Source organism: Gymnodraco acuticeps, unplaced genomic scaffold, assembly GCF_902827175.1.
Source record: "Gymnodraco acuticeps unplaced genomic scaffold, fGymAcu1.1, whole genome shotgun sequence".
In the NCBI taxonomy this organism is placed as follows: Eukaryota; Metazoa; Chordata; class Actinopteri; order Perciformes; family Bathydraconidae; genus Gymnodraco; species Gymnodraco acuticeps.
Window position 1 is genome coordinate 83462 of NW_022991934.1, and position 64039 is coordinate 147500.

General features: G+C 42.8%; 2 protein-coding genes across 4 annotated transcripts; both read right to left on the reverse strand.

The window, feature by feature from the left end:
- Nucleotides 1-22289: 22289 nt before the first annotated feature.
- On the reverse strand, nucleotides 22290-49731 carry fkbp15b (FKBP prolyl isomerase 15b). Its single transcript, XM_034200277.1, has 27 exons — nucleotides 49680-49731; nucleotides 44731-44834; nucleotides 44566-44641; nucleotides 44187-44418; nucleotides 41941-42039; nucleotides 41611-41760; nucleotides 41453-41521; nucleotides 40792-40935; nucleotides 40473-40627; nucleotides 40326-40374; nucleotides 40106-40222; nucleotides 39277-39459; nucleotides 39103-39190; nucleotides 38864-38973; nucleotides 38661-38759; nucleotides 38453-38547; nucleotides 37884-37986; nucleotides 36690-36861; nucleotides 29918-30054; nucleotides 28792-28947; nucleotides 28210-28362; nucleotides 27384-27476; nucleotides 26402-26515; nucleotides 25968-26075; nucleotides 24472-25019; nucleotides 22929-23037; nucleotides 22290-22796 (listed from the first exon to the last, which is right to left on the reverse strand). Exons 5-27 carry the CDS (start codon nucleotides 41980-41982, stop codon nucleotides 22719-22721), a joined length of 3072 nt encoding a protein of 1023 aa, XP_034056168.1. The 5' UTR covers nucleotides 41983-42039; nucleotides 44187-44418; nucleotides 44566-44641; nucleotides 44731-44834; nucleotides 49680-49731; the 3' UTR covers nucleotides 22290-22718.
- A 2324-nt stretch (nucleotides 49732-52055) lies between these two features.
- On the reverse strand, nucleotides 52056-57135 carry fgf17 (fibroblast growth factor 17). 3 transcript variants are annotated; one of them, XM_034200264.1, is made up of 5 exons: nucleotides 56626-57135; nucleotides 56497-56533; nucleotides 56082-56229; nucleotides 54448-54554; nucleotides 52056-53180 (listed from the first exon to the last, which is right to left on the reverse strand). In XM_034200264.1, the coding sequence occupies exons 1-5, from the start codon at nucleotides 56655-56657 to the stop codon at nucleotides 52887-52889; spliced, it is 618 nt and encodes a 205-aa protein (XP_034056155.1). In that variant the 5' UTR covers nucleotides 56658-57135; the 3' UTR covers nucleotides 52056-52886. The 3 variants fall into 3 exon arrangements, with proteins under 3 accessions (XP_034056155.1, XP_034056154.1, XP_034056156.1); XM_034200263.1 differs by having other exon boundaries at nucleotides 56082-56259; XM_034200265.1 differs by having other exon boundaries at nucleotides 56082-56226; nucleotides 56626-57134.
- Between the last annotated feature and the right edge of the window lie 6904 nt (nucleotides 57136-64039).

Sequence of the window (64039 nt, forward strand, 5' to 3'; positions counted from 1 at the left end):
CTCTTATTTAGCACAGAATATGATCCTATCCGTGACATATGGATCTTAACAAATATCCGCTATATCAGATACCTGTAGATCAGCTGTTTATTTCACATGAGCTCCAGTGTGGCAGCTTTTTAATCACGGCTCCCCCTGGTGGATCCATTATCCATTGCAGCTGGTTTCATTATAATTAAATGTATTTATCAAGGGGGCGTTTCAAGTCCTGCGGGGGGGGTTTTCCTTTTCAGCAGGGGCCCACCCATTACATTACATTACATTACATTGCATTTAGCTGACGCTTTTATCCAAAGCGACTTACAATAAGTACATTCGACCAGGAAGACACAACCTTGAAGAAAACAGAATCATATAAGTACATCAGGTTTCATAGAGCCAAACATTTCAAGTGCTACTCAACTGGCTTTAGATAAGCCAGTCCTTTATTAGTATAAAAGTGCTTCGTTAATCGTTCTAACGCTCGAAGTGGAGTCGAAAGAGATGAGTTTTCAGTTTGCGCCGGAAGATGTGCAAGCTATCTGCCGTCCTGATGTCAATGGGGAGCTCATTCCACCATCTTGGAGCCAGGACAGCAAACCCACGTGTTTTCGCCGATGGGAACTTGGGTCCCCCTCGCAGCGAGGGCGCAACGAGTCGTTTGGCTGATGCAGAGCGTAGTGCACGCGCTGGGGTGTACGGTTTTAACCATGTCCTGGATGTAGGAAGGGCCAGATCCATTCGCAGCACGGTAAGCAAGTACCAGTGTCTTGAAGTGGATTCTAGCAGTTACCGGAAGCCAGTGAAGGGAGCGGAGGAGCGGAGTGGTGTGGGAGAATTTAGGAAGATTGAAAACCAGACGAGCCGCTGCATTCTGGATGAGCTGCAGAGGTCGGATGGCACATGCAGGTAGACCAGCCAGGAGGGAGTTGCAGTAGTCTAGGCGTGAGATGACGAGAGCCTGGACCAGAACCTGAGTCGCTTTCTGAGTCAGCTGGGGACGTATCTTCCTGATGTTGTAAAGCGTGTATCTGCAGCAGCGGGTTGTAGCAGCGATGTTTGCAGTGAAGGACAGGTTGTTATCTAGGGTCACACCCAGATTCCTTGCAGTCTGAGTCGGGGAAACAACTGAGGTGCCGATGTTGATTGTTAGGTCAAGAGTTGGACAATCTTTTCCCGGAAGGAAGAGCAGCTCAGTCTTGTCAAGGTTGAGCTTGAGGTGGTGAGCAGACATCCACTGAGAGATGTCAGCTAGACAAGCAGAGATGCGTGCGACGACCTGGGTCTCTGAGCGGGGAAAGGACAGAATTAATTGGGTGTCGTCAGCGTAGCAGTGGTAAGAAAAACCATGCGGGCTAATGACTGATCCGAGCGAGTTTGTGTACAAGGAGAAGAGGAGGGGACCAAGAACAGAGCCCTGAGGGACCCCCGTAGTTAATTGACAAGGGTCGGACTCAGACCCTCTCCAAGTCACCCTGTAGGTACGGTCTTTCAGGTATGAGGTGAGGAGGGAAAGTGCAGAGCCTGAAACTCCAAGTTTTTGGAGAGTGCGAAGGAGGATCTGATGATTCACCGTGTCGAATGCAGCAGACAGGTCCAACAGGATGATGACAGAGGAGAGGGATGCAGTTTTGGCAGTGTGCAGTTCCTCTGTGACAGCAATGAGAGCAGTTTCTGTGGAGTGACCTGCCTTGAAACCAGACTGGTGCGGATCCAGAAGGTTGTTCTGATTGAGATAACAGGAGAGTTGTTTAAAGACAGCGCGTTCAAGTGATTTAGACAGGAACGGGAGGAGAGAGACAGGCCTGTAGTTTATAACATCAGACGGGTTGAGAGTGGGTTTCTTTAGGAGAGGGTTTACTCTTGCCTCCTTGAGACTGTTTGGAAAGTGACCAGAAGTTAGAGAAGTGTTGATGAAATGGGTGAGAAACGGTAGAATATCAGGAGCGATAGTCTGAAGGAGGTTTGAAGGGATAGGGTCCAGAGGACAGGTGGTAGGGCGGGCAGAGGTAATGAGGGTAAGAACCTCACTTGGAGAGAGAGGGGAAAAGGAGGTTAGTGTGTTGGTGGAAGGAAGGTCTGGTGACCCAGTGGTGAGTAAAGGTGAGTCAGAAAAAGAAGAGCGAATATCATTAACCTTTTTTTCAAAGTGGGTAACAAAGTCGCTTGACAGAAGTGAGGAGGGGGGAGGAGCTTTTGGAGGGTCCAAGAGGGTGGAGAAGATGGAAAAATAGTTTTTAGGATTGGAATAGGAAGATTGGATCTTATCTTGAAAAGAAAGTGCTTTTTGCCTGAGAGATTGAAGCAGAGAAAGAGGAGAGGAGAGCTTGATAGGTTAGGAGGTCGTCACGGTGTTTGGATTTCCACCATTTCCGCTCTGCTGCCCTAAGGACAGTTCTATTAGCACGCAGTGCATCATTTAGCCAGGGAGCCGGAGGGGACTGACGAGCCTGCCGAGATGTCAGAGGACAGAGCGAGTCCAGAGTGGATGAGAGAGTAGAGAGGAGAGTTTCTGCAGCAGAGTTTGGAGGCAGTAGTTGGAACGAATCAGAGGAAGGGAGGGCTGAGAGCACCGACGAGGCAAAGGTAGAGGGAGAGAGGGAGCGAAGGTTACGGCGGACAAGTGCAGGATGAGAAGAGATTAGTTTGTTATGTTTGGAAAGGGATAGAGAGAATGAAATGAAGAAGTGATCGGATGTGTGGAGCGGGTTTACAGAGAGGTTAGAAGTAGCGCAGTTCCTTGAGAATATGAGATCAAGGACATTGCCAGCTTTATGAGTCGGTGGGGACGGAGAGAGTGAGAAAGCAAAGGCGGTTAACAGAGATGTTAGTTCGTCTATCTTCCCCATCTGGAGGTTGAAGTCTCCGAGAAGTACAGCGGGAGGGCCAGTTTCAGGGATGTGTGAGAGGAGATGATCTAATTCCTCCAAGAAGTCCCCCAAGGCGCCTGGTGGACGGTAGAGAACAACAATGGTTAACTGTATAGGATGGGTTACTGTGACGGCATGGAACTCAAAGGTGGAAGGAGTGAAGTTAGGTAGCTTGAAGAGGGAAGAGCTCCATTTGGGAGAGAGCAGGAGACCAGTGCCACCTCCTCTGCCAGTGGGTCTGGGTGTATGGGAGAAGGAATATGCAGTGGAGAGAGCTGCTGGGGTGGATGTGTTGGATGGAGTAATCCAGGTCTCAGTGAGAGCAAGGAAATCCAGAGACTGCAGGGAGGCGTAGCCAGAGATGAAGTCAGCCTTAGGAACAGCTGACTGGCAGTTCCACAGGCCACCTGAAACTAGATGTTGGATCTCAGTGGAGCATGTGGGATAGACGAGAGCAGGCCGGTTATATCGATTACGAGATACACGGGGCCAGTGATAATTGCGAGAAGACACATGAACAGGAATGGAGAAAATACACATGATTATAGCATGAGGGGCTAAACAACAAAATTAAAAAGTAAAAACACCAACGATACTTAGCTCAATCAAAGTAGGATTTGCCTCCCTCGTGACTCCTGTAGGACTCTAATGTCTTTGTCAGTCTTACTCCTGTAGGACTCTAATGTCTTTGTCAGTCTTAGCCTGTCTGACGCTGAAGCTGACGCTCCAGGAAAGAGCTACCCGAAATGGACCCCTGATTGCTCAGTTCTCACAGCTGAAGTTAATTAGTTAACTATCTATAGCTGATGGGCGACAATAGACTGGCCCTGCCTATGTTAATAATGCAGGCTTGAGTGCTGAGAGCTGTAAAGCAGGTTTCGCCTGAGCAGATCTGAGATTTAAAATCTCTCAAAAGCGATTTAGCCGTTTAAGCTACAGTAACAATTATACAGAGTCGAATAAATGAAACCGAGAAGTCTAATTAAACAAGAATATAACTTACAGTGGTTGCTGCGTCAATAGGTAATGTCGTCACCGGGTCCAGATGCACACTGAGTTCATCAGTTTCTAAATGCGGTATTTAAATGCTTTTTGAGCTAAAGGATGACTGAGTCACGCGGTTCTACTTCACGCAATCAATAGACTGGCCCTGCCTATGTTAATAATGCAGGCTTGAGTGCTGAGACCTGTAAAGCAGATTTCGCCTGAGCAGATCTGAGATTTAAAATCTCTCAAAAGCGATTTAGCCGTTTAAGCTACAGTAACAATTATACAGAGTCGAATAAATGAAACCGAGAAGTCTAATTAAACAAGAATATAACTTACAGTGGTTGCTGCGTCAATAGGTAATGTCGTCACCGGGTCCAGATGCACCCCGTGCCGATCACGGACCCGCACGGGTAGGCGTCTGAAATGGAGCGCTTCATCTGTATATGGCGCTGATCTTAGCTATCTCTTAGTGGAGGAAAACCGTTATGACATCACTTACGACTTGCGACTCTGGGATTTGTAGTCTTTCTGCGTATTTTTCATAGTCTTATATTTCAACAGTTTTCATTTCATTTCATTTCAAACCTTTATTTGCCCAGGTGTATCCCATTGAGATCATTGATCTATTTTTCAAGGGAGAACTGCTCAAGTAGGTTCCACATGAAACATAAAAACATAAAGAGAACAACAAAAAGGACATTTTACAGCATCATTACAGGGATTACAATTTCCAATAACTATCCACATGTGCAGGTACCAACAGCTTCCGATTGAGTAGCATCCAACCGAGCTTTAAAAACATTTAGTGGCACCAGATTGCTCAGTTTCCATTTCAATTGCAGACTATTCCAAGACAGAGGAGCTGCACATCTAAAAGCTATCTTCCCTAAGACAGTCCTAGCAGTTTGCACATTTAATAAAACCACAGCATGCGATCTCAGGCAGTAGCCACTTACAATTCGCCGTGAGATCATGGAGCAGATGTAGGATGGAAGTTTCCCTAACATGGCTTTGTATATTAAAATGTACCAGTGACTGAGCCTCCGTACAGTTAGTGAAAGCAAACCAGCCCTTGCATACAGGGTACAGTGATGGGTTAATGCTTTACAGTTTGTCACAAATCTCAGTGCGCTGTGATACGCAGCATCTAACTTGACCAGGCAATTGGCAGGTGCATTCATATACATCAAATCACCATAGTCCAGCACAGGTCAAAAGGTCACAGAGCCTTTTCCTGGCCTCAAGCGAGAAACAGGACTTGTTCCTGTAGAAGAAACCTAGCCTAACCCTCAGCTTTTTAAGCAGGTTATTGAGATGAAGTTTAAAAGTGAGACAATCATCAAGCCAGATACCAAGGTATTTGTAACAGGTAACCACTTCAATTTGTATTCCTTGCGTAGTTACAATATCTAAAACAGGCTCTGGTGTCTTTTTAGCTTTAGAAAAGAGCATTACCTTGGTTTTCTCAACATTTAAAATAAGCTTTAGCTTAGAGAGCTGAGTCTGAATAATGTTAAAAACAGCCTGTAATTTAACACCAGCATCCTTAATGGAGGGACCTGCACAGTACATCACGGTATCGTCCGCATAAAAATGTAAAGTAGCTTCATCCACATTTTCACCTAAACTGTTGATGTAGATGGAGAATAAAAGTGGACCTAAAACAGAACCTTGAGGAACACCATTAGTAATGTTTAACCACTCAGAAGACAGCCCATAAAACTGAACACATTGGGACCTTTCAGAGAGGTAGTTCACAAACCACCCCACTGCATGGCTGGAAATGCCAATACTGAGTAGCCTCTGCTTTAAGATGCAATGATCGACGGTGTCAAACGCTTTGGATAGGTCAACAAATAGAGCTGCACAACTCTGCTTATTATCTAAAAAACTCGCCACATCATTCACCACTTTCATTGTGGCAGTGATGGTGCTGTGTTGTTTTCTGAAGCCTGACTGATGTTTAGACAGGATGTCATTTGTACATAAAAACACCTTTACCTGTTCACTCACTAGGCGTTCAAGCACCTTCGCCAGAACTGACAATTTAGAGATGGGCCTATAATTATTTAATAAAGTGGCCTCCCCACCTTTTAGTAGAGGCAGGACATACGCTGACTTCCACAATTTTGGAATTGTGTTAGTGCTGAGGGAGAGGTTAAAAAGAGTAGTGAGAGGAAGAGCAATAAAATCTGCAGCTATCTTTAAAAAGAAAGGTTCTAAGTTGTCCGGGCCAGCCGGTTTCTTAGGATCTAACTTGGTTAAAGCTTCACGAACAACATCAACAGTAAAAGGGGTAAAACTAAAAGGGTTTTCCAACACACGTTTTTCAGAGTCACAGACTGTGGTGTTCACAGAAGCAGAGTTAGTGACATAATCAAACAGAGAGCCACAGGACACAAAATGCTCATTAAAACAATTTAACATAGTGGCCCAGTCCGATATAGTGCCAGATGCTGTGGTAATGCTCGGAGGTAGCTCATTACGGATATCACCGATGGATATCGATTTTATGGCTTTCCAAAATGTTCCAGGATTATTCAGGTTCTTTGTGGTAACTGACAGATAGTACTTAGACTTAGCACTTTTGACTTGCGATGTGAAGCTATTTCTTATTTGCCTAAAACGCAGCCACTCTACCTCTGAGCCTGATTTCCTAGCCTTTGCCCAGGCCTTGTTTCTCTCATGATTGTCTCGTCCCTTTACTCAAAATGTACGCAGGGGTGCATGTCTATCAATGATCTCCATAAAACCAAGATAAAAATAATACCATGCAGTTTCTACATCAGCACACAGATCGATTTTTCCCCAATCAAACCCAAACAGATCATGAACAAAACCCTGCTCCACAAAATGTTTTATGTCTCTCTTAATAATAATACGAGGTTTAACCTTCTGGACCTTAGTGTCCCTAATTGTGGCTACAACACAGTGGTCACTCACATCATTCGCAAATACTCCCACAGATAAGTATTAATAGGGAGCATTAGTTCAAATGAGATCAATTAGGGAGGATTTATTAGGGGACTTAATGTTAGGGCGAGTAGGACTGTCAACAATCTGAGTAACATTTAAAGAGATACAAAGGTTTTTAAAAATCCTCTGACACTGCAGTTAACCAGTCCCAGTTAAAATCTCCAAGTAGCACTATTTCCTTGTAGTCTAGTTGCGATAAAAGATTTGCTAGCGAAGACAAGGAGTCTTTGACAGCTGAGGGGGGTCTGTAACAACCCACCACCATGACCTGTTGCCCCTTTGCCACTTCCATATTTAAGGCTAAAAATTTGAATTACTTACTGATAGATTTGGAAACTAATGTGGTTACACTGAACTTATTCTTAACATAAATGGCAATGCCACCACCTTTATTAGGCCGGTCGGAACGATACACATTATAACCATTTAAGGCAATGTCAGAGGCCAAAATAGATTTATTTAGCCATGTTTCTGATAAAACAATGACGTCAGCATCAGTCGAGCTCGCCCAAATGCGGACAAAATCTAGTTTACCTAACAGACTGCGCACATTCAAGTGGATGAAACCCAACCCAGACCTAGCTTTAAAATCAGCAGGAGTAGCGATCTGACTACTACTACTGGGCGGACCAGGGTTAGGTTGTACATTTCCTGACAGTAATAGCAACAAAAAAAACAGGCATCTTTTCCTCTTAAACGACACACATACATTGTCATCTACTTTAGAAACACCGGAAAAGTCTGCGAGAGTGTGATTTGAGCTTAAGAAGCAGTCCTGAAGAACCATCATCGCAGGAAAACAAAAAAGACAAACATTTTTCATCGTCTTATATTTCAACAGTTTTACGACAAACTGTTACTTTTTTGACATGGAAATGATTTTTTAAGATTGACAAACATCATATGTGTAATTCATGGCACAATTCAAACGGGATCGAAAGATAAGTTTTCTCTCTTCATTGACTTCAATGCATAATTTTTCAGAAATAAGGTCCCATACTGTAGATGGGCGTGACTTCGCCACTCTATAGAGTGGCGAATTGTGCCATGAATTACACACATGATGTTTGTCAATCTTAACAAATCATTTCCATGTCAAAAAAGTAACAGTTTGTTGTAAAACTGTTGAAATATAAGACTATGAAATACGCAACTAGAAAGACTACAAATCCCAGAGTCCCGTAAGCGATGTCATAACTGATGTCACAATTGTTTTCCTCCACCAAATAAGAGATGGCTAAGATAAGATAACTTTAACAAGATGCCTGTGTGCTTAGTACCAGGTTGTTATCATACCAGCAATGGGTCTTGCTCGTTCTTTCGCTTCCCGTCTGATGAAAGGACCAGGAGTGGCTGGATCAAGTTAGCTACCTAGCTAGTAGTAAGCACGTTAGTTAGCATTACAGTCTTAGCCTTGTCATTTTTATTAGCATTAACATGAAGTAACATCAAGTAACCCAAAATGTTAAACAGTAAGAGTAGTAGTCATATTTCATGAACCCTTTGAAGAGTACTGTCACACCGGTGTGATCATTCTATAATACACCATTGAAGCCCGGGGGAGAAATGCTAATGCTACATTAGCATCGGTGATCTGTTCTACTTCATGCTATCTGCACAAATGGTTGACATTAAACATTAAAAAGATCAGGCAGTTCAGAGAGAATCAAATTAAGGCAGGCAGGCAGCAGTGGCGGATTTAGGATTGTAGAAGATCCGGGGCTTAGCCCAGGAGTTGTTGGGGGGGGGGTTGCAGGGGTAAAGTGCTATTTTTTACAAGTGGGGGGTGGATCGAACATCCTTTAGGGGGGTCCTCGCCTCCTCTAGGGGGCTCCGGGGGCATGCTCCCCCGGGAAGATTTTTTTTTTAAATATTGAAGTTAAAAGCATCAATCTGGTGCACTTTGAGAGCAACATTAACCCTACCTTAAAGCGGACAAAAGGCACTGGAGAACACTTATTCATTAACACCCTTTAATGAAGCAAACTAATGCCTTAACTCACTCAAATACAGTCGTTTACTTATTTAGGTGAAACGAATGTGCGTAGAGTTTTAAAGGATGCAGATAGTCTCACCTTGATTCTGGTGCATTGCTTATCGTTTTATAGATCTATTCTCATCCACCATCTTTGTTTGTGACGTAAAGAGTGTAAGAGTCACGTTTCTGCATCGGACACTCTGAGTGGATGCAGTCACAGCCAATCGGAGTCTGATTCAGAGGGTTGCCTGTCAGTTCCGTTGCTATGGTTCCGTTGTTATGTGTACTGAAACGAGAGCCGGTATAATTCCACGCGCGAAAACAAAATAAAAATTGGAATACGTTATTTTAGTGTCTTCAAAGTTACATCTTGTTTTGTCAGAGCTTGAGAAATGCAATTCACATCTGGCTCCAGTCCAGCAGGTGGAGACAGGGAGCCTAGGGTGTGATTCCACTGAGAATGTGGCTCAAAGGAAGAGTGTGAGCTTCCTAATTAAGGAGCTAAATGCAACACACCTGGGAACACACTCTCATGCAGAGGACAAACAGATAAATGCAACACACCTGGGAACACACTCTCATGCAGAGGACAAACAGATAAATGCAACACACCTGGGAACACACTCTCAGGCAGAGGACAAACAGTTCCCTGTGAGAGAAGAGACTCAAAGATTCAACTAAGACGCTGCTGGTGAATATTTGCAAATGTTTAATCTGTTTGAACCATGTTTGATTTGATGTATTATTATTTCTAGTCCTGAGGAAAGAAGCTAAAATATAAGATGCTGAAATATAATTTACTTTGTTGAAATGCATTTATTTTTGATTAAATGTTAAATTTTATTGTAAATTAAGAAATGAAAGTGCTTGTTAAAAGATGGCATGTTTTTAGTTGAAAATGTTTATTTACCTAAAGTGAATGAAAGTAATGTTTTGTGGTAAAGGTTTTCAACCTGAATGAGCATCAAGAGGCCAACAAGAGGCTAAATTAAGCAATAAGGAATCTGCAATCACTCAAATAAAGAGAAAAGATTCAAATTCGAGTTGTCCCATGTGTCCTTCTGGAGTGAATCAAGCCATTTTCAAGTTTAGGCAGGAGTCAATAAAACCAACCAAATCACAACTTGACAGTTGAAAACCATTGCCAAGCAATAAGGACTAAAGGACCAAGAGCCTGGAAAAGTCGGAATAAACCAAACTGTCTGCAGTAACCACACACCTCAACAAAATGGCGGAGGAAGCCTATGGGAAAAGTGTCAAGCAGCTCAAGAAGGAGAGGACAATGGCTAAAGGTGCATTCACAAAAGTAGCTAACTTTCTTAGCAGAGGAGCAGGAAGCATGACTGAAACTGAGCTTCGGGAGGAATTCAAAAAGCTCACTTTGATGGGAAGAAACGTCAGTGAAGCAAATGATGACTTTCGGAGTGGCCTACTCGCAGACATAGAAGCCAGCACTGCTGAAGAGGTGGAAGAAGCGCTTAGCGAGCAACAGGAGGCTGACATAGAGAAAACTATCAATGAAAGTGAAATCAGAATGAATGAAGTGAGAATAATTGTTCAAAGAAACCTGTGGTCTCGTTATGGGCAAAAGGAGCTGGAAACCTCAATCCAGGAAGCAGAAACGGCTTGTGATAATGCTGCTGAAACATCTGTATCTGCACTCAATCGGGATGGTTATGAGATGCAGTTGGGTTTCATGGAGAAGCTGATCAAGGAAGCTAGTAAAAGCCTAGCATCTTGGGAACTGTGGATTCCAGAGACTGAAAAAACTAATCTAGAAGGCAGAGTCAAGGACTTAAAGTCTATGAATAACAAGCTTGAAGCAAGGAGAGCAGAGTTTGTGTTTGCACAAAGAAATTCAGAAGAAGAAAAGAGTGCATATCTGCTGACTTTAACGGCTGCTTCATCAACCCCACATGCAGCAAACACCACGCCCTTGGTGAGAATTAAACCATTAGTCTGCCCAAATTTCATGGCTGTAAAAGAGATTTCCACAGATGGAGGAGAGACTGGGAGAGCCTGCAAAGACAGGGAGAACCAACAGGCTCGAGTGAAGTCAAAAGGATTCAGCTTTTGGACAGCATGGATGAGAAAATCTCAAGAAACCTCAGACTTTCAACATACAATACAGCAGAGAAACATCTTTAGAGTGCTTTGAAAATAGATATGGGAATAAGTCTACAATTGCAATAGAAATAATTGAAGATCTTGATAAAATTCCTGTTTTAAGAGCAGATCAACCAAGAAGAGTCATCGACTTAATCCAAACTGTGGAGAAAGCACTGGCAGACCTGACAGAGCTTGGAAGGACAGATGCCATCAAGAACCCACTGGTCACTAGGTCCATAGAGAGCAAGCTGCCGGATCCTGTAAAGAAGGATTGGCTCGTCTTCATGGTAAATCCCAGCAATAGAGTCACCCCTGAGAACCATTTTGACAGTCTCCTCGAGTTTCTGAAGACACAAGAAGAGATCTTGGAAAAACTGGAGCAGCTTGGAGTAACTGAAAAGTCAGAGAAACCGGAAAGGAAGTTTGAAAGAAAATATTCCTCAACACGTTCCACCAGGAGAGACGGACATTGTATTGTCTGTGGAGAAGAAAGGCATGAATAGAAACTATTCTTTTGCAAGCAGTTCAAGAGCCTAAATCTGGTCGAAAAGTTAGATGCTGTGAAGAGGTTGGGAGCTTGTAAGAGGTGTTTGAGATGTCATGAAGGACATGAGTGTGTAAGCACCTACCTTTGCAGGAAAAGAGAATGCAAGAAGGGGAGCTCTTCGGACCACCACTTTTTCCTCTGTCCTAAAGGAGAGTACAGAGAACGTGAACTGGACAAAGGTGGGAAAGACTCAGCCTGTCCTCCTACAAAAAACGACCATATAGGTCGATTGTTCAGCAGCTAAATACGACCCAGAGTCACGTTTTAAAGTATAGCACCTCTAGTGGTCGTGTAAGAAACAACATGCTCCTGTCGATTGCAAACGCTCCGGAGGGTCGTTTATTCACAAATTACCCTCTGGAAAATCCTAAATTGTGGAATAGTTTGGCCATTAAAATGCTTTTTTATTAGATTTCTAGCGAGAAGTGTATATTGTACTTTTATAATCTACGTCCAGTGGATGTGTAGGATCTACAGTTTGATAGATATACGAAGATAATTTGAGGTCTCGCCAGGAGAACGTGTACTGTATATGGGGCAGCTTCCATGTAAAGTTAGCATGGGTGAAAACAGTATTTCCGGTCTCGAAATTTTCATAATAAAACCGGAAGTACTCCCCACACTGTCAAATGATTACACACACTTGTTTGAGACGCGTTGCGGCTCGCCTCGAAAGTAGACGAGAATAGCCGATCGCAGCCGGGGGAGGTCTCAAAAAGCTCGCCTGAAGTCGGACAGCTCGGAGTCGGCTTCGTCCTCTTCTTCTTCTTTCGGTTTTTTGGCGGTTTGCAAACAACTTTAAGGTGCGTACCGAGTCGGCTTGACTCGGTTTGCATTTATAAAGAATGCACGCATGTGTTTAATCGTTAATGTCAGATATGTACTAAGAAAATACATTTGTTCCTTCTCAAGATTAGATTAAACTTTATGTTATTGCACATATTACAGGTACGGAGACAACGAAATGCAGTAGCTTCTAACCAGGTGCAACAAGCAGTAAAGTGAAAAGTAATGTTCACAATCTACAGAATACAATATAGAATGAATTGCATGATGAATAAACAGTGAGGGGTATGAATACACTATACACAGCAGCCTGAGAGCAGTATGAACAGTGTGTATGAATATGCTAAGATATATAAACAGTGGCGGCGGGTCATTAGGGGCAGGTGGGGCACAGCCCCACCTAGTGTCAGAAGAAAGTATTACAAATAATGATTACAAATAAATAAATAAAAAAACATAAAATATATTTTAAGGTCATGTTTAATAATCTGATTCGTCTGTACATTTCTGTTTTAGTCTGTGTTCTTCTAATTAGTGTCTAGAGTGCCGTTTTGAGCTGTTTAGAGCCATGTGGGACAAAACCCGATCCTGCCCCTCCCTCTCAGTCCAAGTGAACGGTGATTGTAAAAACTACACTGCGCATGCTCAGAGTATTTTTCTATTTAATGTGTGTGGCAAAAAAATAATGACCGTAGGGGCATAGTGCTCCCATCCCCACCATACGTCATCTCACATAATTCAGAATTGATTGGCTGTAAATACTCACGTGTGCAGTGCTGCGAAACGTCACGTGTAGTTTGAAGAGGAGACGAGAGAGCAGCATATAGCTAACATCACCAGCGATTTAAAAGAAGTAAAAAACTGAAAGAAAATGAATGAAGTTGACCATTTACTGGAGCACACATTTGAGACACTTAGTATCGGAGAGAAACTGGAGGTAAAGCGCCTCGGTGCCCACCATCCACCGGATTTCCAAATGGTCCAGACTGCGGGCAAAGTTAAACGTGGGTTTAACGCTGAGTGGTTTGCTAAAAAGAAATGGCTAACGGCGAGCATCCAGAAGAATTCCCTCTTTTGCTTTCCTTGCCTGCTTTTTGGTGAAGATCAAGGTACTTGGTCGAGGACAGGTTACAAGGACTTAAAGCATCTTTCGGAGAGGACAATGAAGCATGAGAGCAGCAACAGTCATTTGGAAAATGCCGTAAAATTGGGATTACTTGGAAGGATGAATGTTGCAGCTCAGATTGACAGCGCCTACAGACGCGGCATTGATTCTCATAATAGGAAGGTGGAAGAAAACAGGTACGTGCTTGGTCGGATCATCACCTGTATTAAACTGTGTGGGAAATGTGAGACAGCACTGCGGGACCACAACGAGTCGGCGGACTCTCTGAATCCAGGGATATTCAGGTCAATTTTCGAGACAATGTGTGAGGGCGATTCCAGGCTTCGACGGCACTACGAAGCTCAGCTTGTTTTCAAAGGGACATCAAGCACCATACAGAATGAACTCTTGGACTGCATGTATGATGTGTACAGGGAGGAAATAGCCAAGCAAGTGGACAACACATCATTTGTTGCCGTTCAGGCCGACGAGACAACCGATGTCTCCTGTAAATCGCAAATGGTGATTGTGCTGCGATACATTATGCCTGACCTCACAGTTACAGAGCGTTTTTTGGAGTTTGTGGAAGTAAAGGACAAAACTGGTGTAGGTCTCTCTAACAGCATCAAGGCTGTTCTGGAACCCCTGAAGCTGAAAGAAAAGCTAATCGCTCAGACCTATGACGGGGCGGCCGTCATGAGCGGTAACGTGCGCGGGGTACAGACGGTGATGAAGGAGACGTACCCAAACGCTCAGTTTGTTCACTGCTACGCCCACCAACTGAACCTGACCCTGCAGCAACTGTGTTCAGCAAGGATGAGCATCCTGAAGGTGTTTTTTGCAGATCTAACTGCTTTTTCCACTTTTTTCTCCGGTGCTCCAAAACGTGTTGCAGCTCTTGCAGAGGCAACACAGAGACGCATCCCACGGCCACCGGCTGTGAGATGGAACTTTAAAAGCAGAACTGTGAACGCGGTTGGGAGACCCGAGATGCACTACTTCAGTGTATGAAGCATATACGTGCACAACCAGGATGGGATGCGGTCACCATAAGTGAGGCATACGGCCTGTCAAAGAAACTGCGGGACCGAGCATTTATGCAGCTCCTGGAGTTTTTTTCGTTGCTTATGCCAGAAGTGGATGTTCTATACAACACTCTGCAAAAACGAAGCATCGATGCACCTGGGATCAACAGCGCGCTCTGCCGTTTCAAGGAAAATGTTCAGAAAATGAGGCAGAAAACTGATGCATTGGCCGCCACTGCTCATGATGGAACAGACGAGCCAGGCCGACGAGTCAGCAGCACAGCGCCGGTGATGAAGGAAGCTTGTGACACAGTCATCTCACAGGTGGAACAGAGGTTCTCACAGAGTGACCATTTGATCGCTGCAAAGCTTGTTGACAGCTCATTCTTCCCACAGCATGTCCTGTCACTTCCTACACCTGAGCTTGACTGCGCCGTGAAACTGTGGCCTGCGTTGGGAAACAAGGAGAAGTTGAAGTCTGAGCTGACCACGCGCTACCGCCACAGTGAGCTTCACACTGGAAACACTGCCCTGTCTCTGTTGAAATCCATTCACGAGAACAACTTGGAGGAAACGTTTGCTGAGACTGTTATTTTGGTCAAAATAATAGTGACAAACTCCGATGACGACATCCGAGTCAGAGAGGAACTTTTCCACCCTCAAAAGGATAAAGACTTTCACTCGCAACACCATGGGACAGCCGCGACTTAACGCATTGGCCATGCTTTCAATTGAAAGCCAGTTGATCCAGCAACTACAGGACTTCATCCCCAAAGTGATAGACACATTCTGTCAGAGGAAGGACCGCCGTGCCGCTTTTCTTTTCAAGTGAGCCTTCAGCTTTGGTAAGTTCATTTGTCATATATTTTGTTGATCTTCTGTGTTTTGCCTCTGCTGGATCGATTTATATTGTGACCTCGATGATGAGTGTCTGTGTTTTCCTTATATTTACAGTCTATGGTGTTTTAATGCTAAAGCATTACGGTTGTTGTTATTGTTAAGAATTACTTTGTGATGGTGACCTTTACTCCATGTATGAAGGTGCATTACTATGACATCCCCACGCTGTGTACGTAAATGTATGCGCTCACAGTGTTGCTCCTGTGGTCTTCAGTATGTAATTTGACACTCCCCCCTCTCTCTCTCCTCCCCCCCCTCTCTCTGTCCCCCCTCTCTCTCTCCCCCCTCTCTCTGTCCCCCCCCCTCTCTCTCTCTCCCCCGACCTCTTTCTGCCCGCCCAGTTTTGTACACCTAGAAACGCCACTGTATATAAAGTATGAAAACGGTAAGCAGTGCAAGTATAGTATAAAATATATGGATATTAATTTAATTATGATAAATATTGTGGAACAATGATGAAAAATGGGAATGGATGTGGCGACGTAAAACTGACACAAAACAACAACAAACTTTTGCCGAGCCAATTGGAGAGTTTCATCAGCAGCACGTGGTAAAAACCACCAATGAGCGCTCAGCTCGAGATACCAGCGAGACGTTTCCCATCAAGCATTTTGCTTCCGCAGCCCGTGGAGAGGAACTGCGCCGCCTCGCCGCGCCTCGCTCTCAAGGCTGCGGGCGTCTTTGTCCCGCGATATTTCAACGTCTCATGTAGGCGAGCCTCCAGAGCAAGTCGGACAAAATGACTAACCATCATGCAACGCACGAGCAAGACGTTGATCGAAATTGCGCAGGTCTGCGCAGGTCTCGCTTGTCTCAAACAAGCCTAGTGATATCTCCATTACTCATCCACTAAAAAACATCAGTTTATCCTTGTTAATTACACAATATTGATTGGTTTAAATTGTGTACAATGCTTTTGTGTTTTTAACCTTCGATTCGGAGAAACAAATAGTTTTTTCGGAGTTTAGACACTACAGAGTTTCCGAAGACACTACACTACCCAGAATCCCCAGCTATCGTTTGGGACTACAACATCCGCCTTGCTTTACAAACCCCGTGATTAGCCCTCAAGCTCTGTGATTGGATGTTGGAGTGGCAGTGCGACAAGGTTACGCCGAATGTCAAACAGCTCTTTGAAATGGAACGGAACCACGCCAGACTATCCAAAACTGGACTTGGACGGGTCCAGCCCAGCCCTCCCCCCCCAGAATTACACATACTGGCTATTGTGTGTTTCGCAATATGTTCTATGGCACGTCTCTACTGGGAATTGTAGTTTTATAAGACGTTTTCGTATTTCCCACAATTATAAGTTGCCAGTATTAAACTGTATACATCCCTGGAGGTTTAGGGGATACGAAACACATTGGTGTTATCAAATTTAAAACATATAATTAATACATGGGTGAAAATTGCTTGTGCCCATAATGGGCAGCATTAATATACCCACATGACAGCTAAGGTCAGAAGAGCTTTATTTAACAGCTGGTCTTATGTCTGTGACCCCTCCTGTTGTTAATTGATAAGCCTGAAACATGCACTTGTCAAGGTTCAGATGCACATTTAGCAAATATGGCAGTAGCCATCGATCATCTTAAGATAAGATACTTTATTGATCCCAAGTTGGGAAATGTTTTTGTTACAGCAGCATGTACTACTTTGTTCTACTCCACTACAATTCAGAGGTCAACCTGGTATTTTTACTCTACTACATTTATTTTTGTTACTTTGCAGATTCTGATTAATGATGTGAAATATAAACAACCCTTAAATCAGACTTTAGTTACACCTGCGTAAAATTCAGCCTTATCAGTTTGTCTGTTTTACACATCCTCCTGTTAATATCTTTGGACGTCCTGCACTAAACTGTTTTATTGTAGAGATCACTACAGTATCTTCTTGATATTTTCTATTCTATATTTCTATCATTGACCCCTATTTTGTATGTAGGCTACTCTTAATATTTAAATGTTTTCATAAACATTTATTTATTCAACAACTAAATTCAATAACGTGCTTTAACCACTAGGAGGTACGGTTTAGACCAGTGGTCTAGTTAATAAAACATAATAATATCAAACATAATATGACTATTGTAGTGCCGTGAAAAGAGAGTCGGAGGCGGTGTATTAAGAATGGAGTTCCAATCTTTATTATCCATTACTTCAGAGAGGTTAACACATGCACTGCTCTGCCATGATGAGCTAGCAGGAATGGCAGCTAAAGCTACAGGTGTTCCCCACTAAAGGGTCCGTGTGGCAACACAATAAGCAAGGTGAATTATGTCCAATAACGTGTCACCACACTATTCACGTTATTGTGAAATTAAAACAGAATGGTAAAGGAAAACACAGTTTCAGTCTCTCAATGTGAAGCTTATGCATTGTACCATAAACGTGTATAGACCTGTAACAGTCAACTGCATGAGGAGTTGGAAAGGTAGTTCAAAAAATCAGTAATATATTTTAAAAACTACAAACAAATCCCTTTCTATCAGCTGTGCACCTTTATGGTGTAAATACAGCCTATCTACCAATTGGATCAAATATAAAAGTCAGCCGAATTAGTGTTGATACTGCAAGGAGACGTATTGTGTGAAAAGAAATGGAAGATGTTGTTTAATTGTTATTTTATGGTCCACGTCACGTATTCAGTTTTGGCGGCATCTCTTCCAGTTTGTCAAAAGGTCTTCTGATCAGGGCTCTATAAATACATATCTACGGCAGATATGTAATATTTAATGCAGCTGAACCGTGTATTACAATGCCGTTATGTGATGACTTTCAAAGAGAAAAGCAAGAACACTCGGAATAAAGTATTATTATTATTTTTTTAAATGTTTTCCGATTTCATATCACATAAACACCATATCCCGACGTGCATTGCGGCGTGATTTTAGCCTATCAAAACCTCTAAAAAAAGAAATGTGTCTCTCAGAATCGAAAGAGAAAACCCTATGGGAAAAACACAAAAGCATTGTACACAATTTAAATCAATTAATGTCGTATAGTTAACTAGGATAAACTGATGTTTTTTAGTGGATGAGTACTGCAGATATCACTGTTAAATCATTTGATCATTGGTTTTATTATGAAAACGTCGAGACCGGAAATACTGTTTTCAACCCGTAACTTTACATGGAGGCTGCCGCATACCTCAAATCATCTTCGTAATATCTATCAAACTATAGATCCTACATAACGACTGGACGTGGATTCTAAAAGTACAATATATACTTCTCGCTAGAAATCTAATCATAAAGCGTTTTAATGGCCAAACTATCCTACAATTTAGGATTTTACAGAGAGGGTTATTTGTGAATAAACAACCCTCTGTAACGTTTGCATTCAACGGGAGCACTAGAGGCCGACGACTTTCAAACGTAATTATAGGTCGTATTAAGCGCTTGAACAAACGACATATTTGGTCGTATGAGTTGGAGGACTTGTTGGAAAGACTTGAAGAAAAGACCCAAACTCACAGAAGAGCAAGTGAAATGTATTGCTGAACTCTCTCCCGAAATGACAGAAAAATGCAAGAACGCCTTTTCCAATATGACTGCAATAACAAACTGCAATGAAAAGGACCGGTCTGTGCGGATGGAAGGAAATAGACATGACGAGATACCAGTTATCATGATGCTGCTGGAAGTTACTGCAAATTCAGGTCAGAAAGTTGGAACCCTGATAGATTTAGAATCAGACACCAACTACATAACCCACAGAGCCGCCAACCGGTTAAACCTGGAAAGTGAAACAATCACATTGGTTGTCCATGGAGTTGGAGGAATGACACTGAGGGTGAACAGCAGAAGATATTTCCTCAGAGTTAGAGTCAAGACACCCAGAGGTACAGAAAAAGCGCACCAACTTGTTTGTTATGGCCTCAATGAAATAGCCAACATGCAAAGAGTCATCGAACCTGAACAGCTGAAGAAATTATTTCCAGAAGTCAAACTTGAGGATTTAGAAAGACCAGAAAACATTGAGCTACTTATCAGCCACCGAGAAGGTAGACTGGTCCCACAGAGGGTGAAGATTGTCGAAGACCTCGTTTTGTGGGACAGCCCACTGGGTAAAACTGTGGCTGGAGCTCACCCTGATCTCTTTGAGGAAGTGGAGATGACAACACATAAGTCTGAAACACACTTCGCTTGCTCCATGCGTATGGCCGCAGTGAAATACGAGGAAATCATCAGAGCTGAAGAGATTCAGGCTGAAACAAAAAGCACAGCTGTTGACAGAGAGTTTCTGGATTGGTGGAAGTGGGACAGTATTGGAGCAGCCTGTGAACCAAAATGTGGAGGATGTCGATGTGGTCATTGTCAGCCTGGAGGAAAGGAAATTACATTAATTGAGGAAAAAGAGCTGGAAATCATAAAACAAGGCCTTACCTATGTTACAGCTGATGCCCACAGTAGTGCTCCACACTGGGATACAAAGTACCCTTGGATCGAGGACCCAATCTCTCTTCCCAACAACAGGACTGCAGTGGAAGCAACTTTTCTGAGGACAGAAAAACAACTCAAGAGGGAGCCAGATTGGCAAGCTGCCTACAAGGCACAGGTACATGAAATGGTGGAAAGAGGAGCAACCCCTGCTGATCTCAAGGAGGAATCTGAAAATGCCAGTGGAGGAGTGGCCAAAGAAGTCAGCAAAGGAGGTTGCGGCAAATGCAAAAGAGGACATCAATAAAATCCAAAGGAAAACATTCACAGCAGCACTCACCAGAGCTCAGGCAAAGATGAAGCATCCTGATGGCAAAGAACCTCTAACCCTTATAAAACCCTCTGAGGGTGAGAAAGAGACTCGAACCCGAAGAATACCAGCTGGCTCAGTTATAGGGCAACTGATTGATGTGAGGAAATTCAGCAGCTTGGATAAACTGGTCCGAGTTGTTGCCTGGGTGCTGTAGAAGCAAACACAGTAGTGGTGGCTTAAAGCCCACCTCTGCTCCGCGCCGTCCGTTTAGATGAGCCTGGTCAGATTAATAAGAGAAGGAGTTCAAAACACCGGCATAAAAGTTATAACAATAATCTGATTTTAATGGTAAAAAACACAATACGAAATACAGAGTGCCCTGTAACAGAGCACTCCGGGCTCCCCGCTCTACTGCCGTGCGATACAGATATCGGGACCAGCCAGTCAGAAACAGGGGGCATTTTGCATGGGTAAACAACAGTATATATGGACATATTTGGGGCGGAGAGTCACTTCACTTCCTTCTTGCACCTGAGTTCACTCCTTTAATTTCCCAAGGAAGATTTCACACAAACTATTCTTTCCCAGACAACCAAACATTGTACACAGATATATTGGTACATTACTTTTGAACAGAGCGTGAGTAGACAAAGGCAGAGTCAATCATTATCTTCCACCTAACTTCACTCCTTTACTTTCCCAAGGAAGATTTCACACAAACTATTCTTTCCCAAACAATCAAACATTGTACACAGATATATTGGTGCTTGAGATTATATTGGCCCCAGAAAGGACCTTGAAAAGAACATGTGTGTGTGTGTGCTGATATCTGGGTCAGGAAGTGTATGTGTGTGTGTGTGTGCTGATGGGAGGAAGTGTGTGTGTCAGGGTCTCTGGGTCATGGAGTGTAAGTAAGAAGTTTTCTATATATATATATATATATATATATAGGATTACTTTAAAACAGTCCCAAATAATACATGTTCACTTCAATGCAGTTCAAGATAATACCTGTTTACTTTAATACAGTTTAGAACAATATCTGTTTGCTTTAGTACTTATCTAGTCAGTGCATCAGCACTATGCATTAGATATAGTAGGCCCGCCCCCAGTTTGGAGGCAGAAGTAAGAGCATGGAAGCTAAGCACTGTCATGATATGGACCGAGACAGCAGAAAAACACTTTCACCACCTTACCATGCCGTCAGTACCATGCCGTTTTTCCCACAGGGAACTGAAGCCAAAGATTGATTGACTACTCAGAAATCTGACCTTATAGAACACCAATAAAATGTAATAATGAGGGTTTTGAAGGGTTAAAGTGGTTAACATATTACTAGCATACACTCGAGATCTTGTGATGTGGGCCCTTCTTTTTGCCGCTCTCCTCGTCCTCAGCAGTACATTGTTCTGCGTCCCGCCCATTCTGTAGCCTGCTACTCTAAACTACAATCTACTGTAGGTTAATACACTATGAATACACCATTGACACATCGATTTTGCTAATTTATAACTGAACTTATAATATTCCTCACCTCAGCACTGCATATGTGTTTCTGTATGTAGCCATCTTATTGTTATTACTTCTCTCTGATACTTAGATTAGGCTACAGATGACATTTTTGAATAAACCTTCCCAACCCCGGTTCTCAACTTCATATTCTTCTAAACTAATGAGCTATATATAACAAAGGCATACAGCTTCGTTTCAATAAGTCGCTCACCCGGCTAACAATGACGTCAACACACCTGCAGAGTTAGCTTAGCTTAGTAAGACTAATACTGTAATATTCTAATATGTTTCTTTGGTATATCTTGATTATTTTTGAATAAGCTCTAGTTTAATGAAAGCTACATTAACAAACTAAATGAAAACACATATTACATTACACGTCACTTGTTACTACGCTTTTATCCAAAGCGTCTAACATACATTCATTGTTGGCAATCCCCACAGGAACAATTTGGGGTGAAGTGTCTTGTCCAAGGACACAGCGGAATGTTTGACTGCAGCGGGATTTCGAACCAGTGCCCCCGTGATCAGAAGATCAGCGCACTGACCACTGAGCCACAACCTCCCTTACCTACAGCTTTATGCATCCACTGCTGTTAGCTTAGCAACAGTTTAGCTTTGCTTGGCTCTGAAGCCCCCCCTGCTGGTCAAGCACCCTGACATCAAATAGTCACTGTCCAGTAATGAACTAATGAATAAACAAATAGCCTGTGTTTGACTATCTGAAGACAAATAGTTAATACTTTAAGGGAAATGCTACGAACAAAGCGCCCAACTTATGTTTCAGAGGTTTGATCAAATATGACACTGAATTTGGCACGCACAACAACACGCCAAGTGAAGGCCACGTTTTCCATTTATTTTCTGGAATGAATTTCAGTTTAGAAAAAAACGTGTAAAAGTGTTATTCTTAAAGCAGCAAGCTAAAAATTAAAACAATAGGATATCTTCCGATTTACAACACTAATCTGCTACATAACATGTAAAAATGTGCTATTACTTTACCAACAGATATCACATAATTATGGAAAATGATTTCTTCTGTGAATTGCAGGGTTCTTATTTCAAACAAAGGCAGAGGCTGAGATTGTAGCTGAGGCAGCAGCTGTCACTCAGGCTGTGTGACCCCCCGTCCCTTCAGCAGTCGTCTTCACTGCTCCTCTGGCAGAGACAGCGCTGAAGCACCTTGTGTCTGCATTAAGCTTTGAAAATCAAAAGGCAGGTGTTTATTCTGAACCATCTCAGTTCAGCCAGTCCAGATCATTATCCTCGTCATCGTCACCAAAGAGAGGGGCAGGGGGGGGGTGCCCCTTCAAGCTCTGGACACAAAGGAAAGAGATGATAACATAAATATCGTTATCCTCAGGTAATCATCTTCTAAAGCAGTATGGTGATAAAACATCAATGACTGACGTCGCACTGAAACAGGGGACCTGCACATCCTTCCTCACCATCTCATCCTCCTCTTCCTCCTCGCTGGGTGCTGCGGGGGGTTTGGCAGGAGTTGTGATCTGGAAAAATGGTTCTTCTCCATGTTCCTCTCCCATTCCCTCAGTCAGACTAAGAGAATAGCAGAAAAGGGGTAGAGGCGGACGGGGAGGAACATAAAGACAGTGAGGAGAAAAGAAAATGGGGATGAAGAAAGCAAGAAACACCAGGTGGGACAAGCAGATAGTCTGCAGGAATCAGGCATACATTGACAGGCAGGGCGGCACAAACATGTTAGATCTGGTCTATTAGTCGTATTGGCCCTCAAAACTGCATTTCTTGTTGATGCTTGGAGATACATCGCTAATAAAAGAAACATATAGCTTAAATCATTGTGTTGGGTTCCAAAGTGGAGCAAATGTTTTTAGATGTATTCTCAAAGGTTTCAGCTCACCTCTGAATTGTTCGAATAGTTTTCAAATATTGCAAAGAAACCATTTTCCAAATGTTGTGTTGCATTCAATAATATCCTGATAAACAAGAATCATGAGCCAAATAACCAAAGACATATGAAACCCTATATAGGCACCTCTGTGAATATAAGCAATATTAATATACACATTATACAAAAAGTTGGGCAAATTCTTAGAATGACAGTATCTGTCAATATTTGTGTCTCAGCCTAACAACGTTTTTATACTGTACTATACATACTTCACTTTGCATTGAAACATCATGTCCAGGACTGCCTACTACCCTCACTGTGCCTCAAGTAGTCGAATGAACAAGATGCATTCAACAACTGATTTGCATCAAAGGCCAAAAACCATTTACACTGAGCTTCACAACAAGCCGTGCAATAAATGTGCCTCCTACATGCCTCCTTAAGAGACAGAGGATCATCTCTTATGTTCCTCCTGCTGTACGATGCTCTTTCTACAGGCATCTCAACGATGTGTCGCATTCAACAATATACTCCGTAGTTTGATTTGAAATGTGTTCTCCTAAGAAAAGTCTACATCATGACATCATGACAGATCTGTGCTCTTATAAGGATGAACCCCTTAGCTCTGGTAAATGAAGGCATGTGTCAGTTGATTCTTATTAGCAGGTAAAGCCCCACCAGTCACTAATAAACAGCATGAGACTGCAGTTAAGATAATTAAGTCAAACTCTGAGAGGCAGGAGCATCGAACTCTAATAGAAAAAAGAGAGTGACTTCTGCATTAAGTCAAAATAACTTTATATATCGTAGTGTGGATATAAAATAACACAAAATAAGATTCATACATTATGCTTTGGATAGTTTCTTCAATATCAAACCATACACTTGTTTTTACAAGAAGTAAAGAAAACCTGAATTGAAAATATTCTCAGCAGTTCCAAATCTGTCAGGCATGCTTTGATATCTTTTGAGGTTGTGCACACACAGGTTTTTAAGTTTGATTTCTTTGGAGTTGTACTAAAGACTATCCCCCTGTGCTGAGCCAGGCATAAGTATATGTACTATATGTGACCTCATCAGGTTACATATAGTGCATATACTTAGTTCCTGCCAGGACTCACCTGGGCTCCTCTCCTGAGCTGTCTGGTAGTGCATTGGGAGGTGGGGGAGGGTTGGCAGGGGGGCCAAAGGCTTTCTGGGAGCCGTCCTGCATTTCTCCTTCACTCTCTTTGCCCCCCTCACTGCTGTGAGTCCCCTCTGACACAGGTTCCTGTCTGTGCTCAGCTGCTGGACTCTCTTCAGGTATATTATGTGGGTCTGCAGACTCAAAGGTTTCTTTTTGCTCTGAGGAGATTTCCTGCTCCACTTCACACTCTGCCGTTTCATGCAGTTTGGGTTCAGTGGTAGAAAGGGGGCTGAGATCAGTGGCCAGGCTTACTGTCTCTGACTCAGGAAGTGTCTCCGTCTCTGCTGCCACGTCCTCATCCGTCTGGCTCTCACTCACTTGCTGAGAATCTGATTCGGCTTCAAGTTCTTTCTCTTGGACTTCTCTGTCGCCATTCACATGTATATTCTGCACTGTCTCCTGTCTCTGTTTCACATCACATTCCTCCTCTTCCTGTCCCAGTGAAGATCTGTCTGTGCCAGTGAGCAGCTGCAGGGTCACATTCTGGAAAAATATCCATATATTAAATAAAGTTCATCATTTGATCAAATCTCTCTTATTGTGTGTCCGTCTGGGGCCCAGCACTCAATAAGCAATAACAAGCTTTGAACAAATCTGAACAAAATACATTTCATCAATGTAGAATTAAGTATGAAGTATCATTTATCAAGCTTTGATGTTTCCATAAATCTCTCGTTTATTAAATAGATTTTCAAGTGTTTAAATGCCCCAGAACTAGTCAGTGAAAAATAACAAAAGGTAAGATATAACAGTCAGTCAGTGGACACTGCAAAGCAGCTCATACTACCTTCAGTCAGCCTCTTTACAATTAGAAGCCCACAGTTTAGGAACACCCTGCCATCAGCTCTATTAGATTACTGTATTACGTGTTTGTATTTGTTACCACTCTAACCAGGGACAAGGACTGCTAAGTACATCTAAAGACCCAGAGACCTTTATTGATCCCCGTATGGCAATTCAGGTGTAACAGGAATAAGAGAGAAACACGGGACAGTACACACAAGAGTTCAAACAAGAAGACTAGGAATTAAAAAAAAGCATAAACATGTAATTATTAATAGAAAAACACAATAATAGAGGGAAATTCAATGAGCAGCTGAATGTACATATATTCAGATACGAGTGAATATAGTTAAATATGTACTGTATGTACATGTATATGTGCAGGTGAAAGTAATATGTGTATATACAGTGCAGGTTGTTTTTGGATGAGTTACATGGTTAACCCTTGACAGTGCAGCCTGATGTACTGTCAAGGGTGCCCCTTTGTGTACACAAAGGAGTGTACCAGGCACTGTGAGGTGTGTGTCTGTTGAACTGCATTAAATAACACCTAGTGTGTCAATAAACCTGTGTGTGTGAGTGTGTGTGAGCGAGTGAGTGAGTGAGTGTGTGTGTGTGTGTGTGTGTGTGTGTGTGAAACGTCTTCACCTTGATAGTAGTGACGATCACCCCCAGCACAGCCTGGCCACTGTAAGACTCACTGAGGTCAAACTGTCCTCTCAGAGAGTGAAACACTCCGTTCATCACGCGCTTCACCTGCAGAAACACACAGCTTCACGTCACAGGCATGGAATGTATAGCTCTTCATATTTTGCCTGCATGAAACTCCTACATAAAGCAGATATCAAACTGAAACACAAGTTGTAGAAATGTAAATTGTTACATTCATACCCCCTGTAGTTCGGACTTCCTTTTTGTGTGTGGGGAAGCTAGAACTGAGAGTGGGAGGGGCCTACACTGACATCTAGAGGCTCTAATGAGCTATTGTTAATCATTCTGGATTTGTATTCTCTCCTTTTGTCTTCTAATGAATGATGGGAAAACCGGAAGACATTTTTTTAGGGTTGATGGAGGAACCCCACCTCTGCTGAAGAGTCCCCAGAAGCCTGCTGCTCAGAGCCTTGCTGCTCCAGTTCAGCTACTCTTCTTTCCAGAGCCTCCCTCACAGACACTGCTTGCTGCTCCAAGGTTGTGTACTAAGAAATAAAAAGAGGCAAACATTTACTTTAATACGATGTCTAATGGCGCATTCCCACACTACACGGCCTGGCTCGGTATGGCTAGGCCTCGTTAGGACTGGCTCACTTTATGGCGCATTGCCATTACAGTTTAGGAACTGGGGCAGTATCTATAGTAACGCAGTGTAGGCGGAGCCGTGACTCATCTTCGATGAGAGCCCCAGAAAAACAACACAGTTAGCTCTTAGCACTCAGAGCTCACAGCTCCTCATATCTGTTCAGAAACTAGACAAAAGTTAAACAAGTACAAACCACAGACTGCCTGTGTCATGGCGAATACAGTCGCTGGTTTATTTATGTCTGTATAGGCCGTTGTTGTGAGTGTGGACGGTCGGAGCATATATAACGTTAGCTTAGCCAAGCTCCATTTAGAAAACACGCATTTTAAAAGGGTTTTTTCGCCTGCCGTCTGTCTGCAGACTTGTCAAAGCATTCATTCATGGTTTTTACTAACCGGTATCAGTATGTTGTTACTTCGGCATCATTTTGAAACGTGTATTAGAATTAAATCACGGTCAAATATGTTCATCTTGTTGTAGTTGTAGCCCCCTTGCCAGCGATTCTCTCTCTAGTTTAGCATACTCAGCCCGACTCAGCCTGGTTGTTGGCCCGGAAAGAACCTTCATTTTATGGGGCCAGAAAACTGTGAAATAGTACCTGTCAGTTATACGCCAAGTGGAAACGCAACCAATAACGGGCCCCGCACGGCTCGGCACGCTTAAAGCGAGCTCCGCGCTGTGTAGTGGAAATGCGCCATTAATGTCCTGGCAGATGCATTCCCTGCCAGTGAAGAGCATAGTGTCTGACAGCAGCCCCCCCATCTTACTCTCCCCTGCAGGGCCTGCAGCTCCTCAGTCTGCCCGCGGTGTTGGAGCAAAGTCTGTTCTTCTACATTTCTTGACTGCTTCACAGCCGTGAACTGTTGAGAGTGAAACAGAGGCAAGAATAAGGCAATCATCATATAGTAACTCTTCACTATGTCAAGCCAACTTGTGTCCAATTATGGTGAATCCAAGTAAAAAAGGTTCAGACTTACTTTATTTTTTTAGTATTTTAATTTTTAGTTTTCTAATTTGAGAACTAATCATTTCATCATCTAATTGTTTCAGTTTAATAACAAAATCCGTTGTGAAAACAAAAGAACGTAGATAACCCTAACCCTAGGATAGAAAGCTGGCTAGTTAGCAGTTTGATCTTTTTAAGCTAACTAGCTAGCCTACAGAATTTCAAGCTGCATTGTGTACTTGTTTTCTTTGGTGAAAGCTGTTTGAGCCTTACGTTTTTGGTACATGTATGAACGGCTGGAGTTTTGTTCCTTACAAAGTTCATTAGATATGTTGAGGTAATGTACAGAAATCATTAATGCCATATTACACTTCGCCTGCTCCTTATTATGATCTTAACTCATGACCCAACATTAAAAGACAAAACCAAAACATAATATTAAAGATATTACATTATTATTAAAATGGATATCCAGCATTATAAAGTTGTTGGAAATATATCAGGGGTTTCAGTCCGTAGTGTGGGTAACGTTCAAAAAGCCCCTGAGCCAACATGTCTCATAATGTGCAAATGTAGAGTTCCAATCAATAACCAATGAGACAGACTTGCTGATTGAATATTTTGGAGTGTGTGTGTGTGTTGTCCACCTTGTCCTGCAGCTGGGTGAGCCTGTCCTGCAGAGCGTCTCTCTGCTCGCAGACCTCAGCCAGCTCTCTGCTGTGCTGCTCTCTGCCACCGGCCATCATCTGCTCACACCTCCCCCTCCACTGCTCCTCCAGCTCCACCTGCTGCTGACATAGCTGCAACACACGCAGGCCACAGAACATGAGGGATGCAATGCTGCCAATGAAGTCACGTGAGATAAACTCTTTTATAAAACATACTATAAAAAGGACCAAAGCCTCTCGCCACATCCATTGACTATCATCCACCCCAGAAAAACAGTTTGCATTACATTTATGTGAACAACATTTAGCACATTTCTGCTCCACACCACCTCTTTAGAATCTACACAGCTCTACACTATTTTTTTTTAATAACTTTGTATGCACCATACCGAAGCAAATTCCTCATATTTGTAAACCTACTTGGTAAGAAAAACAATTCTGATTCTGGTATTATTAACTGATTCAGAATATTTGTAAGGGAATTCAGAGAGATGAACAATTGCAAGTTATTGAACCATCACGTTATCATTTATATTTCTACAGTGGCTCTGATTGGCCCACCTGCTCTGCTGCAGCGGTGTCGGTGCTGCTCCTGGCCTTGCGCAGCAGAGCTCTCAGATTGTCCTGCTCCAGCTGGCTGTTCTTCCGGAGCTCCTCCACCTCCTCGTCCCGACGCTGACGCTCAGCCTGCCACTTCTGCCTCCTTTCAGAGAGTGTCTTAAAGGAATGGGAAGTAACTGTCAACATGTACTGGCAACTACACTGAACAAAAATATAAACGCAACACTTTTGTTTTTGCTCCCATTTTTCATGAGATGAACTCAAAGATCTAAAACATTTTCTATATACACAAAATAACCATTTCTCTCAAATATTGTTCACAAATCTGAAAAAATCTGTGATAGTGAGCACTTCTCCTTTGCCGAGATAATCCATCCCACCTCACAGGTGTGGCATATCAAGATGCTGATTAGACAGCATGATTATTGCACAGGTGTGCCTTAGGCTGGCCACAATAAAAGGCCACTCTGAAACGTGCATTTTTGCTTTGTTGGGGGGGTCTGGGGGGGTCCGAAATCCAGTCAGTATCTGGTGTGAGGGGTAGGGTTAGGGGTAGGGTAATGTTGTGAATTGAGTGGCCCATGGTGGTGGTGGGGTTAGGGTATGGGCAGGCGTATGTTATGGATGACGAACACAGGCCACTCGATTCACAACATTACCCTTACCCTAACCCTACCCCTCACACCAGATACTGACTGGTTTTCGGACCCCCCCAGACCCCCCAAATAAAGCAAAAATGCACGTTTCAGAGTGGCCTTTTATTGTGGCCAGCCTAAGGCACACCTGTGCAATAATCATGCTGTCTAATCAGCATCTTGATATGCCACACCTTTGAGGTGGGATGGATTATCTCGGCAAAGGAGAAGTGCTCACTATCACAGATTTTTCCAGATTTGTGAACAATATTTGAGAGAAATGGTTATTTTGTGTATATAGAAAATGTTTTAGATCTTTGAGTTCATCTCATGAAAAATGGGAGCAAAAACAAAAGTGTTGCGTTTATATTTTTGTTCAGTGTAGTTCACATTTCAAACACTCTCCCTGAATTAGTTCTGTAACACATCATCTTTGACTGACTCTGTTCTGACTGAAGAGAACCTGTGGACACAAACACTAGCGGACATACTCGTTCCAGGCTGTCTTTATCAGTCTTCAGGTCCTGCACTTCCTCCTCCATGTTGTTGACTCTCAGCTCCATCTCTTTACGTCTTTGCTTCTCTGAGCGGTACTGAGCCTGGGCCCTCTCTGCTGCCTCCTTCAGCTCTGGAACACACATTACATGTTAGTCACACACATTACATGTTAGACACACACATTACATGTTAGTCACACACATTACATGTTAGTCACACACATTACATGTTAGACACACACATTACATGTTAGTCACACACATTACATGTTAGTCACACACATTACATGTTAGACACACACATTACATGTTAGACACACACATTACATGTTAGTCACACACATTACATGTTAGTCACACACATTACATGTTAGTCACACACATTACATGTTAGACACACACATTACATGTTAGACACACACATTACATGTTAGACACACACATTACATGTTAGACACACACATTACATGTTAGTCACACACATTACATGTTAGTCACACACATTACATGTTAGACACACACATTACATGTTAGACACACACATTACATGTTAGACACACACATTACATGTTAGACACACACATTACATGTTAGACACACACATTACATGTTAGACACACACATTACATGTTAGACACACACATTACATGTTAGACACACACATTACATGTTAGACACACACATTACATGTTAGACACACACATTACATGTTAGACACACACATTACATGTTAGACACACACATTACATGTTAGACACACACATTACATGTTAGACACACACATTACATGTTAGACACACACATTACATGTTAGACACACACATTACATGTTAGACACACACATTACATGTTAGACACACACATTACATGTTAGACACACACACACACACACACACACACACACACACACACACACACACACACACACACACACACACACACACACACACACACACACACACACACACACACACACACACACACACACACACACACACACACACACACACACACCACACACACACACACACACACACACACACACACACACACACCACACACACACACACACACACACACACACACACACACACACACCACACACACCACACACACACCACACACCTTCCTAGTAATCCCTAATGGCCTTTGGTCAGTTATGGCGCATTTCCACCGCAGGCCTCGCTCGACTTAGTACGGTTTTGTTAGGCCCGGCTCACTTTAATGCTGCGCTTCCATTACAGTTTAGGAGCTGGGGCAGTAACTATAGTAACGCAGTGTAGGCGGAGCCGTGACGTGATCTTCAATGAGCACCCCAGAAAAACAACATCAGCCATTAGCTGTTAGCACTCAAGCTCACAGCTCCTCATATCTGTTCAGAAACTGTACAAAAGTTAAACAAGTACAAACCACAGACTCTCTGTGGCATGGAGAATACAGTCGCTGCTTTATTTATGTCTGTATAGGCCGTTGTTGTGAGTGTGGACGGTCGGAGTACATTTTTAAACGATTTTTGGTCGAGCCAAAGAGCTGTACATATAATAAAAATACCCTACAGTAAAGACACTTTACAGCAAATACAACAGCACAGTTTGTGCAGAATATCAGTATGAGAAAACGACACCCTCTGTCCTTAGACCCTCACATCGTACAAGGAAAAACTTCCAGAGAAAACCCACAGTTTAAAGGGAAAAATGGGAGAAACCTCAGGGAGAGCAACAGAGGAGGGATCCCTCTCCCAGGACGGACAGACGTGCAATAGATGCCGTGTATAAATCAAAGAGATAATACATTTTACAGCATATAGACCGAATGTTAGGAAATGCATGTGTCTGTAATAAGAAGATGCATCACGCATTTTAAAAGGGTTTTTTGCCTGCCGTCTGTCTGCAGACTTGTCAAAGCATTAATTCATGGTTTTTACTAACCAGTATCAGTATGTTGTTACTTTGGCATCATTTTGAAACGTGTATTACAATTAAATCACGGTCAAATATGTTCATCTTGTTGTAGTTGTAGCCCCCTTGCCAGCGATTCTCTCTTAGCAAACTCAGCCCGACTCAGCCCTGTTTGTTGGCCCCGACAGAACCACGATTTTGTCGGGCCAGAAAAAAGGTGAAAAAGTAGCCCCGGGCCGGAACTAGGCATAGTGGAAACGCAACCAAAAACGGGCCCGGCACGACACGGCACGCTTAAACCGCGCCATGGTGGAAATGCGCCATTAGTGTGTTACATTCTTGGTTACCAACATTCAGTCTTCTACACTCGGGTCCATGTTCATGCTACAAGAAGATACCTTCATCTGACTGTTGACATGTTTCTTGTAAAAAGTCAGTTTTTCACACACCAGAATCATAGTGTTATTCAGGTGATGATGAAGACAGGCAGGGGCAGACTGGCCATTGGGAGAACCGGTAACGAAGTGGGCCCGTTGACAATTGACTAACGGTACCGAGTTGGGCCGGTCGAGTTTCCCGGGCTGATGTTTAGTCCCAGTCCGCCCCTGAAGACAGGTCAGGGTGAACCCCAAGCTAAGATTCACATGACTCCATTCTTTAGACTAGAGCAGTGGTTCTCAAACTTTTTCTGTCAGGCCCCCCCTTTGGAGAAAAAAAAAAGTCGGGCCCCCCCAACACAAATAGTCAGGCTCAGTGGCGGCGCCAGAGATTTATTTTGGGGGTGCTGTGGGGTAGCTTGACGTTTCATAGAAGGTGCTCAAACATTTAGGGTTTCCCATTAATGTACCGGTTGCTACAGAGGAATGTTCTACTGCAACACTCCCCACGCAAATACACAGTGTGACAGTTACAATGAAGGCTCGATAATCAGCTCACGGCATATAGGTGTACACAGGGGTAAAGTGCTATTTTTATAAGTGGGGAGTGGACCTCACATAGGGGGGTCCGGGGGCAAGCTCCCCCGGGAAGATGTATTTCTAAATATTGAAGTTAAAAGCATCACTCTGGTGCACTTTGAGAGCAAAATGAAGAGATCTATGGATACATCTCTCAACACCCATTTGAAACAGAACTGTAAACAGATTTACTTTTTCTTTATGGATATTTTACAAATCACCCTTTTAAACTTTATTATTTTTTTACTGTCATATAGTATTTCATACCTGTTTTTCATTTATTCTCTTATTTTTTTATAACTATAATGATCATATAAACGTGTGCCTCGGAAATAATTGTTTACATCAAAACGTTTGAGACCCACTGATATAACTTAGACTAAAGTTAACTATCTAAACACTCAGAGAGTCCTTTAGTTCACTGAGCCTCTCAGTCTGACAGGAGGACTCTTTTGCTTTAATGAAACAGAGACCCAGACGTAATAGTACTGTACTGTATCATATTCTTTTCGAATCAAGAATTTTTCAAATTATGATTTTTTATTATTTTTTTTAAATCTTTTTTTTTGTATTGACCATTTTTCCTCCTGGTCTCTCGCGCCCCACCTGTCATGCCTCTGTGCCCCCCACTTTGAGAACCACTGGACTAGAGGCACCGATACCAATCCCATTGCAGACCAAAGCCTGGAAAGATGTATCGACTAACAACTGCTATGTATTATGTCTGATATATTTTACTCCTCTGTCCAACACAGTAGGTTATTTTCCTGCATTCACTTGCTGTAGCTGGAAACACTCAGAGAGCACAACATGTAAATAAATCTGCTGCTGAAAATATTCCCAAACAAATGCACTATTTCTTCTTGCGTAATGTTTCATTAAAAAACTACAGCAGCTGTTCTATAAAAACGAAAAACTTGGGAGAAATGTTTGTCTTTAGTCGGAAGTTGGGTCGCAATGAGAGACAGACTAACAGTGCTGGTTTTGGTCTTATAAGTGACTACCTCCAGATCTGTCTACACACAAAACATTCAATTGTAGATTAATCGTCTAAAGAAAATAGTCCCCAACAAATGCTCTAATTCCTTTAGTTTGAGTATTTGAAAGCTACAGTGGCAGCTGTCACAGGAAATACAGTGGGGCAAAAAAGTATTTAGTCAGCCACCAATTGTGCAAGTTCTCCCACTTAAAAAGATGAGAGGCCTGTAATTTTCATCCTAGGTATACCTCAACTGAGAGACAGAATGGGGGGAAAGAAATCCAGAAAATCACATTTAAAAAAAATAAGTATTTGGTCAATAACAAAAGTTCATCTCAATACTTTGTTATATACCCTTTGTTGGCAATGACAGAGGTCAAACGTTTTCTGTAAGTCTTCACAAGGTTTTCACACACTGTTGCTGGTATTTTGGCCCATTCCTCCATGCAGATCTCCTCTAGAGCAGTGATGTTTTGGGGCTGTCGCTGGGCAACACGGACTTTCAACTCCCTCCAAAGATTTTCTATGGGGTTGAGATCTGGAGACTGGCTAGGCCACTCCAGGACCTTGAAATGCTTCTTACGAAGCCACTCCTTCATTGCCCGGGCGGTGTGTTTGGGATCATTGTCATGCTGAAAGACCCAGCCACGTTTCATCTTCAATGCCCTTGCTGATGGAAGGAGGTTGTCACTCAAAGTCTCACGATACATGGCCCCATTCATTCTTTCCTTTACACGGATCAGTCGTCCTGGTCCCTTTGCAGAAAAACAGCCCCAAAGCATGATGTTTCCACCCCCATGTCTCACAGTACGTATGGTGTTCTTTGGATGCAACTCAGCATTCTTTCTCCTCCAAACACGTCTAGTTGAGTTTTTACCAAAAAGTTCTATTTTGGTTTCATCTGACCATATGACATTCTCCCAATCCTCTTCTGGATCATCTAAATGCTCTCTAGCACACTTCAGACGGGCCTGGACATGTACTGGCTTAAGCAGGGGGACACGTCTGGCACTGCAGGATTTGAGTCCCTGGCGGCGTAGTGTGTTACTGATGGTAGCCTTTGTTACTTTGGTCCCAGCTCTCTGCAGGTCATTGACTAGGTCCCCCCGTGTGGTTCTGGGATTTTTGATCACCGTTCTTGTGATCATTTTGACCCCACGGGGTGAGATCTTGCGTGGAGCCCCAGATCGAGGGAGATTATCAGTGGTCTTGTATGTCTTCCATTTTCTAATAATTGCTCCCACAGTTGATTTCTTCACACAAACCTGCAGATTCAGTCTTCCCAGCCTGGTGCAGGTCTACCATTTTGTTTCTGGTGTCCTTTGACAGCTCTTTGGTCTTGGCTATAGTGGAGTTTGGAGTGTGACTGTTTGAGGTTGTGGACAGGTGTCTTTTATACTGATAACGAGTTCAAACAGGTGCCATTAATACAGTTAACGAGTGGAGGACAGAGGAGGCTCTTAAAGAAGAAGTTACAGGTCTGTGAGAGCCAGAAATCTTGTTTGTTTGTAGGTGACCAAATACTTATTTTACCGAGGAATTGACCAATTAATTCATTAAAAATCCTACAATGTGATTTCCTGGATTATTTCCCCCCATTCTGTCTCTCATAGTTGAAGTGTACCTAGGATGAAAATTACAGGCCTCTCTCATCTTTTAAGTGGGAGAACTTGCACAATTGGTGGCTGACTAAATACTTTTCTGCCCCACTGTATATAATTGAGCCTTTTGAAAAATTAAACATTTGAGACCTGTTTTGAAAGATACATATTTTCATTATATATTAATGCATCTTCCCCTCACTATGTGTAAAAGAAACATTACATGAGATGAGACTGAGCAGGATTCTTTCACCTGGCTAACACATAATAGGTCAAAGCACGTATGCAAAGCAGCACAAAGGCCTGGAGGACAAACTCCACTGACCTCTGAAGTGAGTGTAACCACGAACATTCTGTTGGTTATTAACTTCTGCTTTTGGAGGCTGCTCTTTTCTACTGCTGTTGATTGTACTGCTTTTTACAGAGAGTAAATAGTTTGTCCACCAATTCATAATAATGATTGTAGAATGCATCAGTCTGCTCTTTGGTCATAACGTTGAACACCTCTCTAAAACAGTTCCAACAAGCTGAAGACTACACTGTTCATGAAGTAAGGATTTATTGCAGGATTGTTGCTTTAAATCAATAATAAGTAGGGATGGGTATCGTTTGAAATGTATCGGTTCTTATCGATTCCGATTCCGGTTCTTATCGATTCCCCCATTTCGATTCCAAAATTGTAAAAGAAAGAGGTCAAACCTTTAGATAACAAAAATATCTTTATTCTTTTAAGCTTTAACTGACATTTTTACAAATAAAAAAATATACATGCAAAACAAATGTATTGCACAATAGCTGTGCTTTATTTGAACTGAGCTATGCCTGTGGCAAGCTATTAACAGGCATTACACTGTGCCTTGTCTTTTTCTTTTTTAGTGGAGTGGAGCCTCACCTCAGAGCGTTTACCGCGACCCATCTTTGGTGTTATGAAGTGACTGAGCTCGTGAACTGTCTACGGGACGGCGGGGGGAGCCTCGCTGCGGGGGACCTCTGTCGCCTGTCAGCGCAACTTACATGATGCCGTTTAAAAAAATGAAGGGCGGTGCCGGCCGTCAGCGTACCGAGCCGCCCGTCACCGGCCCGCTGACGACCGGCCGTTCTGTGATTCTCCAGAACACACAGATGGCCAGTCCGCCTACCCTGTATTCCACCGGGTCACCGCAGCGCAGACGGACCCGGTGGAATACAGGGTCTACCGCGTCTAGGAACCGTTAAGCAGAACATAAATTGTGTATTTTGTATGGGTACCCGGTACCCGGCATTTTCTTATCGGTTCTCATCTGGAACCGAGTTTCTGTTCCCAACCCTAATAATAAGTAGTATAGCACTAACCTTCCAGCTGTGTTTCCATGGCAGCGATGCAATGGCAGTGCCTCTCGCTGTCCTGCAGAGCTGAGATCAGTTTGTTCTGCAGCTCCGCCGCCTTCTGCTGCTGAGCTGCGGCTTCCAGCTGCAGCTGAGACATCTGGGCCGTGGAGGCAGTCAGATCCTCCGTCAGACGCACCTGATGGAGACGCAGAGAGGGAGGTGTGAGAGGGGGGGGGGGGTACCAGTGACTACAGTGAAGCGAAGCCCAGGTCACACAGACAATGGAACAACAAAGAGAGGCCTAATGAGTGGCTCCGGGTGCTGGTGAGTGAGCAGCATGACCCTGTGGGAGGAACATGGTGAGTGATGGCGGATGGAATAAGAGACAGGAGGAAAAAAGTTAGTTTTAATGTCAATGAAGTGTGACATAAACAGGATGAGCCAGGGGCAGCGTCAGATCTAGGTCAAATAGTAGCTGCATATGATACTTTTGGTGCCGAACAGTTGGAAATGGGGCTTGATCGGGATTAACCAGATCAGCTGTTAAATTCTAGAATTGCATCCAAAGTGATTGGGTTGATTTGAAACCTGTGACTTGTTTGGGAGACTGTCTGTTGTGCTCCTCAAAAAAGATTTCAGGAAGAGAGTGTTTATCTTCCTTCAAACTGTCCATGGTAAACTCAGTGAGGGTCTCTTAGCTTTGTGTGCTCAAAACAGAACATTTGCAGATACTATGTGACCCTGTCTGCTACAGAACACAGAGAAAACTGGCTCACCTGGCCCAGGTCCTGAGGCAGTGCATGCTGGAAAGAGAGAGCAGTAAATGCTAGATTTTCTTAAGAGCAGCACTGCAGCATAAGTAATCAGGCGCTGGCTGAGTTAAGTACGTATCATTAACATCAGAGGTGAAGCAGGAACAGAATGATTTAAAAAAACAACCCCAGCGTATTAAACAAGTTCCAGGTGGAACTAAAGTCTGATTTAACACTTGATTAGATTTCACATCATTCATCCACATCTGTGAAGTAACTAAAGGGATTAAATACATGTAGCGGAGTCAAAGTACACCATTTACCTCTGAACTGTAGTGGGGTAGAAATAAAAAGTAGCAACAAATTGAAATACTCAATAAAAGTAACTCAAAATTGTACTTAAATACAGTACTTGAGTAAATGTACTCAGGGGAGCAGCTGAGCACTGCTGTAAAGTAACTCTCACCTTGTCCTGCTCCGCCTGCAGCAGTCGGGCCTGGTTCTGCTCGCTGGAGGACTTGAGGGAGTCGTTCCTCTGCTCCATGACCAAGTGACTCTGCTCCATGTACCTGCAGTGCACACCAACAGCAGCACACAACACACCCAGCTCACTACACACACACTGACACTCTGCTCGAGCTGCAGTCAGTGTGGGCTTTTGACTGTCAGAGGGACAGTGAAGAGGGCATACTGTAAGACCTCTTCAATATTTTGAATTGTCATCTGCATACCAACCGCCTATCGTTTTTTTTAAATAGCAATGTGTGAGATCAGATAATAGCTTACACAAATCTTTAAGTCCATTAAAATCCCATTTTCATTCTTTTCATCATCCACCAATTTCAACGATGTTTCTAAGAAAATGAGACAATGTATTTTTTTAAATAAAATAATGTTTTTGGAACCATTATGAACTTAATGAATAAATGAAACACACCACTTAATGCTGCTATCAAACATAAGAGCTCCACGTGACAACTTTGACATGTATGACTGATGACACAGTGATGTCATGATGTTCTGTCTGTGACTCACCTCTGGTTCTGGTTGATGAGCTCCCCAATCTTACGGTTCTGCTCCTCAATACGAGAGCTTTTATCAAAGACTTCTTTTTTTAAACATTCATTTTCCTAAAAGGCAAAAATAAGCTTCAGGAATACAGTTGGAATTCTATCCCAGTACACCTATCTATTATTATGATATAAAAAAAAGTGGCTCCTAGAACACAAGGCAGCGTTTGTACCTGGACTATTCTTTGGATGTTGTGCATGATCATGGAGGTTTCCATAGACAAACTAGGAACAGCCACAGAAAGACTTCCATGCCTTTGAAGGTCATCTATCTGTCAAAACCAAAACATCAATACAAATCCAACCAGATGTTCTCCTTTCTATTAAAACATATTGAAACATATCTTAAACATATTGTAATTCACAGAGTTTATACCTTTGAGGCCAGTTGATCCACTTTATCTGCTACTTTTCCGACAGATAATCGGATCTCTGTGTTGTGTTGTCGGGCCTCAGTCATCAAGAAGGAAGTGACATCACTGGAGCCTGACCAGAACAAACCATCAGTTTAATTATCGAACTTTCACTATTGAAACCAAACACAAGTGTCCTGCAGCCGTGTAGTTATATTGATAAATGAGGCAGCGGTTGATCCTTATTGAATAGAACTCTTACCCATGTATGGAACAGGTTGTGCAGGATACACCTGGCCCACAGGCTGCAGCTGGGATGGAGCCCCAGAGCTCTGTGTGTAAGAGTAAGGCTGGAAGACAACAGAATGCACTGATATTACCACGTCTGTCCATGATGTACTTACTGATGTCAGTACCATATGTGGAGGAATCCCACCTGAAAGGCATGGCTGCTGCCTGTCAGTCCGGGCTGTGGGGCAGCAGTGCTCATAAAAGGAAGTAAGGCAGAAGGTGGAGCGGTGTGAGGATGTAGTGCAGGAGCAGCTGCTGGAGCAGAGGCGGAGATCTGCAGTGGAGACGGAGCAGCAGGCTGCTCCCTCTCTCTGCTGCCACTGGTGTCCTGGAGACCAACAGTGGCACAAAGTAAGTAGTGACACCACATTTATATAATCAGATATCATTCCTTAAAGTTAATAATCATTTAAAATGCAGTTGTTGTATTCCCATAAGGATGAAAGATTATCAAGAAACAGATACAAATGAAAGACGAAAGTCAGAGCAGCAGAGGCCGAAATATTCTTAGATGAGGTTTGGGTCAACCCCGAAAAGTGCCCCTTTAAGAATAACTGGTTGATTCCAAATGAATACAAACACAATACATATACTTCAAATGTGATTGAATCCCACTGTAAACAAGAGCACTTGAATAGAAGAGAGCCATTGTAAATATTTTAAGCAACACCTGTGCTTTACCTAGTATGACTAGTCAAAATGTCTTCTGTGGAAAGAGGCTTTTATTGACTAGTTGTCCATTTAAAAACACCCTATAAACATGATGTTTGCTCTGATAATTAGAACAGGAAAGCTGTTACATTCTTTCCCATTTTCTGAAAATAATACTCATGTGATTTGAATAGTTTTTTTGGCAACAATTGAGCTGAAAAACATTCATTGTCGGTCTTGGCCTCCTTATGGGTTTGTGGCAATAAGAGAAAATGATAACACTACCAGACATATTCTTTAACCCCCACATTGTGCCGACCTACCTCCAGCTCAGAATCACTGGACTCGGGCTGGCTGGCCCCCCCCGTCAGAAAGGGCAGCATAGGCTGGCCCATCTTCGCCATGCGAGAGATCAGTTTTGCTTTTGTGGCGTCTGGATTCTGAAGTGTGAAAAAGAAACCTTCCATCAATCCAGCTGCAAAGAAAATGCAATAAACATCACAAAACATTGTAAATAGGAAGAACGTCTGTGGGGGGGCTTACTGCCAGCTGTTCACTCAGAGAGTTTGACTTTGCACGAAGTGGTGGCTCCCTGCAAATCAAATAAAAAAAGGTCAAATAAAAATCATCTGAGGCAACAAAAGAATGATGGTTAATACTGTTTATTGTTTCCTGAGGCCTAAGACTCACCCTGGTCTGCCTGGACCGGAGGCTGTGGTCTGTGGGGGGGGCTCTAGGGCCACATTCTCCCCACTGGGGGCTGGGGAAGGAACTGGGGAGGGGGCAGCAGAGCCTCTGGTGCTGGCATTGGAACTAACAGACCCATTGTCCTTGGAAAACTTCACCTAAAGTGGAAGACGGGCAGAAAGATCTTCAGTCCCCACTGGCAACATGACGATCAATAGGAATAAAGTCAAAGACATGTACTAACGCAAGATAAGAACACTCATGATGTGAGCAAATATCAAATACAAGAGGTGAGTGTAGAAAAGTGTTCAGTGGGTGTTACCCGTCGAAGCTCCACTTCAAAAATCAGAGTGCTGTTAGCGGGGACGCGGTTGGGAACTCCTTTGGCTCCGTAGGCCTGGTCGGGGGGGACCACCACGAGACGACGGCCTGCCTTCTTCAGCCCCACCATCCCCTCCTCCCAGCCCTGCAGACCACACCAGGTCATAACACATACTGTTAGAAATGTAATGAATGGATGCCATAAGATGAACCTCATCTTCAACACTCCATCATAAATGAATGAAACTAAGCTTTCTGTTATGCTGGTTTTAGCCTTTACTAACCCCATCTCCACTAAAACAAAGTCTATATTTAAAGAATCTATAAATCAGTAACTGTGTATATTATTTGATTTCATTGCATACTATTCCAATATAAATATTTGCATATAAAGATATGTGTATGTAGTGTGAAGGGGCTATAAACCTTTACAGGGTTTTAAAGACTTAACAGATGTTTTAAAGGGGGTTGAACTTAAGCTGCTATTTCGATGAAGTGCATTTTGTATTAAACAAAGTGCTACTTTTTGATTCAGTCTTTATGTTTGGTGTTGTAGCCACAGTAATTGTTTAATGACATTGGTGCTATCTTGTCATCATTCATTTTTGATCAATTGTTGAGCAACTAAAATAGTCATGAAATGAACCCTGGTGTTGACTTACTTTGATCACTTTTCCAGCTCCAATTTTCAGGCGTAGCGACTTGTCCTTATTCTGGTTGGTGTCAAACATCTGAAGGATATCAAAGATTCAATGATGAGTGTGTCATGAAATCTACACAAAGCTGGAGAATGAATTGATGAAATAATGGTGGACGTCACCTCTCCGATGGTGTGGTTCTGAAGCAGCCAGCCTGTGTACACCACCTCCAGAGAGTCTCCATTCTCCACGGCCTGGCCTTCACCCAGACTCAGATCCTGGACCACCACGGCCTCCAGGGGGACGACGCTGTTTGCTTTCGCCAAACACACCTAAGAAAATAAAGCAATTCTTATTGAATAAACAGGACTCATGGTATTTGGAAAAAGCATGCATCTGTGGAGGTCAGAATGAAGCAGGGATCTGAAGAACAGTCCGGATCCACGTTAACAGACAGCTGGTTTCTTACGGTGTTATCATCTCCAGTTCAGGTCTGCTCCTGTGTCACTCACCTCTTTGCAGAAGTCTGATGAAGCTTTCTCCGATTCAAACATCAGGGACCAGTTCTGCCTCTGCTCATCATAAAAAGTGCAGTAATTGTTTGGCTGTACCTGCAGAGAACCAACATGAGGAAGAACACATTAGTTCATCACGCAGCATTTCATCTGCAACTTGCTCCCTAGTTTACAAGTGACACACTCTTATTTATTCACAGCGACAGACTGATAGGGAGTGTGGACACTGCTGCCAAACGTATGGTTCTTATTTCAAAAGGTCTTTATAAATATCTAATGAAGATGTATTTACTAAAGCCAATAAGAGTTCTTCTTTTTGCTTCTGGTAATGTATTTTCTAAATCTGATCTCAATAGTTTTCCCTTTAGTGTTTATGACTGGAGAAAAAGCAAATATAAACGTTTTTATTCCAGTTGAATCTTTCTTTCTTTTCCCATGTATGAAATATGACTAAAAGCTATACATTTTATTCTAGACAAAGGAAGACATGACAGTGATGTTATATAAGTTGCAAACACACAATATATGTAGCTTGTGTTGAGGTTACAGGAGGAATTAAGAAGTGTCCAGGAAGGAAACATGAATAATGTTGTCCTCTTTAGAACATGAGGTCGTGGAGCACGTCCAACTGTCGAGGCCAAAAGGACTATTACATGAACTCACAACTGGAAACATGTATAATGCCACCTTTTCAAACTTTCCAAAAGTCCAAAAAATGGACAGAAAGCAGATCATCAGAATGTATTTCCCCTGCTGATCAGAGCGTCCGTACTTCTGTTATTTGTATACTCTTTTAGAGCCATGGGAAGAGGACCTTCATACCCTTTATGATGAACATGATTGTATTAGATCATATAGCATGTCAAATAGAATTATAAATAAACCGCACAACTAATAAATCCCCCTGGTGCATGGAGTGTAAACTGAGAGCTGGAATGTGTATTGGCCAAAGAGAGAAGTAGAATTTTAAAGCACAATATTTGTAAAGATGCAGACCCTGTTGTTTATCAGCAAGGTAATGTATGCTATTTAACCATAGCCATAAATAACCTCAGGCCAGGTGGTAGCACACAACACAAGAGCCACAAATGCATTAGAAACGAAAAACAACGTAAAAATAACAAAAAGATCTCTTAACATTTGGAGAAAATTCATTTTGGATAATTCATTCAATCTTAAAATAATAGTATTTTTTATAAGCTTTTGTTATTTTATTTATTTGTATGTCTGCTTATCATTTTCTTGTTATATAATCATTCTACAGTTTTCATTTTGTGATTTCACTGGGATTCAAAAATGTGTAAGCAGTTTCAATACATTTCAATAAAGCCCCGCCCACAGCCAGGAAACAGGAGCTCCGATTGGCCAGCTGTGTCTGTGGGCAGGAGTCACATGACATTTCTGGAACGGGAATAGGTGCTGTCTCTCTATAGTAAAACACTTTTCTATAACAAATACTCCAAGGCACTTACACAGTAATAAAGACAGTAACAGGAAGTGTAAACACTACAGATAGAAGGGGGTTCAACCAGGGGAAGAGATGGCTTTAATATGCTGTTAATATAGCACATGATAATAATGTAGTTTGTGGTCACTCTGATCAATATTTATTCAAACCCCCAATAGAAACCTGACAATAAATCCCTTTTTGGAGCAGAAGGCTGTGGCCATAAGTGACCATACCTCCAGTTGCTGTATTTCCTTTAAAACCATAGCTATATATTATAGGGTTACTACTTGAAGTAACATTATATGATTTAAATAGCAGTGGCTTTATTAGGGTAAGCGCCAGGCCTTGTTTTAAGTGTGTGTTCAAATATTGTCTGTGGGACAGCAGTGTGTGTGTGTGTGTGTGTGTGTGTGTGTGTGTGTGTGTGTGTGTGTGTGTGTATATATTTACTGCAGACTAATGCATACGGAAGAAAGACAAATATCTGCTGGCTATGATTGGTTCTTCCTTGTCACATGACATGTGGGTCCCAGTCTGAAAAAAGCACCTTTCACAAGTCTAAATGGAAAACAGTGGATTGGACAGAAAACGCAACATATGTGCGAACCCTATCAGATCAAGTAAAACTTTGTGCGGTTTGTGACCGTTAGTTTCACCTTGTTCCGTTAGAAGTTTTCAGATGTACAAATGATCGAACCGTGTTAGTGTTCCCCATTATGCGCCCTCAGTGTAAGGTGTGATACATCACATTATCTGTCCAGGTGTGTTCAACACCCTTTATGTGTTTACTCACCGTGAAAACAAAGCCCAAATGAATCTTGGCCGCCGCCACTTGTTTCTGTTGGCTCAAGTACAGAAGCAGCTTGTACTGCAGAAAAAAAGAGGTGCACTTTTTGTAAAAATCAAAAGTCACATCAATAATCTGAAACAAGTGACCAATTAGCAGACCTCCGACCTCTTTTGTTGAGTGGTTGCCCAGCACAGCTGCTCCCAGCTTCCCCTGCTTCACATACTGTCCGTTAATACTGCACAAGGGACACAAGGGGAGAACATCCTTGTACATACATACGTATTCATGAAGGGAGTGAATAGCCGCAGCCCACATAAAACAAAGTTACAGTAATACAGAATTGACAGTAAATGGGATTAGACTATACAAACTGGGAGCTCACTATCTGAAGGCCTGGACTGCTGTGGCCAATAACACTGCAGGAGCTCCGGGGGGAAGAGAAGCTTTCTGGGAGGCTGCTGCTGTAAACGGACAAAAAGACACATTGGGATCAACCTCATCATGGCTGAATCTGACATCACTGCTGTTTCTATTCACGTTGTCTTACCAGAAGTGAAGCTCTTTTTCGGCTGCTTCGGTGCCGTGTACTGGAAGGACTCATTTCCCTGACTGCCTTCCTGGTCTAGTCCAAACAGGGAGGCCAATTTGGCCCTGCAGAACAAGGGTAACGATCATTGACATAAACTTCTGTTTCATGAACCGTATGAGCCACTCTTTGGGTACGGTCGCTCATAGAAAAAAAACATCATGGCCCCTCAGGTATGAGACAGGACTGTGCAGTCAGGCTGCTTCCTGCTCAAAGGGGGAAATTGCTCAAACAATACATTTCATTTAGTTGAAGCTTTTATCAAAAGGACTTTCAATAAGTGAAATCAACCATAACACACTCAGAACAGCCAGAGTCCTGCAGGTACATCAGCCTGTCCTCTTCATTTCAGGGGCGTGCCACACTTCCAACAGTTCAGTCCACATGAAGTCTGCCCAGCTGTCATCAAGGCAGCATCAGGGCCATGGCAGTGAAGCAAAACTCCTTCACCAAACCTCAACGTCTATGCACCATCTTTACTGTATGTCTTTCCTTTGAGCAGATTAGGTTGCTCAGCATCATGGAGCCACATGTTTCAACCTCCCCAGGTCATCATCCATTTGTGTGTCATTTTGCACCGATATAACAAAATGTGAAGCAGCACATTTTTATACCGGAAGGAAAACTTGGATGTGTCTGTAAATAAAACAATATGATCCACATATTGACAAGTGTATTCAGGAGACAACCATCACTAAGTTATTACATGGAACATCCTTACAACTACTACCTCATCATAGGCACCAGTTTCATTATCTGCTACAGTTGAAGTCCAGCTAGCATGTACTAACCCCTGGAACTCCTTCCACTGGTAATCACTGGAATCTCCTGGAGCCGACATGTTGGAGGCCTCGAGGCCCTCATCACCCACGGTAAAGAACTCGGAGGAGTAGAGTCTGTTTGCATGCGAGTCAAACTCCTTCTAGCAGTGCCTCAGTCCTGGGTCAGCCTGATCCCTCGCCCCCCAACGCTCTCACACCATCGTGGTAGATTCAACAGCATAGCACATTGCTGGGTCTCCACTGAGCACAGATGGGCTGAGGCAAAAAGCTTCACCTTACTCCTCTAACAGGCAGCATGTGATAGGAATTAGCCGCCATAACCCCCTCCCTCCAGAACATGCCCTATACTGGCTGCTTATTCCCCCACACACTGTGCTGCCATCACACAATGGCCACACAGAGCAGAGAGCACGGCTGTCAGTCTGAGAATGTGGCAAAGCTGGAACTAAATGCATCATAATTGAGAGCCAAGGTATATTAATAGTAAACTAGTCGTAACAAAAGCATCACAGTTTGGAGTCCTCAAACTTCTTATTTGTCAACATCAGAACTTCCTTTTGAAATGGCCTGCCGTTACAAAATGGACGTAAAGAAAGTGCATTATAAAAAATAATGTATTCCTCAGTCTATATAACTGGCACGTCGAGTAGGCTAGTAGAAATGTGATTCAAACATTACGTTTATAACAGGGGTCAGGTTTATCAGACGATCATTGAAAACTCCCCGAGAGAGTTTGGAAGTTATGAAATAATCTTTGCTGAGGCACAGAGCCAGAGGGGATGTGAAGGCATGACACAACATCCTCACCAGAGAGAAGACATGACACACCATCCTCACCAGAGAGAAGGCATGACACACCATCCTCACCAGAGAGAAGGATGACCCCCCCCCCCATCCTCACCAGAGAGAAGGCATGACACACCATCCTCACCAGAGAGAAGGCATGACACACCATCCTCACCAGAGAGAAGCATGACACCACCATCCTCACCAGAGAGAAGACATGACACACCATCCTCCACCAGAGAGAAGGCATGACACACCATCCTCACCAGAGGAAGAAGACATGACACACCATCCTCACCAGAGAGAAGGCACTGACCACACATCCTCACCAGAGAGAAGTCATGACACACCATCCTCACCAGAGAGAAGGCATGACACACCATCCTCACCAGAGAGAAGTCATGACACACCATCCTCACAGAGAGAAGTACATGACACACCATCCTCACCAGAGAGAAGCATGACACACACTCCTCACCAGAGAGAAGTCATGACACACCATCCTCACCAGAGAGAAGTCATGACACACCATCCTCACCAGAGAGAAGGCATGACACACCATCCTCACCAGAGAGAAGTCATGACACACCATCCCTCACCAGAGAGAAGGCATGACACACATCCTCACCCAGAGAGAAGAAGTCATGACACACCATCCTCACCAGAGAGAAGACATGACACACCATCCTCACCAGAGAGAAGACATGACACACCATCCTCACCAGAGAGAAGGCATGACACACCATCCTCACCAGAGAGAAGACATGACACACCATCCTCACCAGAGAGAAGGCATGACACACCATCCTCACCAGAGAGAAGGCAGACACACCATCCTCACCAGAGAGAAGACATGACACACCATCCTCACCAGAGAGAAGGCATGACACACCATCCTCACCAGAGAGAAGGCTGACACCACCCTCCTCACCAGAGAGAAGACATGACACACCATCCTCACCAGAGAGAAGACATGACACACCATCCTCACCAGAGAGAAGACATGACACACCATCCTCCACCAGAGAGAAGACATGACACACCATCCTCACCAGAGAGAAGACATGACACCCACCATCCTCACCAGAGAGAAAGGACATGACACACCATCCTCACCAGAGAGAAGGCATGACACACCATCCTCACCAGAGAGAAGGCATGACACACCATCCTCACCAGAGAGACGGCATGACACACAATCCTCACCAGAGAGAAGACATGACACACCATCCTCACCAGAGAGAAGGCATGACACAACATCCTCACCAGAGAGAAGACATGACACACCATCCTCACCAGAGAGAAGGCATGACACACCATCCTCACCAGAGAGAAGACATGACACACCATCCTCACCAGAGAGAAGACATGACACACCATCCTCACCAGAGAGAAGGCATGACACACCATCCTCACCAGAGAGAAGACATGACACACCATCCTCACCAGAGAGAAGGCATGACACACCATCCTCACCAGAGAGAAGGCATGACACACCATCCTCACCAGAGAGAAGACATGACACACCATCCTCACCAGAGAGAAGACATGACACACAATCCTCACCAGAGAGAAGACATGACACACAATCCTCACCAGAGAGAAGACATGACACACCATCCTCACCAGAGAGAAGACATGACACACAATCCTCACCAGAGAGAAGACATGACACACCATCCTCACCAGAGAGAAGACATGACACACCATCCTCACCAGAGAGAAGGCATGACACACCATCCTCACCAGAGAGAAGACATGACACACCATCCTCACCAGAGAGAAGAAGACATGACACACCATCCTCACCAGAGAGAAGACATGACACACCATCCTCACCAGAGAGAAGACATGACACACCATCCTCACCAGAGAGAGACATGGACACACCATCCTCACCAGAGAGAAGACATGACACACCATCCTCACCAGAGAGAAGGCATGACACACCATCCTCACCAGAGAGAAGGCATGACACACCATCCTCACCAGAGAGAAGGCATGACACACCATCCTCACCAGAGAGAAGACATGACACACCATCCTCACCAGAGAGAAGGCATGACACACCATCCTCACCAGAGAGAAGACATGACACACCATCCTCACCAGAGAGAAGACATGACACACCATCCTCACCAGAGAGAAGACATGACACACCATCCTCACCAGAGAGAAGGCATGACACACCATCCTCACCAGAGAGAAGACATGACACACCATCCTCACCAGAGAGAAGACATGACACACCATCCTCACCAGAGAGAAGGCATGACACACCATCCTCACCAGAGAGAAGACATGACACACCATCCTCACCAGAGAGAAGGCATGACACACCATCCTCACCAGAGAGAAGGCATGACACACCATCCTCACCAGAGAGAAGTCATTGACACACCATCCTCACCAGAGAGAAGGCATGACACACCATCCTCACCAGAGAGAAGACATGACACACCATCCTCACCAGAGAGAAGGCATGACACACCATCCTCACCAGAGAGAAGGCATGACACACCATCCTCACCAGAGAGAAGACATGACACACCATCCTCACCAGAGAGAAGGAAAGCAGTGCAGGTATATCTGAAAGAAGTTTAGACAAAGATCTAGGCTCTAGATGCTGTGTTATACATTTTCTTTTTGTAGAATGAAAGTACTTTCTAGCCGTTAACGAACATGGTACAAATAAATGAAATGAACTTGCAGCTTCCCTAAACTGTCCCACTTTCTTATTTAGAAGTTTAAAAAAATCATGAAATATCTGGTAGTTTAATGAGAGCAACCTTTATGAATATTTCACTGATTTCAGTTTTATTTTATTTTTGCATCTGTACATTGATATAATATATTCAATAGAGATACTCTAGGTATATTGATATATAAATATGCACTGTTCTGTTTATTATTATTTTTACTGATATATTTGCTGTTTATTTTGTATTTGATTTCCTTTTTATTTCATGTGCAATGCTTGTCTACATGCTGCTGTGATCAAATCATTTCCAAAACTGGGATCAATCAAAGTATATCTTATCTTTATTTATCTAAAATGTGTATTCTATTGAAATGCTTCATTGTGCTTCACTTGGCATTGTGGGAGAAGAACAATAATGGACAACTCTCATTGCAAAGTGTTCTTATGTAGGCCGAACAACCTATCCCTTATCTTTGTAAAGCTCAGGCTGAGTTGTTCTCTCCTACTAACAGGGTCAACATAAATAGCCTGGTTTGAAATGGAATGTGGCTAAATCACGAGCCCAGCTAAGCCCGGCTAATGCTGGTAAGCTAGTTAGCTGAGAGGCTAAAGGCATTAGCTTGGCTGAGAAACACACTCACCCTCCTGCGGGAGACAGGAAGTCCCCGTCCTCATCGTCCCCCCCCGAACATCTTCAGCCGGACCCCTTTCTTAATAAATAAAACAAGTGTACAAATGAGTTAGCTATTTTACATGACAGGTTTCCGAATTGTGACTTCCTCTTCCTGTTTGTGAGAAGAATCAGCTGACTCCACCTGACCTGAGTTCAGTTCGCTGCAGCTCCACCGGAGGGCGCCAGAGACCCTCACAAAGATCTGTCTCAGCTGGAACAGGACTGTATCAGGGCTAGAACAGGACTGCAGTGGTGTAAAGTCACTAAGTACATTTACTCAAGTACTGTACTTAAGTAACATTTTGAGGTACTTGTACTTTACTTGAGTATTTAAATGTTTTGCTACTTTAAACTTCATTATTATTATTACTCCACTACAATTCAGAGGTAGATCGTGTACTTTTACTCCACTACATGTACTTAATACCGTTAGTTACTTATTACAGATATTACATTTCATTTAGCTGACGCTTTTATCCAAAGCGACTTACAATGACCGATTACAGGGACATTCTCCCTGGAGTAACTATGGGCTAAGCGCCTTACTCAAGGGCACACTAGTGGTGGTGATCCAGGCGGGATTTGAACTCACAATCTTCCGATCTTCAGCCCACCTCACTTATCCATTAGACCACTACTACCCTACTTCACAGATGTGGATGAATGATGTGAAATCTAATCAAGTGTTAAATCAGACTTTAGTTCCACCTGGAGTAAATCCACCAGCTACCCTGCAGTATACAAAGTCTTTCAAACTAGCTGCACCTTTACCAGCTTTGAGAACACTTCATGATCAATCATTATAAAACATATCATATATATTATTCTGAAATGGACCAATCAAACAATGACTACTTTCACTGTCGCTACTTTAAATATATTTGGGCAGATACTTTTGTACTTTTACTTGAGTAACCTATTGATTGCAGGACTTTTACTGTAACAGAGTATTCCTACTCTCTCTGAGGTCTGAGTACTTGTCCCACCTCTGCAGGACTGCATCAGGACTATAACAGGACTGTTATTGCTGAGGAAATCGCTGATCAGTCATCCAGTAGATGACAAATAAAGAAAACAGAGAAAAGCTTAAAATGGCTAATAACAGAGAAGTGAATTCATTTGAAACTCCCATATGTTTGAAAGATATTGGCAAAGAGCCTCAAACGTGCTAAAAACTGCACAAAATGCATCAACTGAAAGCTACCATCTTTAGGTGTGTTGGTGTGGATCATTCCTGCACTTACAATTGAAAAGCTGATACAACATATTCTCACACTTTTAATTCTACTTTTCCTTCCTACATTTTTTCATGGCAAGTCTACATTTTTAAATGTTTATTATATAAATACTTTAAAACAAATGTAACATATTTCTACATTGCATTTTAGTAATACTTTTATATTTTAGAGTTGAAATTATCATCTGCAATTGTATACCTGGGACACATTTCATCAAATAAAATGTTTCTGAGTGAGGTGTGCATGTGGCCTGGAACTTAGGATGGCACAGGACACAGACAGTGTTAGTGTTCTCCCACCAACCACTCATTAAATGCTTTTCTATCATCATCAATGCAAAAATAGATCTCATTAAAATAACATACACAGCCTATTTCATATTTCCGTCTATGGTAATTCAGTCTAAGGATCATGACTCCCCTCTCTGCCAAGTTCATTTAAAGAGCTACATTGTTTGGCTGGACTCCAAATAGCATGTTGATCTGTCATAACATTGTTTCAGTGTTGGTCACACAGATCTAATACACTCTCATCTGAAGTGTGAGCATTAGTGTGTGGATGAACACTGTCGCTGGAGGATGCTTGACTTGGACTCATCTCCCACACCTCTCATACTTTAAATCCATCCACTGTTCAAGATGGTCCTGAGCAAATTGCCACCATCTGTTTAATATGTGTTGTCCTTGGCCTGAGCATCTGTTGGCATGCAGCACATTTGAAATGGTTCCAGCTATTGGAGCTGGATGTGCCATGACTGTTAGCTTCTTAGCTTCTACTTCTTAAATAGAAACTTACAATGCTTACAACAATGTGTTCTCTACTGACAGCCTCATAGTTGTAAACAACTCGTTCATTGTTAGCCATGCTGAGTGAACCACTTGTATTCACACTAAAATGTCTCAACAGTTATTGAATGGATTTCCATGACATTTGATTCAGATACTCATGGTGCTCAGAGGATAAGTCTTCAGGACTCTTTTCTCTAGCCACACCATGAGGTTCACTTGAGTCCAAAATGTCAAACTTCTTTCCAATTTGCTGGTGATATGTTGACACTTTGTAAAAGGACAGTTCTGAGTCAAATATACTTTCAAACATACTAAAAGTCCTTCTAAAGAGGTTTTTATTCTTTTTTAACATTGACAAATGTCATATTTCATTAAAAGAACATAAGGTGGGAAGTTCAATTATTATAAACATATAAGAAAAGTTGATTATTGTATCGTGCATAATATAGTGTACAAGGGAGAGACACGTTAACAGTTCATGATAGAACAAAGGTGTGCACATATAACAACTGTTCTGCTAGAGAATCAGTTTGACATGATACAATAATCCCAAATTCACTCATTTAGATTCCTTTGATTCATTCCTGCCGTTTGAGATCAGAAGATGAAACATATTTTGCGCTCTATTACATTGTAATGAAAACTGGCCTGTTGAATTGCCGAATGAGAGATTTCAGTATTGGCTACAGGCTGGTCGGCTACAGACATCGCAACTGCCTTTAGAGTTCCATTTGGTTTGAGCATCATTTCATTCACCCGCTGCATGAAACAGAGTCAAATAATAAGGAAACCATAAGAATCCTGTAACTTCTTGACTATGTTATCAATGTATTTTGGTTCACAGTTCATGCAGAATGTTAACTCTGCGCTGTTTTGTATCCGTGGAAATGTAGTTGTCCATATGACAGAAACATCTAGGTAGTTAAGTCATGTTGCCGTTTGTAATGCAGCTCAGTCAGCACAGACACACAGGACCATTAAATACAATCATTTGTTCTTTACTCTCTTTCTGTATTTACATTTTACAGCAATATTACTTTAGATTTATGGCATATAACCATCTTTTGCCTATCAAAAATATACAAAAATAAAATTGTATGTCCTCTTCCTATATCACAACTGTCATCAGTCCATTTCTGTTGCTGCGTGTTAGGAAGAGATAGGAGGTGATTTCCTGTTTCGCTTCGCTCGACGAGTGGCCGGAAATCGGATGAACTCAAAGTGTTTGCTTTGGTCTGTGTTTGGGAAGGGGGGCGGGCCCGTGTGGAGCCTCTTGATGAAATGGACCTCCCTCTGGTTCTCCCTCGTCCTGGACGCTTTGATGGGCCTCCCTTTCCTGGTAAAAGCCACATACCAGCCGTCATACTTGGCATTCTGGAACGCCGTGTAATTGTTCTCCAGTACGATCTCTGTGAAGATACAGTCCCTGCTCCGGCCGTTGGGCTGGGTGAGAACACAGAAAAGGTTCTTGTGTTAAAACTAGACGGACAGACTGCCTGACACACAGACAGGAGCACACATTCATTCATATAAACATCAAACAAAAAACTGCTAAATAGCACAGCTATATTAAAGCCTTCTTGAAGTGAGACGATATACATTTTGAAAAAGAGAAAACAACAAATAGTTTCTATTGCAAATAAGAAGGTGCTGTTATGAGGAATGAATCAGTCCCTCGCTCGGTTTGAATGCGCTCAGGGGTTTTGGTGTTATAGTCCAACTTGGCCTTTTATGGCAATCGCTAACGTTGGCTACATTTGATTCATTTAGCTGCCATTTTCATCCATAGTGACTTACACTAGTAAATGTATGCTACATTAATTTACTAGTGCTGCATATAGAAACATTAACCTAAGCCTACATGTTTTATCTTTGACCATAAACAATAAAACAAGGTAACCATGAATAACTTCATTGCAGACTCTTTTGTCATGAAATCTTTGTGTATTGTAGTTGTTTTCAGGTCTGTGATCAACAGGTATAACCTGAATCTAAATGGCTCCCACAGACAGAGCCACACATTGCAGGACTCATCACTTCTTATTGCCCTGAAGTACTACAAAAAGAAATGTTCTTCTGAAAAAGAATTGTTTCTTTTCATCAACATATAACAATTGTGTCAGGTTGGAAGAGTCGGGAGCTGTTGGGCAGCGTCTTTCTGTTGTTTCATTATCTCTAAACAGACATTACAGCAGACACGGGTTTTCTGCACTCCTGATCATTTACACTATGGATTGTCAGCCAGCTGTGTGAATCCATCTTTTCCATTTCCATGAAGGAAGTGGAGGGTTGACTTATGACCAAACACACAGGCAGTGCATGATGGGAGGGTACTTTCCCTTCATCGGCGTCAGATGTGGCCGATAAGACTGAGCAACAGTCACTCAGTGGTCCGAGGGTCCTGTTTCCAGCACATCATGTCCTGAGCTGACTGAGACTACAGACAGGGGGGGAGCTTTAGGAGCCGCAGTGTGTCTAGTGGAGGCCGAGCACACTGTAAGCCCTCTAAAAAGACCAGGCTCCTTTTTTTAAATATTCTAAAAATACAAATATATTTAGTAAATAGTGACATAAAAAAAGAAATTGCCCAGATTGCATGAATAAAGTCCTGTCCTGAATTTGGCTGCTTAATAATAAAGTTTAAATCAATGTCAACATCTGCAGCCAATGGTTTCCATTCAAATAAATATTTAATAAAAGTATATTGTACCTTTCCAACAAGTTTGCCCTTCCGGTTCATGCAGAGGTAGCGCCCACTTTCTGCACCTCTGATTCTCACTCGACTGCCAAAGGTGTCCGTCTCCACAAAGAGGCGAGCTGCCAGAAAAAGAGAAAGTCAGTCAGCTGAAGGAACACACAATAAAACAATAAAACAATAACAACATCTTTTGTCTTGTTTTTACAAAGCATGCCGCTCTCTTGATGGAATGCTAATCTTTTTTAGACCAAATCTATTTTTGTTGACTGGGTTGTTTAAATTTGTCAGATATAATTAAAAAAAAACAGAGTTATTATTGTTGTTATCTTTGTCAGTTTAGTCATCTGACTAAACTGACAAAGTTTAATATAAGAATGTAATTCTATGTTATAGTTATATTCATATTAGTATCTTTGCTGAGCTACTGGCCCAGGGAAGACTCCTAAACAAATGTTATCACTGAACAATAAAGAGCTGTATTGCTCGCAGAATATACATTCTCAATTGTATTTGTCCTGCAGTCAATTAAAGCCATTGGGCATTACAACAGCCTTGTGTATTGGTGCTGTAGAGACAAAGGACTTGTCCTAATCAGCCGCTAATTCGCCAGACGAGGCTTCATGGATGCAGCAGAGGCTGAATTAACATATAGGCCTGAAACAGCTCACAGAGGGAGGGACAAGCCTTCCATGCTGTGAGGGTTCCATGGAAGAACTTCACTCAATTCTGCCCTAAAAATGTTTCCAATTTACAGCAGGTAAATCCTTGTTTGCCTCGTGTTATTATTTGTGCCAAAACACATCAGCCATAAATTACAATCGGTTCACCTAAAGATTTGAGATGCTGACAGATCGAGATGTATTTACCTGTTGGCAGGCAGATACCCAATTAAAACATGAGATGTAAACTCCAAGGCATTGGGCATGTCACAAAGAAAAGCACATTTGAACTGGGCATAGCATTACAAAAATAAAAATAAATGTTCCAAATGTTGTTTTGCAAAAAGAGCCAGGCTGTGTCATTACCTAAGGAAGATACAGAGGCTGGAGCTCCAAACCTTCTTTGGTCTCAAATTCTACTAAAGAATTGACTCAGACTGCTACGTACTACGGTCAGTGGTGTAAAGTAACTAAGTACATTTACTCAAGTGCATACTGAAGTACAATTTGCAGGTACTTGTCCTTTACTTACATTTTTTAATGTTTTGCTACTTTGTACTCCACTACAGTTCAGAGGTAAATGGTGTACTTGTACTCCACTACATGTATGTAATATATTTAGTTACTTCACAGATGTGGATGAATGATGTGAAATATAACCAAGTGTTAAATCAGACTTTAGTTCCACCTGGAGTAAATCCACCAGCTACCCTGCAGTATACAAAGTCATTCAAACTAGCTGCACCTTTACCAGCTTTGAGAACACTTTCATGATCAATCATTATAAAACATATCATATATATTATTCTGAAATGGACCAATCTGCACAACGACTACTTTCACTGTCTTTCACTATATTTTGATGAGAATACTTTTCTACTTTTACTTGAGGAACATTTTGAATGCAGGACTTTTACTTATATACAGAGTATTCTACATCATTGGGCGGATCTGCAGGGGCGATAAGCAGCAAGAGGAGCCCCTTACCGAACAGGTTCCCGTCCTCCGCGGTGGCGCTCACCCTGCGGCCCGGGATCTGCACGTGCTTCCCGCTGGTGCGGCTGTAGAGCTGGTAGACCCGGACCTGCCTGCGGCTCAGCTGGTCCGTCACTGCGCCCTGCGTCCTCACATACTGCTTAAAATTAGGAGACGGGTGATTCTCCCCCTTTTTATGCAAAGGGAAAAATGAAATACATAATTTTTTTTCTTTTTTTTAAACTTATTTTATAACCAACATATAGAGTTTCCCCAGATAGCCTAAATAGTTATACATTTAGTAATATATTCAGATTCACCTGCGACATTCACACGTGAGTTGTTATTAACGACGTTTAACTGTTAATCAATCATTTCTAATATTACAATGTTAACTTTTCTCGAGCAAAGTTTACAGTTCGCTTACCTGAGCATGGCACCACAGCACGAAGAAATGGAAGGATCTGTAGAACAATAAGTGAAGATTATTAGGCTTGTTCATAAAGAAGTCATTATGATACAACATTATATCAGTGTACACTGTGCAGTCTCTTACATGTAAACACAGCGCTGGTTTATTCCATACATTCTCTCTTTATTTCATCCGACCCAGAGAGGGAGTCTTCAGGCCGATAAATCCTGGGAGGATGCGTTAAATAAATCCAACGCTCCTGACCTGTCCATCCAGGTCTTATTTCTCCTCAGATTTCTCCTCAGATTGATCATAAACCTGAGCCAGCTGACTGGAGGCTGCAGAGCTCTTCAGAAGACCCGCAGGAGGAGCACATAGATCCATTCTGAGAGCATGCTGACATCCCTCTGTCTCTCAGGCGGCTCACTGGTTAATGTGGAGAGAAAGTCCCTCCCTGAAGTGTCCCTGCTGTGGGTGGGCACAGCAACAGGACCCTAATGGTGATTTAATAGGGAGACGCAGATCTGCAGCAATAACAAATATTAGCCAAAAAAAAGTTTAATTCGTCATCTTAGTCCTTTAAAGAATAACGAAACTAAGAACTGGAGAGTTTTAGCTCAAGTTGTTTCAAAACCTGAGTCTCTAATGTAGATCATTACTGCAGCATTGTATTTAAAAGTAAGGAGCCTAATGGCATCTTATGGGTGTGGCAATTACGTGTTAAAGAGACCACCCCTCCCCTTTTATCTCATTAACTGGTCACACTTCCAGATCATGTTAAGGGAGGCCAAAACAAATCATGTAAAGGTTTCATCTTTACATCAATCAATCAACATCCAAGATGAGCAGGATACTGTCTTCCCCTTGCCTCAATCCACATTCAGAGAAGACAGGAGACACGCAAGGCGAAGAGAGAGGAAGAGAAGACATGCACAGTTGTATATGTATACTGTCATAATGTCAGCATCAGATTCCCTTTATTAGTCCCGCAGAGGGGATATTTACAAAGTTACAGCAACAATGACGAGAGAAAAAAAGGCAAGGAATAATAAAGTAAGAGCATATTAAAAATAGGGAAAAAAAACATACTTTTGAAAAAAATAAAAATAATGAAGTTGTATATATATCAAATGTAATATATAATATGTTACACGTTTATGGGTCTTCTGTACACTGCTTGTTTTTGCCAGTAAAGTTCTTTGAGTTGAATAGTATTGATATGAGAGGCAAAGAGGAGTAACGAGCACAGAAGACAGAGTTGAGAAACAGAGGATGAGGTGAGTGAAGGAGGGAAACTGAGACGTCATTGATGTCCATGAACAACAGTGTAACCTGAAGCTTCAAGTGCCTTCACATCTTACCCTTCTCACGTTCTCTTGACCCCCCCCTCCACCGCCGGCCCTGTCTCGGGCAATAAAGAGGTCAAATGCTGCAGCAGGCATCTCTGACATGTTGATCAGCTCGGAACGGCTGACAGGAGCAGGTCCACACGCTGACGTTTGAGTTACAGGACCATGTAAGGATAACACTGACCAAAGTACCATACATTTTCACAAAATGACTTTCATTGAAACAGAACACTAACACAGTGACAACATGATTGGCCAAAACACACTTGTAAACAGTTATGTCTAAACGCTTTGTTCAATGTTTCTTAGATGTTAGAATTTCAACAAATGTAAAGGGCTTCAGGAGCATAGGGGAACCACACACAGATCTTCAGTCTCCACATGCTTCACGTCATTTCTGAGGCACACACACATGTGATGTAGCCTCAAATAAATATAATTATTTTATAATCTTAATCAATCACTGATCTGAATTTAAGGAGTTTGAAAAATAGATTGCAAAGACAATTTATTTTGGAAAAAATCAATATGAAATGTTGAAGTGATCCTATTGACTCATTAATAATTGTGTCTTCTCTCTTTATTTATTTGTTGTTGTTTTGTTTTTGTCTAATGAGTGTTATTACACTTATTGTTTTCTATTATTGTATTTGACCTTTTTGTTAGATGGGAATGTCTTCTCCCCTGTATTGTTGCACGTCCTTGTCTGGGTCTCAGGCCTGTACTAAATAATACAAAAATAAATAAATAATAATAGTTAATGAATATATGACTGTACATTTTTACTTTTTTGAGAAGACCTCAACTCCAGTACAACATGATGGATCCACAGGTGACATTTACACTTTGAAAAGCAAACCTTTTTTTGAAGATCTGGAAAGTGGATTGCAACAAGAAATGTTAAATCAAACTAGAAAATGCATTTCCTGCAGAGAATGCGTGCTAATGCTGTAAACTGTGAACATTTATGGCTGAATTTAGCTGAAAATGCAGAAAAAGCTGAATATGTTATTAGCTGAATGGTAGCTGCTTTTAGCTAAAAAAATGCAGAAAAAGCTGAATATTTAAAAGAAAAGGTTTAAAAAAGGTATAAACAACAACATGTATAGCCTTGATGTCCTGAAATAGCTGAATAATGTAATAGTTGAATGGTTTCTGCAGCTGAAAATAGGCTGAAGGAGTTACATATCAGATGTAAGTAGTAGTGAATGAATTTGTATTAAGATGAGAAAATAAAATAAAAAGGCTTGGGAAAGCAGATGTTACGGCCTATAGAATCTTGGACCCGTCACAAAGTCCATGGCGATGTGAGACCAAGGCCGATGAGGAATGGGAAGAGGGCGGAGAAGACCAGCAGGGGCGCGGTGTGATGCCTTACTGCGGGCGCAGATGGAGCAGGCGGCAACATACTTCTTGGCGTCAGAGGACATGGAGGGTCACCAGAAGCGTTGTTGGAGGAGGCCTAGAGTCCGAAGATCTGAAGAAGCACTGAAGATCTGGCGTGCGGTGGAACGAACAGCCGACCCGGTGGACAATCCTCAGGAGCTGGATGGTCCTCTTGTGCTTCCTGGACCACCCTCTCAACCTCCCACCTGGCTGCTCCCACCACACAGGAAGATGGAAGAATGGTTCCCGCGGATGGCTCCTCAACCGGAGGAGCGAACTGACGTGACAGGGCGTCTGCCTTGATGTTCCGTGAACCTGGCCGATAGGTGAGGGTGAAGCTGAACCGGCCCAGAAAAAGCGCCCACCGAGCCTGGCGAGAGTTGAGCCTGTGAGCAGAACGGAGATAAGATACGTTTCTGTGGTCCGTCCATACCACAAAGGGATGAGTCGTGCCTTCAAGCCAGTGCCTCCATTCCTGCAGGACTAAGACTACTGCCAGAAGCTCCCGTTTTGCCACATCATAGTTTCTTTCTGCCGGGGAGAGCCTTTGGCAGGGTCGGCTCTGATCTGCCCCTTCTCTACCACAAAACCCAGGAATGAAACAGAGGAAACATGAAAGGCACACTTCTCAGCCTTAACATAAAGTCTGTTCTCCAGAAGTCTCTGCAACACCAACCTCATGTGTTGGACATGTTCTTGGGGGTCACGAGAGAAAATTAGGATATCATCAAGATACACAAAGACAAATCTGTTAAGCACATCACGAAGGACATCGTTAATGAGTGCCTGAAACACAGCAGGGGCGTTAGTTAACCCAAAAGGCATAACTAAATATTCAAAATGTCCCAGGGGCGTCTTAAACGCAGTCTTCCACTCGTCTCCCTCCCTTATCCTAACTAGGTGGTAGGCATTTCGGAGGTCCAACTTAGAGAAGATGGTGGCTTGATGGAGGAAACCAAAAGCTGAGTCTATGAGCGGAAGAGGATACTTATTCTTTACAGTAATGTCATTCAAGCCCCTGAAATCAATACAGGGGCAGAGAGTCTTATCCTTCTTGCCAACAAAAAAAAACCCTGCCCCCAATGGAGAGCGAGAAAGGCGAATGAGACCAGCAGCAACAGAGTCAGTGATATAAGTCTCCATGGCCTCCCTCTCAGGCTTGGAGATATTATAAAGTCTGCTCGAAGGCAAGGGAGCACCGGGGAGCAAGTCAATGCCACAGTCATAAGATCGATGAGGTGGTAGAGACAGGGCACGATCCTTGCTGAAAACCTCCTGGAGGTCATGATACTCAGAGGGAACTGACGTGAGGTCAACAGGTATGGGGGGGGAACAGGTTTGGAAGTAACAGTGGTGGGTATGGCAGAGTGTAAACAGTGAGAGTGGCAGAACAAACTCCAATTGACAATGGATAAGGTGGCCCAGTCTATGTGTGGGTTGTGGAGTTTAAGCCAGGGGAGACCTAACACCAGCGGAGAAAGGGGTGAGGGAATGAGATAAAGGGAAATGGTCTCGTGATGATTACCTGAGTGTAACAATGACACTGGGGCAGTACGGTGAGTTACACGGGAAAGAAGCCTACCATCAAGGGAAAACATTTTCTTGGGCTCGGGAAGGAGTTCTGAGGGGAGATTAGACTGGAAAACCACGTCAGAGTCAATACAATTTTCATCAGCCCCTGAATCAACTAAGACTTGAAGAGGAAGGGAAACTTGTGAACTAGAAACCGTACCCTTTAACTGGAGACGATTAGCGTGAGAAGGGGAGACAGAAGTATGGCTCACCAGCGCCCCTCCCCCGGCTGCTGAGCCTGCTCTTTTGGCCGAGCGGAACAGTTGGCTCGAATGTGGCCAACCTGACCACAGTATATGCAGAGCCTCTTGAGGAAACGGCGTTCCCGTTCAGCAGGTGAAAGCCTCATTCTCCCCAGCTGCATAGGCTCCTCTGGGCTTAGGGATGAGGAGACGGTGGGTGGGTCCCGGTAGGAGAAAGGAGAAAGGCTCCAGGCGTTGGTGAGGAGGTGCAGACTGTCCAGGCGGACGTGGTGACTTGGGTTTGGAAAAGGGGAGAGGGAATCTCTGCCTGTCTGTTCTCTCCCTACGCCTGTCACGCAGGCGATTATCTAAGCGAATGGCCAACGAAATTAACTCCTCAAGGGACGAAGTCTCATCTCGAGCAGCTAGCTCGTCCTTTAACTCCTCGTTTAATCCACGGGAAAAAACTCTCTGTAGAGCCGTCTCATCCCACCCGCTCTCTGCTGCGAGAATGCGGAAATCAATTGAGTAAGTGGAGACTGACTCAGAACCCTGGCGTAAAGAAAGGAGCCGATTACCGGTCTCCTTACCCTGAAGCGGGTGGTCAAAAACTCGATACATCTCGGTCTCAAACACAGGAAAGGAGTTATAGATAGCTGGGTTACTCTTGGCTATGGCCACCGCCCATGCAGCTGCTTTACCCGATAACAAACTAATAACGAAAGCTACCCTAGTTCTATCAGAGGAGTAAGTTAAAGGCTGCTGATCAAAAACTAGGGAGCACTGGTGAAGAAACTGACTGCATGTCCCTGCTTCTTAAGCTCTAATCACACTCTCGCAGACTTTTTCGGTGATTCTAAAGTAGATGACAATGTATGTGTGTCGCTTAAGAGGAAAAGATGCCTGGTTTTTTTGTTGTTATTACTGTCAGGAAATGTACAACCTAACCCTGGTCCGCCCAGTAGTAGTAGTCAGATCGCTACTCCTGCTGATTTTAAAGCTAGATCTGGGTTGGGTTTCATCCACTTGAATGTGCGCAGTCTGTTAGGTAAACTAGATTTTGTCCGTATCTGGGCGAGCTCGACTGACCCTGACGTCATTGTCTTATCAGAGACGTGGCTAAATAAATCTATTTTGGCCTCTGACATTGCCTTAAATGGTTTTAATGTGTATCGTACCGACCGGCCTAATAAAGGTGGCGGCGTTGCCATTTATGTTAAGAATAAGTTCAGTGTAACCGCTGTAGTTTCCAAATCTATCAGTAAGCAATTTGAATTTTTAACCTTAAATATAGAAGTGGCAAAGGGTCAACAGGTCATGGTCGTGGGCTGTTACAGACCCCCCTCAGCTGTCAAAGACTCCTTGTCTTCACTAGCAAATATTTTATCGCAACTAGACTACAAGGAAATAGTGCTACTTGGAGATTTTAACTGGGACTGGTTAACTGCAGTGTCAGAGGATTTAAAAAACCTTTGTATCTCTTTAAATGTTACTCAGATTGTGGACAGTCCTACTCGCCCTAATATTAAGTCCCCAAATAAATCCTCCCTAATTGATCTCATTTTAACTAATGTTCCCTATAAATACTCAGCTGTGGGAGTATTTGCGAATGATCTGAGTGACCACTGTGTTGTAGCCACAATTAGGGACACTAAGGTCCAAAAGGTTAAACCTCGTATTATCATCAAGAGAGACATAAAACATTATGTGGAGCAGGGTTTTGTACATGATCTGTTTGGGTTTGATTGGGGAAAAATCGATCTGTGTGCTGATGTAGAAACAGCATGGTCTTATTTTTATCTTGGTTTTATGGAAATTATAGATAGACATGCACCCCTGCGTAAATTTAGAGTGAAGGGACGAGACAATCCTTGGTTTTCTGCTGAATTATCTATTCTCCTACATGAGAGAAACAAGGCCTGGGCAAAGGCTAGGAAATCAGGCTCAGAGGTAGAATGGCTGCGTTTTAGGCAGCTAAGGAATAGCTTCACTTCACATGTCAAAAGTGCTAAATCTAAGTATTATCTGTCAGTTACCACAAAGAACCTGAACAACCCTAGAAAATTCTGGAAAGCCATAAAATCGATATCCACCGGTGATATCCGTAATGAGCTACCTCCGTGCCTTACCACAGTATCTGGCACTATATCGGATAGGACCACCATACTAAATTGTTTTAATGAGCATTTTGTGTCCTGTGGCTCTCTGTTTCTAATTCTGCTTCTGTGAACACCACAGTCGGTGACTCAGAACAATGTGGTCTGGAAAACCCCTTCAGTTTTACTCCTTTTACTGTTGATGTTGTTCGTGAAGTCTTAACCAAGCTAGATCCTAAAAAGCCGGCTGGTCCGGACAACGTAGAACCTTTCTTTTTAAAGATAGCTGCAGATGTTATTGCTCCACCTCTTACTACTCTTTTTAACCTCTCCCTCAGCACGAACAAAATCCTAAAAGTATGGAAGTCAGCTTATGTCCTGCCACTACTAAAAGGAGGGGAGGCCACCTTATTAAACAATTATAGACCCATCTCTAAGTTGTCAGTTCTGGCCAAGGTTCTTGAACGCTTAGTGAGTGAACAGGTAAAGGAGTTTTTATGTAACAATGACATCCTGTCTAAACATCAGTCAGGCTTCAGAAAGCAACATAGCACCATCACTGCCACAATGAAAGTGGTAAATGATATTACGAGTATTTTAGATAATAAGCAGAGTTGTGCAGCTCTATTTGTTGACCTATCCAAAGCTTTTGATACTGTCGATCATTGCATTTTGAAGCAAAGGCTGGTCAGTATAGGCATGTCCAGCCATGCAGTAGGGTGGTTTGTAAACTACCTCTCTGAAAGATCCCAATGTGTTCAGTTTGATGGGCTGTCTTCTGAGTGGTTAAACATCACTAATGGTGTACCACAAGGTTCAGTTTTAGGTCCGCTATTATTCTCTATCTATATTAATAGTTTAGGTGAAAATGTCGAAGGAGCAACCTTACATTTTTATGCGGACGATACCGTTATGTACTGTGCAGGTCCCTCGATTAACGAGGCTGTTGTTAAATTACAGGCTGTTTTTAACA

What these genes read in the sequence shown, in the direction of transcription:
- fkbp15b (XM_034200277.1), bottom strand. Translation starts at nt 41,982, where the DNA reads ATGTTTGAATCGGAGAAAGCTTCATCAGACTTCTGCAAAGAG. An exon ending in TCCGGTCCAGGCAGACCAGG is followed by an intron (nt 40,375 to 40,472) that starts GTGAGTCTTAGG and finishes TTTGATTTGCAG; the next exon opens with GGAGCCACCACTTCGTGCAA. An exon ending in AGGAAGAGGAGGATGAGATG is followed by an intron (nt 22,797 to 22,928) that starts GTGAGGAAGGAT and finishes CTTTGTGTCCAG; the next exon opens with AGCTTGAAGGGGCACCCCCC.
- fgf17 (XM_034200263.1), bottom strand. Translation starts at nt 56,657, where the DNA reads ATGTATGGAATAAACCAGCGCTGTGTTTACAT. An exon ending in TGCTGTGGTGCCATGCTCAG is followed by an intron (nt 56,260 to 56,496) that starts GTAAGCGAACTG and finishes TTGCATAAAAAG; the next exon opens with GGGGAGAATCACCCGTCTCC. An exon ending in GGAGGACGGGAACCTGTTCG is followed by an intron (nt 54,555 to 56,081) that starts GTAAGGGGCTCC and finishes TTTTTCTGGCAG; the next exon opens with CTCGCCTCTTTGTGGAGACG.